The sequence below is a fragment of the Oncorhynchus mykiss genome, chromosome 18, assembly GCF_013265735.2.
Source record: "Oncorhynchus mykiss isolate Arlee chromosome 18, USDA_OmykA_1.1, whole genome shotgun sequence".
NCBI classification, from domain to species: Eukaryota; Metazoa; Chordata; class Actinopteri; order Salmoniformes; family Salmonidae; genus Oncorhynchus; species Oncorhynchus mykiss.
The window spans coordinates 24,597,374-24,669,462 of NC_048582.1; the positions used below are offsets into that span (position 1 = coordinate 24,597,374).

At 43.4% G+C, this 72,089-nt stretch overlaps 1 protein-coding gene and 1 pseudogene across 2 annotated transcripts; one reads left to right on the forward strand and one right to left on the reverse strand.

Annotated features, from left to right (window-relative positions):
- Positions 1-16,869: 16,869 nt before the first annotated feature.
- On the forward strand, positions 16,870-28,994 carry LOC110495892 (annotated as a pseudogene).
- Positions 23,304-31,939, reverse strand: LOC110495891 (patatin-like phospholipase domain containing 4). 2 transcript variants are annotated; one of them, XM_021571403.2, is made up of 8 exons: positions 31,711-31,939; positions 31,177-31,364; positions 30,955-31,049; positions 30,096-30,231; positions 29,770-29,835; positions 29,494-29,646; positions 29,160-29,303; positions 23,304-23,782 (listed from the first exon to the last, which is right to left on the reverse strand). In XM_021571403.2, exons 2-7 carry the CDS (start codon positions 31,360-31,362, stop codon positions 29,172-29,174), a joined length of 768 nt encoding a protein of 255 aa, XP_021427078.2. In that variant the 5' UTR covers positions 31,363-31,364; positions 31,711-31,939; the 3' UTR covers positions 23,304-23,782; positions 29,160-29,171. The 2 variants fall into 2 exon arrangements, with proteins under 2 accessions (XP_021427078.2, XP_036808297.1); XM_036952402.1 differs by lacking the exon at positions 23,304-23,782 and having other exon boundaries at positions 29,040-29,303; positions 31,711-31,936.
- Between the last annotated feature and the right edge of the window lie 40,150 nt (positions 31,940-72,089).

The window sequence follows — 72,089 nt, forward strand, 5'->3', positions numbered from 1 at the left end:
TGATAAAGCACGCATTGACACTTAATCTAAACCAGAGGGGCTGGCAGCAGCAGTTAGAAGTGATGAGGAGTCAAGGTAATACATTACAAATGGACATTCTTCCCGAGCTGCTATGCCAAAAGCAGCGTTTAACACAGGTGTGTAACAGAGGGAAAAATGTATGCAAAAATAGAGAAAAGTACATTGGAACAATACATCAATATCACATAGGGATGGTTCATCTTACAATGCAAGACGCCAAACAACTAAATAATACAAATATGTATGTAGAAGTATGTATACTCTGCACGATTAAACCTAGCCTTGATTCCCAGGTTTCATCAACAATGAGACTTGGAAGGATGGCATCGCGAGACTAGCTTATTAAACCAAATTTCCTCACTCTCTTTAGTCTGCTATGTGTATTAAGCCAGTCATAAATGTCATTGTGACGGTGACAGTGAGAGCTAGGTCACCACTACAGAAGTCTACAGTGCCGGGGTCCAACCACACAACCTTGGCCGCATTGATCCGCATTCCTATTCACTTAGCAACAAGCCAACAACGCTGCACATCAATGTTCTAACTGACCAACTCATTAAATAAACATGGATATTGATTGATAGGATCTGTTGCACATAAGGGGTATCTGAGCTCCAATTGTCATGTTTATGGGGATTAACATGTCTTTGAGAAAGTGTCAGCACAGTATGTGTGAAGCGTACTCACTGTGACTGTAGAATTAGAGAATAGACCATAGAAATGTGAATAATTCTGTGGCTGTGAGCCTGTGACTGCATTTCTGAGAAGATAAGAGTATTTGATGTGGAAAATGAATACTTGAGAATGAAAGTATGACCTGACTTAGGGCTTCCATCAACACAGACCCTGTTACTATACCCTAACCAAGGAGGAGATGAATCAAAGAGCATGACATTCTATACCGTATTTTCCACCTTCCTCATTAGTGAACTATTAAAAGTGCTATAGCAGTAGGACTGAGAAAACATCAGCTTGAGTGTTGAAGTGATATCAAAGTTCAGACTCACTTGCACGCATACAGGCTCTCACCCACACTCACACACACACACACACACACGATTGCGCGCACCAACTCCCCTCAGAATATCCACAGTCTCTTTGAAAAGAGAATATGGCGGTTTCATAATTCTGATTTGTGCTTCATGGCAGATCTACTGCATGTGATCTTCAGGGATCTATTACTTGGATGCTTCCAACAGTCAGGAAGAGGCCTAGCAGAGGATATTCCCATTGGAAGAGCTGCTTCTAACGCTGATGGATTCAAGCTGCCTCCCAAATGGCACTTCTGGTTAAAAGTACTGCACTCTATAGGGAATAGGGTGCCATTTGGGATGGAGCCTCAGCAGAGTAGGTTTCCGAAGAGAGGGCAGCCTGACCCACAGATATTGAAAGACTTTAATATCACATAGTATTGCATGATCTCTGGCCTCTCCTCTGCATTTCCATTACGCCTATCAACGTGTAGGTGCTTATAATATGGTAGGTATTGAAACAAAATTGGCAGAGACACTTCACACGTGTAGTAATCACTGAATTAGTTGCGGATTGTTATGAATTATGAATCCAACTCCCTCTGTAATAATCACTGAATTAGTTGCGGATTGTTATGAATTATGAATCCAACTCCCTCTGTAATAATCACTGAATTAGTTGCTGATTGTTATGAATTATGAATCCAACTCCCTCTGTAATAATCACTGAATTAGTTGCTGATTGTTATGAATTATGAATCCAACTCCCTCTGTAATAATCACTGAATTAGTTGCTGATTGTTATGAATTATGAATCCAACTCCCTCTGTAATAATCACTGAATTAGTTGCTGATTGTTATGAATTATGAATCCAACTCCCTCTGTAATAATCACTGAATTAGTTGCTGATTGTTATGAATTATGAATCCAACTCCCTCTGTAATAATCACTGAATTAGTTGCTGATTGTTATGAATTATGAATCCAACTCCCTCTGTAATAATCACTGAATTAGTTGCTGATTGTTATGAATTATGAATCCAACTCCCTCTGATGGCATCTTCAGAGAATCATTCATTACTTTCATAGAAACAAACCGGGACCTGTTACAGTATTGACAATATAATGACAAACTTGAGTCTCTGCCATGGCCTCAATGGTCGTTGTTTACGTGCCATGACGAGCATTCACATCAATAAGGAAACAAATGGAGTTCTTTGTAAGCGTAGTGGAATAGAGTCAGTGCTGTCCTCAGTAGAGATGAATGATGAAAGAGCTGGGTACCTGGTTTCTCTCCCCTCTCCTTCATATAACGCTAATGATGTGGTCATACACATCGGATTTGGACGAAGCTTGTGATCCACTGCCAGTTACCTTATTAAACACTAGGCTACAGAGCCTTGCAAAAGTATTCATCCCCCTTGGCGTTTTTCCTATTTTTTTGCATTACAACCTGTAATTTAAATGGATTTTTATTTGGATTTCATGTCATGGACATACAAAAATAGTCCATATTGGTGAAGTGAAATAACATGTTTCAAAAAATTCAAAACAATAAAAAACGGAAAAGTGGTGTGTGCATATATATTCACCCCCTTTGCTATGAAGCCCCTAAATAATATCTGGTGCAACCAATTACCTTCAGAAGTCGCATTATTAGTTAAATAAAGTCCACCTGTGTGCAATCTAAGTGTCACATGATCTCAGTATATACACACCTGTTCTGAAAGGCCCCAGAGTCTGCAACACCACGAAGCAAGGGGCACCACCAAGCAAGCGGCACCATGAAGACCAAGGAGCTCTCCAAACAGGCCAGGGACAAAGCTTTTGAGCAGTGACAAAGTGAACAATTATAAAAATAGACAAAAAATAAATACATCTGTGAAATCTAGCTAACATGTAGTTCTCGGCATGTAAAGTATGTACTGTAGGATGCATTTTATTTTTGGCAGTGAAACGAGGCTACTTTGCGCAACTATGCGTAACTATAGTAACTATAGTAACTGTAGTAAATGCATGCTCAAGTTTTCAGTTTTTTGGTCTTATTTCACAATTTAAAAAAAAGTGCATCTTCAAAGTGTTGTGTAAATCAAATGATACAAACCCCACCAAATCAATTTTAATTCCAGGTTGTAAGGCAATGAAATAGGAAAAATGCCAAGGGGGGGTGAATACTTTCGCGAGCCCCTGTACTTTACTCTAGATCAGGTATTCCCAAACTGGTGTACGCATACCAATGCCGTCGGGGGTACGCCAAATAAAAATGTGATTCACATTTAATAAATGTGTTTTACATTATTTTATGAATTGTTTTCAAACAGTTAATTTATATTTTCCAACTGGGCTATACATTTGGGTGAGTTTTTTTCTCTCGCCTGAGTAGCCTCGTTTCACTGCCAAAAATAAAATGCATCCTACTATACATGCAGAGAACTACGTTAGCTAGATTTGACAGATGTTTTTATAATTGTTCACTTTGTCACTGCTCAAAAGCTTTGTTTTACAGTAATAATATCACTGTTGTTAGACGGTCCTAAATACAGTTAATTATGAGTTATTGACAGATATGTCAAGCACCACTGGCTATATGTCAGCACCAGAGGCGTGTGTGTTCATCGATTTCTACATGATGTGCTGTCAGGGATCTGAAGCCTGGCCAGCTCAGTAAATGACGAATGGATGACAAAGTCATAGTTAGTCACAGTTATAATTAATTATTAACCTACTAACAGTAGAGTGCTGCTGTTAGTTTTAGTTCAGCATGCAGTGGTCTAATAAACATTTATGTTGGTTAATCTAGGAAAGTGGGCAGCACCACAGGGTCTTTCAGACAAAGGTGGTGCATTTTGAGAACATACTATAACATGAGAACACTGTTTCAGGATTCCACAGAGTGACGAGCTGTGTCAAACAGATTGTTCTAGGTGGAGAGGAAGATCAGAAATGTGTCTGCCTGCAGTTTTAGTAAAGTCCTGCATTTGTGTGAAATTTAAGTACTTGGACTGCAGACCACAGTGTAAAAAAAATTGAGTTGTTTCAATGAAATATGATTAAGTAACTTGGTTCCACAGCCTTTTTTTGTTTACGCAACTTTTCAGTCAAAGTGTTACCCGAACGTAACATTTTTAGTTGGCGCAAACTTAGCTCCAACATGAGAAAACTATAGGCAAAAACTTAAAATGATGTGTTTGCTCAAATTGTCTCATATGTTAATTCAACTAGAAATTATTATTTGGGCATCTTACCAGAAAAAAGGCTGTGGAATTTGTTACACACAACAGTGGTAATAACAATGTTTCCAACTTAAATATTTTAACCACATGATTACCTGGGGCACATTCATTTAGAGTAATTTATATTCAATTTATATATTTGTAATTTATATATTTTATGTCCTCAGCTGGGATTTGTATTCACATCCTCTTGTTTCACAGCACACCAAGCGTCCTGCTATGCCACCATGTCTGTGTCAATAACTGATTTCACCTTGCTACACTTTGCACTTCAAAGTAAATATCCGTTCTGTTAAAAGTACACCCAAGAAAAAATATTTTATTCATCATGGTGATTAAGGAGAGCTACAGTGCTTTCAAAAAGTATTCACACCTCTCTTTCCAAGTTATGTGTTACAACATTTAGGTTTGGTGTCAGTGATCTGCACACAACACCCCATTTATGGGTAGCAGGTAGCCTAGTGCTTAAGAACATTGGGCCACTAACCAAAAGATTGCTGGTTCAAATCCCTGAGCTGCTAAGTTGGGAAAAACCTGCTATTATGTCCTTGAGCAAGGTTGTTAACCTTCAACAACAACTGCTCCCTGGATGCTGATGAAGTTGATTAAGGCAGCCTCCTTTAATATCTTTAGTCAATAAGTATTCAATCCTGTTGTTATGGTAAGCTTAAATAACTTCAGGAGTAAAGATTTGCTTAACAAGTCAGATAATACGTTGCATGGACTCACTCTGTGTGTCAGGTGCGTGAATGAGGACCCAAAAGCGAATTAACGTAAACAGAGCTTCTTTAATAACAAAACAAAACGTAGGCTCAGATGGACCGGCAGGTTCCGACAGGACAGGACAAGGTTGCAGCAAACATGACGATAGTCTGGTTCAGGCATGAACAACACAAACAAGAATCCGACAAAGACAGGAGCAGAAACAGAGAGAGATATAGGGACCTAATCAGAGGGAAAAAGGGAACAGGTGGGAAAAGGGGTGAATGAGGTAGTCAGAGAAGACAAGGAACAGCTGGGGGAAAGAGGGACAGAAACGGTAACCTAGTACGACCAGCAGAGGGAGACAGGGTGAAAGGAAAGGACAGAAAGACACAACATGACAATACATGACAGTACCCCCCCACTCACCGAGCGCCTCCTGGCGCACTCGAGGAGGAAACCTGGCGGCAACGGAGGAAATCCTCGATCAGCGCACGGTCCAGCACGTCCCGAGAGGGAACCCAACTCCTCTCCTCAGGACCGTACCCCTCCCAATCTACGAGGTACTGGTGACCACGGCCCCGAGGACGCATGTCCAAAATCCTACGGACCCTGTAGATGGGTGCGCCCTCGACAAGGATGGGGGGGGGGGGGGAAGACGAGCGGGGGCGCGAAGAACGGGCTTGATACAGGAGACATGGAAGACCGGGTGGACGCGACGAAGGTATCGCGGAAGAAGAAGTCGAACTGCGACAGGATTAATGACCCGAGAAATACGGAACGGACCAATGAACCGCGGGGTCAACTTGCGAGAAGCCGTCTTAAGGGGAAGGTTCTGAGTGGAGAGCCAAACTCTCTGACCGCGACAATATCTAGGACTCTTAGTTCTACGCTTATTAGCAGCCCTCACAGTCTGCGTCCTATAACGGCAAAGTGCAGACCTGACCCTCTTCCAGGTGCGCTCGCAACGTTGGACAAAAGCCTGAGCGGAGGGGACGCTGGACTCGGCGAACTGAGATGAGAACAGCGGAGGCTGGTACCCGAGGCTACTCTGAAAAGGAGATAGCCCGGTCGCAGACGAAGGAAGCGAGTTGTGGGCGTATTCTGCCCAGGGGAGCTGTTCTGACCAAGACGCAGGGTTGCGAAAAGAAAGACTGCGTAAGATGCGACCAATAGTCTGATTGGCCCGTTCTGCTTGACCGTTAGACTGGGGGTGAAAGCCGGAAGAGAGACTGACGGAAGCCCCAATCAAACGGCAAAACTCCCTCCAAAATTGAGATGTGAATTGCGGACCTCAGTCCGAAACGACGTCTGACGGAAGGCCATGAATTCTGAAAACATTCTCGATGATGATTTGTGCCGTCTCTTTAGCAGAAGGAAGCTTAGCAAGGGGAATGAAATGAGCCGCCTTAGAGAACCTATCGACAACCGTAAGAATAACAGTCTTCCCCGCTGACGAAGGCAGTCCGGTGACAAAATCTAAGGCGATGTGAGACCACGGTCGAGAGGGAATGGGAAGCGGCCTGAGACGGCCGGCAGGAGGGGAGTTACCGGACTTAGTCTGCGCGCAGACCGAACAAGCAGCCACGAAACGACGCGTGTCATGCTCCCGGGTGGGCCACCAAAAACGCTGGCGAATGGAAGCAAGCGTACCCCGAACGCCAGGGTGGCCGGCTAACTTGGCAGAGTGAGCCCACTGAAGAACGGCCAGACGAGTAGGAACGGGAACGAAAAGAAGGTTCCTAGGACAAGCGCGCGGCGACGGAGTGTGAGTGAGCGCTTGCTTTACCTGCCTCTCAATTCCCCAGACAGTCAACCCGACAACACGCCCCTCAGGGAGAATCCCCTCGGGGTCAGTGGAGGCTACTGAAGAACTGAAGAGACGAGATAAAGCATCAGGCTTGGTGTTCTTAGAGCCCGGACGATAAGAAATCATGAACTCGAAACGAGCGAAAAACAGCGCCCAACGCGCCTGACGCGCATTAAGTCGTTTGGCAGAACGGATGTACTCAAGGTTCCTATGGTCAGTCCAAACGACAAAAGGAACGGTCGCCCCCTCCAACCACTGTCGCCATTCGCCTAGGGCTAACCGGATGGCGAGCAGTTCGCGGTTTCCCACATCATAGTTACGTTCCGACGGCGACAGGCGATGAGAAAAATACGCGCATGGGTGGACCTTGTCGTCAGAGAGGGAGCGCTGAGAAAGAATGGCTCCCACGCCCACCTCTGACGCGTCAACCTCGACAACAAACTGTCTAGAGACGTCAGGTGTAACAAGGATAGGAGCGGATGTAAAACGATTCTTGAGGAGATCAAAAGCTCCCTGGGCGGAAACGGACCACTTAAAGCACGTCTTGACAGAAGTAAGGGCTGTGAGAGGAGCTGCCACCTGACCGAAATTACGGATGAAACGACGATAGAAGTTCGCGAAGCCGAGAAAGCGCTGCAGCTCGACGCGTGACTTAGGGGCGGGCCAATCAATGACAGCTTGGACCTTAGCGGGATCCATCTTAATGCCTTCAGCGGAAATAACAGAACCGAGAAATGTGACGGAGGAGGCATGAAAAGTGCACTTCTCAGCCTTCACAAAAAGACAATTCTCTAAAAGGCGCTGGAGGACACGTCGAACGTGCTGAACATGAATCTGGAGTGACGGTGAAAAAATCAGGATATCGTCAAGGTAAACGAAAACAAAGATGTTCAGCATGTCTCTCAGGACATCATTGACTAATGCCTGAAAGACAGCTGGAGCGTTAGCGAGGCCGAAAGGAAGAACCCGGTATTCAAAGTGCCCTAACGGAGTGTTAAACGCCGTCTTCCACTCGTCCCCCTCCCTGATGCGCACGAGATGGTAAGCGTTACGAAGGTCCAACTTAGTGAAAAACCTGGCTCCCTGCAGGATCTCGAAGGCTGAAGACATAAGAGGAAGCGGATAACGATTCTTCACTGTTATGTCATTCAGCCCTCGATAATCTATGCAGGGGCGCAGAGACCCGTCCTTCTTCTTGACAAAAAAAACCCCCGCTCCGGCGGGAGAGGAGGAGGGGACTATGGTACCGGCGTCAAGAGCTACAGACAAATAATCCTCGAGAGCCTTACGTTCGGGAGCCGACAGAGAGTATAGTCTACCCCGGGGGGGAGTGGTTCCCGGAAGGAGATCAATACTACAATCATACGACCGGTGTGGAGGAAGAGAGGTGGCCCTGGACCGACTGAACACCGTGCGCAGATCGTGATATTTCTCCGGCACCCCTGTCAAATCACCAGGCTCCTCCTGTGAAGAAGAGACAGAGGAAACAGGAGGGATAGCAGACATTAAACATTTCACATGACAAGAGACGTTCCAGGAGAGGATAGAATTACTAGACCAATTAATGGAAGGATTATGACAAACTAGCCAGGGATGGCCCAAAACAACAGGTGTAAAAGGTGAACGAAAAATTAAAAAAGAAATGGTTTCGCTATGATTACCAGAAACAGTGAGGGTTAAAGGTAGCGTCTCACGCTGAATCCTGGGGAGAGGACTACCATCCAGGGCGAACAAGGCCGTGGACTCCCTTAACTGTCTGAGAGGAATGTCATGTTCCCGAGCCCAGGTCTCGTCCATAAAACAGCCCTCCGCCCCAGAGTCTATTAAGGCACTGCAGGAAGCTGACGAACCGGTCCAGCGTAGATGGACCGACAAGGTAGTGCAGGATCTTGAAGGAGAGACAGGAGTAGTAGCGCTCACCAGTAGCCCTCCGCTTACTGATGAGCTCTGGCTTTTACTGGACATGAAGTGACAAAATGACCAGCAGAACCGCAATAGAGACAGAGGCGGTTGGTGATTCTCCGTTCCCTCTCCTTAGTCGAGATGCGGATACCTCCCAGCTGCATAGGCTCAGCTCCCGAGCCGGCAGAGGAAGATGGTAGTGATGCGGAGAGGGGGGCAACGGAGAAGGCGAGCTCCTTTCCACGAGCTCGGTGACGAAGATCAACCCGTCGCTCAATGCGAATAGCGAGTTCAATCAAGGAATCCACGCTGGAAGGAACCTCCCGGGAGAGAATCTCATCCTTTACCTTTGCGCGGAGACCCTCCAGAAGACGAGCGAGCAAGGCCGGCTCGTTCCAGCCACTGGAGGCAGCAAGAGTGCGAAACTCAATAGAGTAGTCTGTTATGGATCGATTGCCTTGACATAGGGAAGACAGGGCCCTGGAAGCCTCCTCCCCAAAAACAGATCGATCAAAAACCCGTATCATCTCCTCCTTAAAGTCCTGATACTGGTTAGTACACTCAGCCCTTGCCTCCCAGATTGCCGTGCCCCACTCACGAGCCCGTCCAGTAAGGAGAGATATGACGTAGGCGATACGAGCAGTGCTCCTGGAGTAAGTGTTGGGCTGGAGAGAAAACACAATATCACACTGGGTGAGGAACGAGCGGCATTCAGTGGGCTCCCCAGAGTAACACGGCGGGTTATTGATTCTGGGCTCCGGAGATTCGAAAGCCCTGGAAGTGGCCGGTGGATCGAGGCGGAGATGGTGAACCTGTTCTGTGAGGTTGGAGACTTGGGTGGCCAGGGTCTCAACGGCATGTCGAGCAGCAGACAATTCCTGCTCGTGTCTGCCTAGCATCGCTCCCTGGATCTCGACGGCTGAGTGGAGAGGATCCGAAGTCGCTGGGTCCATTCTTGGTCGGATTCTTCTGTCAGGTGCGTGAATGAGGACCCAAAAGCGAATTAACGTAAACAGAGCTTCTTTAATAACAAAACAAAACGTAGGCTCAGATGGACCGGCAGGTTCCGACAGGACAGGACAAGGTTGCAGCAAACATGACGATAGTCTGGTTCAGGCATGAACAACACAAACAAGAATCCGACAAAGACAGGAGCAGAAACAGAGAGAGATATAGGGACCTAATCAGAGGGAAAAAGGGAACAGGTGGGAAAAGGGGTGAATGAGGTAGTCAGAGAAGACAAGGAACAGCTGGGGGAAAGAGGGACAGAAACGGTAACCTAGTACGACCAGCAGAGGGAGACAGGGTGAAAGGAAAGGACAGAAAGACACAACATGACAATACATGACACTGTGTGCAATAATGGTGTTTAACATGATTTTTAAACGACTACCCCATCTCTATACACCACACATACAATTATCTGTCAGGTTCCTCAGTCAAGCAGTGAATTTCAAGTATAGATTCAACAACAACGAACAGGGAAGTTTTCCAACGCCTCGCAAATAAGGGCACCTATTGGTAGATGGTTAAAACATTTTTAAAGCATACATTGAATATCCCTTAGAGCATGGTGAAGTTACTAATTAATTACACTTTGGATGGGGTATACACCCAGTCACTACAAAGATACAGGCGTCCTTCCTAACTCAGTAGACAGAGAGGAAGGAAACCGCTCAGGGATTTCAGCATGAGGCCATTGGTGATTTTAAACCAGTTACAGAGTTAAATGGCTGTGATAGGAGAACACTGAGGATGGATCAACAACATTGTAGTTACTTCACAATACTAACCTAAATTACAAGTAGGAAACCTGTACAAAACAACAAAAATACTCCAAAACATGCATCCTGATTGCAACAAGGCACTAAAGTAAAACTGCAAAGCATTTGGCAAAGAAATCCTCAATACAAAGCATTATGTTTGGAGAAAATCCATCACTGAGTACCACTCTTCATATTTTCAAGCATGGTGGCGGCTGCATCATGTTATGGGTATGCTTGTCATCGGAAAGAACTAGGGAGTTTTTTTAGGATAAAAATACATGAAATAGAGCTAAAAAACAGGCAATGTCCTAGAGGAAAACCTGGTTCAAACTGCTTTCCAACAGACATTATATTTTTTCTTCCACTTTGACATTACAGAGTGTTTTATGTAGATCGTTGACCAAAAAAAATGACAATTAAATCCATTTTAATCCCACTCTGTAGCACAACAAAATGTGGAAAAAGGGATTTGAATACTTTCTGAAGGCACTATAAGTTTGGGCCGACCTTTGTTTTTCTTCAGGTAACCAAAAAAAGGCTGTGGAACCATTTACTTAATAATACTTAGTTGAAACTATTACAGTGCCTTGCGAAAGTATTCGGCCCCATTGAACTTTGCAACCTTTTGCCACATTTCAGGCTTCAAACATAAATATATAAAACTGTATTTTTTTGTGAAGAATCAACAACACGTGGGACACAATCATGAAGTGGAACGACATTTATTGGATATTTCAAACTTTTTTAACAAATAAAAAACGGAATAATTGGGCGTGCAAAATGATTCAGCCCCCTTAAGTTAATACTTTGTAGCGCCACCTTTTGCTGCGATTACAGCTGTAAGTTGCTTGGGGTATGTCTCTATCAGTTTTGCACATCGAGAGACCGAAATTTTTTCCCATTCCTCCTTGCAAAACAGCTCGAGCTCAGTGAGGTTGGATGGAGAGCATTTGTGAACAGCAGTTTTCAGTTCTTTCCACAGATTCTCGATTGGATTCAGGTCTGGACTTTGACTTGGCCATTCTAACACCTGGATATGTTTATTTTTGAACCATTCCATTGTAGATTTTGCTTTATGTTTTGGATCATTGTCTTGTTGGAAGACAAATCTCCGTCCCAGTCTCAGGTCTTTTGCAGACTCCATCAGGTTTTCTTCCAGAATGGTCCTGTATTTGGCTCCATCCATCTTCCCATCAATTTTAACCATCTTCCCTGTCCCTGCTGAAGAAAAGCAGGCCCAAACCATGATGCTGCCAACACCATGTTTGACAGTGGGGATGGTGTGTTCAGGGTGATGAGCTCTGTTGCTTTTACGCCAAACATTACGTTTTGCATTGTTGCCAAAAAGTTCAATTTTGGTTTCATCTGACCAGAGCACCTTCTTCGACATGTTTGGTGTGTCTCCCAGGTGGCTTGTGGCAAACTTTAAACAACACTTTTTATGGATATCTTTAAGAAATGGCTTTCTTCTTGCCACTCTTCCATAAAGGCCAGATTTGTGCAATATACGACTGATTGTTGTCCTATGGACAGAGTCTCCCACCTCAGCTGTAGATCTCTGCAGTTCATCCAGAGTGATCATGGGCCTCTTGGCTGCATCTCTGATCAGTCTTCTCCTTGTATGAGCTGAAAGTTTAGAGGGACGGCCAGGTCTTGGTAGATTTGCAGTGGTCTGATACTCCCTCCATTTCAATATTATCGCTTGCACAGTGCTCCTTGGGATGTTTAAAGCTTGGGAAATCTTTTTGTATCCAAATCCGGCTTTAAACTTCTTCACAACAGTATCTCGGACCTGCCTGTTGTGTTCCTTGTTCTTTATGATGCTCTCTGCGCTTTTAACGGACCTCTGAGACTATCACAGTGCAGGTGCATTTATACGGAGACTTGATTACACACAGGTGGATTGTATTTATCATCATTAGTCATTTAGGTCAACATTGGATCATTCAGAGATCCTCACTGAACTTCTGGAGAGAGTTTGCTGCACTGAAAGTAAAGGGGCTGAATAATTTTGCACGCCCAATTTTTCAGTTTTTGATTTGTTAAAAAAGTTGAAAAGGTGAAATAGGTGAAATATCCAATAAATGTCGTTCCACTTCATGATTGTGTCCCACTTGTTGTTGATTCTTCACAAAAAAATACAGTTTTATATCTTTATGTTTGAAGCCTGAAATGTGGCAAAAGGTCGCAAAGTTCAAGGGGGCCGAATACTTTCGCAAGGCACTGTAGATTTGTGGGATTTAAAAAATATTTTTTACAGTGTGCAGGCTGTTGAGGTATTGGAGATGGAAATCAAACTACTTGTTTTCAAATGGAAATAAGACTGTGAAATCAGTCCTCGCGTTCAGTGGTTAGTTAAGGCTCTGTGTGCCAAAGGTCAAATAGGGTGTGCTTATATTTGTTCTGCTTCACTGCATGTGCAAGTGGGTAACCTGTACGAGTGTGAGGTGTGAAATGGAAATGTGTATTTTTGCATAACCCAACTTCCCCTGAGACACCCTCGGAGAGTGGGGTCATTGCCAGGGATCAGCCATTATTGACTGCAACCCTCGGGCTAAGTGCCTTGCTTAAGGATAGATCGACCAATTTTTTTTTTTTTTACAACTTGTCATTTCAGAGATTCAAAATCAAAACCTTTTGTTTACTGGTCCAACGTTCTAACTGCTGCCAATCGAGGGGGTATTTTGTTGACTTTGTTGTTGAGGTACTTAATGTTAAACCACCAAACTGTTACAATGTTCAATATTTAACAGTTGTGCATGCATTGCGTGTGTGTGTGTGATTGTATGTAGTACTGCTGTGATCCTCATGCACAAGCCTGGTCTGTGCTTCAGTGCTAATTTTGTTGACAGTCTATCACACACACACACACAGCTCTGACAAACAGCTTAAGGCCTTGTGTTTCTTTCCCGGCTTCGGCATAAACCCTGCTTGTGAGCGATGAGGTTTAGCCACCCCACTGGGAAAACCACAAAACACTCTCAGATATTTGACTTGACAGCACAGCAAATGACTTCAAATGGCACATCGATAGTTGTTTGCTGTCCACATATCTTGCATTTTGTATCTGCTCGTACCCAATCATGCTTTTACATTTTGTATCTGCTCGCACCCAATCATGCTTTTACATTTTGTATCTGCTCGCACCCAATCATGCGTTTACATTTTTTAAAATGCTTTTGTTCTTTATAGGGATGTAAGTACTCATAATTCCAATTAGATTTTTATAGAGGCTGTCTGATTCCAGTTCAAATACGGCATAACTGTGAACTAAATCAAACACTCTAACCATCTGTTGTGGTTGCGGCATGACCGGAGGGCTGCAGACAAATGAAGGCATCAAGTCAAAAGCTTTTCGCTGGCTTGAACATCAAGTGAAACAGACCCTTTTGACTGCGCTGTGAAACCACTTGAACAGTTTGTCCCTGACTTTTATTCTTTTAGTTATGTACATGTAAACAGAAAGACAATTGTTTTCAGTTGCAATCCACTTTGGAAAATGTATGATAAACCCTCAAAAACATTATAGTCTTGTTATTGCTTCAGGGTCAACCAAAGGCAGAGAAACTTAAGAGCATCGGATACCCAATTTATTTTGATAGCTCCAGTATGAATGCCCCAGTATGCCACAGAAGTATGGAAATGACTGTCAGTGGAACAGTATAGTCAGTGGAATTGCAGGCAACATAAATGAAGGGTCATTATAGAAATATAATCAGATATAAATCATTGAATTTAGTTTTTAGAAATTACTCCACCCTATTAGTTATTTTTCCCTCTCCTGACACGAGGGACAATTTGAAAGAGATCCTTGCATATTGCTTCTGCTTTCTCTATTTGTGATCAAAGAAAGAGCATGCATGAAAATATTGTATGTTTTCAATATGGCAACATGTGAGGATGCCAACAATGAGGATTCCTGCAAATGTTTCTTAGTCATAGAGGTGTACTGTATGAGATGACCACAAACACTCTACCTCACCTCACCTCTACCTCTGTCACCACCATGAGTGAGGGATTCCTGAGCTGTCCCTATCCAGGTGTGCTGTCAATGACCAGTATGATAAGATCTCGATGGGGGTAGAGAGAGAGAGGGAGAGAGAGGGAGAGAGAGAGAGAGAGAGAGAGAGAGAGAGAGAGAAAGAGAACACGCGAGAGATGCACGACCCTAACCATACCCTTGGTCTGTTATCCCTCTGGGTGGGCAGGAAGGACCCCAGAGCCAGGAGGAGGGGCCCTCAGGGGATATGGACACTCTTACAGGTCATCTGTTGTCACTGAGAACCAGTCATGAACCATTCACATATCACAGATCAAACGAAATCTGGCCCAGGCTGATAGGGGAGGCCTGGGGGAAGCCCTGGACCTCACAGGGTGATGAGTGAATGTGTCCCAGACCCAAAGAAATTGAGCTGCATATTGGGAGGATATTGGGGGGAGGGGAATGTCTACAAGCCACATTATGAAGAGTTTGTCTTTGAGTATCAATCAATCACATTTATTTATAAAGCCCTTTTCCCGCAGATGTCACAAAGTGCTATACAGAAACCCAGCCTAAAACCCCAAACAGCAAGCAATGCAGATGTAGAAGCACGTCGAGGAGAGTTTGTCTTTGAAAGAGGCTGGTGAAGCCGACAGAGCTCCATTAGAAGACATAAGCTGACTCAATGGCAAACACTAAATAAATCACTGCATACTGTGGTGAAGTTGTTTTTACGCTGCTCTCATTGTAAGATGTCTTGAACTGGAAGATCCGCTGTGCAATGCTGCTCCCTGCTGGAGACATATCCATACCACGTTGAATATCAAAATAAAAGACTAGCGCACAATGTGCATTTTTTAATAACCACCAATTAAAAAATAAATATTAATATCATCGATACTACTGTTGTTCACACAAACTCAATAAGAACCAATACAAATGCTCCAATCACTAATTAGCACAGCATCAAAGTGATTTTGTACTGAATGTGGAATGACTGTTCAGGTTCATCACTCTCCTGATTTACTGTGTTGTCAGACAGCTGGTGTATAATCAGCCTAATTACAGACACTTTTTCTGAGCTGGAACTCGATTCCCCGTGGTGCTGTCTTGTCACCATCAGGCCTGCGATTCTGTGAATTATAGTACAATGGATACACCATAGATAGAACTGGTTTCATCTCTATGGGATGCACATTCTGTGAACAACATACAATGGACACACATTCAGAAGAGACACAACACTGTAGGGTTTTACTGAGTAGTGGGTAGGACAGGCCTATTGAATGATCAGTTAATAGATTCTAACTTCATCTAGTGTAAACATGCCTATCACGCATATAGAGCCCGACTCTGGGCCCCCTGTTCTGCAATATATGGCTTAGACAACAGATGACAGTATTCATCCATAGGAGACCAGACCTGGGAGAGAGGCGAAACCGAGACGGTTCTCTCCTAGGAATAGGTTGCAGAAATACAGAGAAAATTAAGGGATAAATGGAAAATCCCTTTAACAGATTTGTATTACAAACGTCTGTAAGAAATGAAAAGCCGTGTAACAAACAAACACCCCCCACCATCCCCATCATCTGAATCTCAGCTAGCTTTTCATAAGGGTATATATTCCAATGGAAATATTGTATTACCATTTCCTCAATTGCCTATTTCACATGGTTGGAATATTTCCATGAAAAGCAATTGATGTGTTTGTAGGATTTCACCTCTCTCTTCTTTTCAGTCAGTCATGTGCTTCTCCTGTGGAAATGCAGCTCAACATCAAAAGACTAATCAGCTTGCCAGCATCAATACAAAAATCTCACCCGAAAGCGCTACATTTTGTCATGAGTATTTAGACTTCAGGGACACTCATCTGCAACCATGCATACTAGTTAACCACTTTGCTGAGGGATTTACAGTGTGAAAAATTTATATTTGACAGACAAAAACAGCACAAGTGTGAATATTCATCATTACTCATATCACAGTGTGATCAAAGAGTCTGTTCTGAGAGTCAACCACATATAATTAGAATGGGAAGTCATTCTAGAAGTAATAGAATTTAGAAGTCATTCTAATTCTATGGTCAATCCTCTGACCAGTGTGTGAACCAGACTTGACCGACTGTACCATCACAGTTTCCTTTTTCGACAGTATCCAGTTCAGTTCATCCAACCACAGACAATGATGATAACATCATCTGGTTCTACAGCATATCTAGGGCATTCCTATTGATGTATGAAACAGTTATGTCCTATTCTGCTAGAGGGGTAGAGAGGGTCAAGTCAAGAGCATCAAGAACATATGACCGGGAACTTTGCATTCAAGGCAGGGACAGTGGTCTAAGGCACTGCTCCTCTGTGCAAGTGCCATCACTACAATCCCTGGATCAAATCCAGGCTGTATCACATCTGGCTGGGATTGAGTCCCATCGGGTGGTGCACAATTGGCCCAGCGTCAGCTGAGGTAGGATGTCATTGTAAATAAGAATTTGTTCTTAACTGACTTGCCTAGTTAAATAGACAAATTGTAGGCCCACTAATAGAGCTATGATGGAACCTCTTTTTTTGCAGTGTTCTACTGTAGGCCTATGCCAGAGTACATTTACACACAAAACATTTGTAAAGGTGCAATCTGTAATATACCAGCCTGTGAATTTGTCATTTTAACTAGTGAAATAGAATTATAGATTTTTTGAAGAATATTGTCTTACCTTATTAATATGATCCACTAGTGTGGTCTTCCTTATGTTCCTGACACAAGGGGTATCTAAACATGTTAAATAAAGATTGGCAGGGATTAAGGCTGCACATTGGTTTGTAGGATTGCACTATAGAGGGTTGAAATCTACATAATTTTAGTCTTGATTGCACTACATTTAGGCAGCAAACAGGTCACCTAAAATATTTGGATAAACCATAATCCAATGAGACTGCTTCATTCTTAGTCACATGACAGTTGACAAAAAAAACGTACTTCTTGTTTCTAGCGAAAACATTTCGAGTCATGCATATCCACAAAGGTAGGATTTGAACGACTTGGCAACAATATAGTTTACACCAGGGATCATCAACTAGATTCAGACGATTTTTTTTTCTTGAGTGGATGGTCAGGTTGCCGGTGTTGTGTCGAAAATCTCCCCCCGGTCAGAATTCCCTCCCCATTCGCGTTCTTCATTGCTGCGACTTGCTTGCTAGATAATTTGTATACTGTAGATTGATAACAAGAAGCCCAAACAGATATAACATTTGTCTAAAACACAATACTTTCAAACCTTGCTTACAATTGTATACAATCACATGCATATCTCTTATGGGTGGGAATACTGTACTTCGGAGCAGATTTCCAAAATTGAAACGTTTTTTTATTAAGTATTTTATTTCCAAATAAAATCACCCGCGTTCCGCTATTTGGAGAACCCTGGCCTAAACTGTAACGTTAGCGGTCTATTATTTCGCAGGCGCTCTAGAGACACTCCAGTAGGACTCTAAAATGGCTATTTGCCCGGTTCAAAAGTAGTACACTATATAGGGTATAGGGTGCCATTTGGGTCTCAAACCTTAGTAACGTTTACTCTAGCTCTCTTCAAAGCAAAGTTTATTGGTCGCGTACACAGATTAGCGGGTGCAGCGAAATGCTTATGGTACTAGCTCTTAAAAATGCAGTAAAATTTCAAACAATTAAAATGTAAGGAGACAAAAAAAGACAAGGCAAATCTGATTAGCAAGCCAAATAGTCCTGTAGCAGCAAACACGTGAAATCTATACATATGTACACCTGATTTACAGGTCAACCCTTTGCTATGAGACTCGAAATGTAGCTCAGGTGCATCCTGTTTTCATTGATCTTCCTTGAGATGTTTCTACAACTTGATTTGAATCCACCTTTGGAAAATTCAATTGATTGGACATGATTTGGAAAAGTACACACCTGTAAGGTCCCACAGTTGACAGTGCATGTCAGAGAAAAAAACAAGCCATGAGGGCAAAGTAATTGTCCGTAGAGCTCCAAGACAGGATTGTGTCGAGGCACAATTCTGGGGAAAGGTACCAAAACATTTCTGCAGCATTGAAGGTCCCCAAGAACACAGTGGCCTCCATCATTCTTAAATGGAAGAAGTTTGGAACCACCAAGACTCTTCCTAAAGCTGGCCGCCGACCAAACTGAGCAATCGGGGTAGAAGGGCCTTGGTCAAGGAGGTGACCAAGAACCCGATGGTCACTCTAACAGAGCTCCGGAGTTCCTCTGTGGAGATGGGAGAATCTTCCAGAGGGACAACCATTTCTGCAGCACTCCACCAATCAGGTCTTTATGGTAGAGTGGCCAGATGGAAGCCACTCCCCAGTAAAAGGCACATGACAGCCAGCTTGGAGTTTGCCAAAAGGCACCTAAAGACTATCAGACCATGAGAAACAAGGAAACCTGGCACCATCCCTACGGTGAAGCATGGTGGTGACAGCATCATGCTGTGGGGATGTTTTTCAGCAGCAGGGACTGAGAGTTTAGTTAGGATTGAGGGAAAGATTATGGAGCAAAGTACAGAGAGATCCTTGATGAAAACCTGCTCTCAGGACCTCACCTTCCAACAGGACAGCAATCCTAAGCACATAGCCAAGACAATGCAGGAGTGGCTTCGGGACAAGTCTTGAATGTCCTTGAGTGGCCCAGCCAGAGCCCGGACTTGAACCTGTTCAAACATCTCTGGAGAGACCTGAAAATAGCTGAGCAGTGACGCTCCCCGTCCAACTTGACAGAGGTTGAGAGGATCTGCCGAGAAGAATGGGAGAAACTCACTAAATACAGGTGTCCCAAGCTTGTAGCGTCATACCCAAGAAGTCTCGAGGCTGTAATCGCTGACAAAGGTGCTTCAACAAAGTACTAAGTAAAGGGTCTGAATACTTATGTGATATTTTTGTATTTTATTTTTTATACATTTGTAAAAAAAATATTAAAAAAAAAACCTATGTGCATTATTGTGTGCAGATTGATCAGAAATAAAATATATTTAAACAATTTTAGAATAAGGGGTCTGGATAGTAGGAGAAATGTAATATTATGATGTGCTACGTCGGTGATAAAGTATTTAAATAGACAGTGTGAAATGGGAAGTGACCAGTGGTTCTGTGTGTGTGTGTGTGTGTGTGCATCACCTGGTAGACGGCTAGTGATGGCTGTTCAACAGTCTAGTAACAGCCTAGTAATAGAAGCAGTTTTTTAGAGTCTCTGTCTTAGCTTTGATGCCCCTGTACTGTCTGTCTGTCGGACGGGAGCCGACAGAACAGTTCGTGGCTCGGATGGCTAAGGTCCTTAATGATCTTATTGGCCTTTACTTTGACACCGGGTGCCTTAGATGTCCTGGAGGGCAAGCAGCGTGCCCCTGGTAATGCGTTGGACTGCCCGCACTACCTTCTGGAGAGCCATAATGCAGTTGAGGGCAGAGCAGTTACCCTACCAGGTGGTGATGCAGACCAACAGAATGCTCACAATGGTGCATCTGTAGAAGTTTGTGAGGGTCTTAGGGGCCCTGCAGAATTTCTTCAGCCACCACGATGTCGGTGTGCCGAGACCATTTCAGGTCCTCAGTGATGTACATGCCAAGGAACTTGAAGCGCTTGACCCTATCCAATCTTCTCGTGTTGCCTCTGTCTTTGCTTCTCCAGTGTTACCTTGAAAAATGAGGTCCCCATGGATCCCATGCTGTCTAGATCTACTGTTGTTGTTTGACGTGTGCTATGCCTTGAATGATGACAAAAGGCCGCATTTTGTCCTGATTATGGTCGATGACTTGGCGATTGTAGACAGTGGGAACACAACCTTGCGGTAAGTTACAGTGATATAAACTGCAACAGGCTTTTTTATGTTCTTTCCCATGTTTCTAAGCATGGCTTTCCTGCATTACATATATACTTCTCATTTGTAGTTGTGATTCCAAACAAAAATGTACATTCTCGGAAGACAACATTCGATTCTATTCTTTTTTTATTCTGACTTCTAATTCTTGCTGTGCTCTGTGCTCACCTTTTTAAAACACGACTAAAACGTATCTTTCCAGATGATGAGCCCAGCTGGGTGGTAATGTGTTGTGTTGTTGTGTCTGCAGGACCCCCAACATCGACATGCTGGCTCAGGAGGGGGTGAGGCTGACCCAGCACATCGCTGCAGCCCCCCCTCTGTACGCCCAGCAGGGCAGCCTTCCTGACGGGCCGATACCCGATACGATCCGGTGAGGCGAGTCATAAACAACAAATCAAATGTTATAAGTCACATGCGCCGAACGGGCGTAGACTTTACTGTAAAATAGTAACACAATAGCAATACAATATACACAACAACAACAACAAGAGCTCAATGTGTAGCCTATCCTCCTGGGGTTTGACACAAAGCTTTGCCTAGTACTATAATTTGATCACTTAACAGATCACTAGCTAGTATTGATAGGCCTAACTAGGATTATGTGTTGTTAGGGATGCATTAGTTAGGCTATGTGGAGAGAACAGTTCATAGAACAGGATAACTAGCATGTTGACCACAATGCAGCAGGATGAAAAGTACATCATCATTCCACTGTATAATTTTATACTTTGTTACTCTCCCCACTTTGTGATTTCACATCAGTTTTTGATCCTATTTTTGTCTTGGACAGTTAGGGGGTGTATATCATCTCTGCTGCATCTGGCAGTCTTCCCAAAGAAGAAGTCACCTTTGCCAAGGTCGCCAAACGGCAGGGCTACGAGACTGCTCTCATAGGTGAGCCAAAGTTCTCTCCATTGTTACTATTCAAGCGTCTTTAGGTCCATGAAAAACTCTACATATAACCCATTTATTATCGTCATGAGTATGTATCAATACACTTTGGGAATAGGGAACACGCAGAAGCAGTGGCAGTTAATTTGATTGGTTGCAGCGATGTGTCTGTTTTGTAGGTTTGAAGGTTTTTTTTTCAATTCTGACTGTATCAGCTACATGATTGATTTGAACTGTATAATAGCTTTCGTACTCGTTATTGGCTTCTCAATGGTTGTACAGACAAAGTACATTTACATGTGAGTTGACATTCAACGTCTTTGATGTGCAACATGCCTCACAGGCTTTTCAGTAACCCGTGTTGACATATTATTAAATGTAATCCTTTTCATCATCAGCCTTTTTCCTCCACAACTGAAAACACGTTATGTGTTGTCTTTCAAGGTCGTTGTTCTTTGAAGATGCCTTAAAAGTTGCCAGTTCATATGGTCCATCACCTGCCCCTTCTCTCCACTGTAGGAAAATGGCACCGTGGTCTTAACTGTGAGAGGAACGACGACTACTGTCACCACCCCGGTGCTCACGGCTTCGACCACTTCTACGGTATAACCCTGACCAACCTGCGTGACTGTCAGCCCGGCCGCGGCTCCATCTTTACCAATGTCCAAGCACACACACCCTTCAAGGTGATGTGCAGTGTACAATACATGTCGAGGAGGTACACTGTTTTGGTTGAACCTTTTAAAATGGTTGGGAGCGTGTGTAGAGTGTCTTCTCCATCTGCATTGCTTGCTGTTTGGGGTTACAGGCTGGGTTTCTGTAATAGCACTTTGTGACATCTGCTGATATAAAAAGGGCTTTCTAAATACATTAGATTTGTCTGCAGTTTACTCTCCATTAGTCAGCACCTCTACGGCCGTTTTGGGGTGTGCTTCAGCTCATGCTTTTTACTACAGTGTTGCGTTGAGTATTTGAACTTGTATTTATGTATCCTGGTGTAGCATGCGTTCACGGATCTGTTTCTGCTCTTGCCAACTCCATTGCTGTCATTGTCAAGCCAAACAAAGTGATAAGGAGTTGGCATGATGGCATAAACAGACTGGTAGCCAGACTAGTTTTAATGTCGTTTGTTGTATGTAGTTTGTTTGACCTTTTAGCTAACAAAGAAAGTTGTCCCTCAGGGATATAGGATAGCACATATTCTCAACTCTACAAGACCCTGGGAGTGGGTGTGGCTACCGTGACCTTCCTGCATGCGCGGGGCGTGGTCACCGTGTGGAGGAAGCTGGTGCTGAGGGTGGTGGCGTTGGTGGGCGCCGTGGCGGCCATCTATGGTACGTTCGTTGCCAACTTCCCCGACTTCAGCTGCTTTTGTGATGAGGAACCGGGAGGTGGACAAGCAGCCGTATGTCTCAGAGAACCTGACCCAGAGAATGACAGATGAAGCACAGAACTTTTGAGAAAGGTGTTTAAATGTATATTTCCCCTACTACATGATAGATTGAGACAGAATAGAAGCCAAATCAAGTGTTTGTGTGTTCGTGAGTGTGTTTGATTATTGTTTATTTATGTCTTGTGTGTGGGAAGAAACTCTAAAGGGCATGTAAGGAAAGTGTGTGTAAAGGGTTGGTGACCTAGGTGACTGTCTGTAAAATGAAAGCATACTGTACACGGGAGTTTCCATTGTTGTCATACAATTATTTTCTTCCATTTACACCGTGTGTGTTTACTATTTTGACAGGAACTCTGCACTACCCTTCCTGTTGTTCTTCTCCTTCATCCAAGTGCACACGGACATGTTTGCATCGCCAGCCTTTCAGGGGACCAGTCAGCATGGTATCTATGGAAACGCAATCCAGGAAGTAGACTGGAGTGTAGGTAAGACTTGATATTTACTCTATATTGCTGTATGGCTTTCTTTTTTTATGTCCAATAAGTTATAAGGTTGCAAGATTTGAAATGTCCACACTAATTATATTTAAAAGTTGGACGATTTGATTGGATTTGACCTATTATGTCCTGTTTCATAACATCTGTTCGTAGGTCAGCTCATGCAGACTCTGGACCGGTTGAACCTGAGGGAGAACACACTGGTTTACCTGACCTCAGACCAGTTGGCGCACCTTGAGGAGATCACAGTCCGGGGGGAGGTGCACAGAGGCTGGAATGGCATATAGAAAGGTACGGTCTGATACAGCTTCAGAAGAACAGGTCAACAGAGGCCGAACAGCCAGATGTCACATTTTCGGTTAAAACAATATTTTTTGTTAATAGGTTACTTTTTTTTTATAGGAGTAAAAATACTCAACCTAAAAAGTGCAGGTGCAGAGAGGCTTTAGTTTGCATCTGCGGTGGTTTAGTAGGGTATATTTATAGGAATGCAAATGGGAAGTCAGAACCAGTCAACGTATCGAATAGAATAGTAGATTACTAGATAAATTGCTCAGATTATCTAAATGTCCTCATGCATAAGAGACGAGGCGTTTCCATGAAAGGTTCTGGTAAGCCTTATATTTCAGTCGAGTGATAAAGGACTTCCCATATTCTCAGTCCTCAGAAAGTGCTTCGATCTGTCTCTGAGCAGTAGGGAAATCCACCAACTGGGAGGGGAAGGATCCAAGTTCCAGGACTGCTCCATTGGACTGGGATGTTACCTGCAGGGAAAGACATTGATGAACCCACCAGCAACATGGACATCTTCCCTACTGTGGTGAAGCTAGTCGGAGGGACGGCACTGGGGGACAGGTGAGTGCTGTGAAATTGCTGAGGTCTGAGGGGCATTGTTTGTTCAAGTACTTCTATCTATTCCTATGGTTAAGTCCAAAGCACTAGAAGGGTTTTCTAGCAGCCCCGTCTGTCAGTCAAAACTACAGCGTTTGGAATCTAGGTCACCATAGAAATTATATGCACTCTCAGTGCTCTGAATCACCCCCTAACTAGAGACATTATATTCACAATAGGTGTCAAAAGGGACCTGCTAGAAAAAATCTCAGCTAATGAAAAAACGGATCAGGCTGATCTAAACCTTTGATCAAAGGTTTTCAAGGGCCTTTGAGGTCTCTGCCTACGCAAAGGATCATTCCTACAGCACGCTCCATTTCTGTGTCTCAGAGATAATTTATTGTGCGTGTGTGTGTGTTTGTGTGTGTCTTCTCTTCCTAGAGTGATAGACGGTCATGACCTCATACCCCTGCTGCAGGGGAAAGTTGAGAGATCAAAGCACGAGTTTCTCTTCCATTACTGTAACGCCTACCTCAACGTTGTCAGGTGGCAGCCTCCCAACAGTAAGTCCACATTTCCAATGTAATAGTTTTAAGAATGCAATTTAATTACTGTAACAGTGTTGCTAATTATGATTAAGAATTCCAAGGTTTTTTTGTAAGCAAGTTAACCTGTCTAGGACTGGGGTTAGGGTTAGCGGAACCCCCCCGCAACAGCCAGTGAAAGTGCAGGGCGCCAAATTCAAAACAACAAAAATCTCCTAATTAAAATTCCTCAAGCATACAAGTATTTTACACCATTTTAAAGATAAAATTCTCGTTAATCCAGCCACAGTGTCTGATTTCAAAAGGGATTTACAGCGAAAGCACCACAAACGATTATGTTCGGTCACCACCAAGCCACAGAAAAACACAGCCATTTTTCCAGCCAAAGAGAGGAGTCACAAAAAGCAGAAATGGAGATAAAATGAATCACTAACCTTTGATGATCTCCGTCAGATGACACTCATAGGACTTCATGTTACACAATACATGTATGTTTTGTTTGATAAAGTTCATATTTATATAAAAAAATCTGAGTTTACATTGGCGCGTTACGTTCAGTAGTTCTAAAACATGCAGTGATTGTGCAGAGAGCCACATCAAATGACAGAAATACTCATAATAAACATTGATAAAGATACGATTATTATACATGGAACTTTAGATAAACTTCTCCTTAATGCAACCGCTGTGTCAGATTTTAAAAAAACTTTACGGAGAAAGCAAACCATGCAATAATCTGAGTACAGCCTTTAGACAACAATTTAGCCAAAAAGATACCCGCCATATTGGGTAGTCAACATTACTCAGAAATAGCATTTTAAATATTCACTTCCCTTTGATGATCTTCATCAGAATGCACTCCCAGGAATCCCAGTTCCACCATAAATGTTTGATTTGTTCGATAATGTCCATCAGTTATGTCCAACTATCTTCTTTTGTTAGGGTGTTTGGTAAACAAATCCAAAAGCGCGTTCAGGTCGCGCCGAACAAAAAAGTTCCGTTACAGCCCGTAAAAACATGCCAAACTAAGTATGGAATCAATCTTTAGGATGTTTTTAACATACAACTTCATTAATGTTTCAACCGGACAATTCCTTTGTCTGTACAAATGAAGTGGAACGTAGCTACCTTTCACGTGAGCGCGCCAGACCGAGGCTGTGGCACTCTGCCGGACCACACACTCAAAGAGCTCTTATGAGCCCCTCCTTTAGAGTAGAATCCTCAAAACAGGTTCTAAATACTATTGACATCTAGTGGAAGCATTGGGAAGTGAAACATAACTAATATCCCACTGTATCTTCAATGGGGGCTGAGTTGAAAAACTTCAAACCTCAGATTTCCCACTTCCTGGTTGGATTTTTTTCTCAGGTTTTTGCCTGCCAAATGAGTTATGTTGCACTCACAGACATCAACAGTTTTAGAAACTTCAGGGTGTTTTCTATCCAAATTTACTAATTATATCCAAGCTGATTATATCCAAGCTACTCAATACTGCCCCCTACCCCAAAGAAGTTAACTTGAAAAGTAAACTACTATGGTGGTTGTAATTCATTGTACATTTTTAAGGTTATTCAAAATGGAAGGTGTTCTTTTTCACTCCGGACTTCTACCCCGAGAACGGGACAGCCTGCATGCATACCCATGCCTGTTTCTGCACCGCATCCTACGTGACCTACCATGACCCCCCTTTGCTCTTTGACCTCTCCTGCGACCCCCCTCGGAGACCACGCCCCTGACCCCAGACACGGAACCCGCCTTCCACTCGGTCGTGGAGGAGATCCGGGTTGCAGTGGCCGTCCATAAGGAGTCCATCACCCCCGTTCAGGACCAGCTCGCCCCGGGACACCTCCTATGGAAGCCTTGCCTGCAGCCCTGCTGCTCCTCCCTTTCCCAGCTCTGCAGGTGTGAGAGAGATGGTGGGAGAGACGGCCACCGGAGCACTGCAGCAGCAGACTCTCCACAGGACCAGCTCATCATTGCTTAACACTGCGGGGAGGGTAACGTAGGAACCCAGAACCAATCTTTTAGAATGTATGTAAACAAAATCGGAGTGAGACAAACGGCAGGGAAAAGTCCCATTTTAACTGGACTTGTTGGTAGAAGTAACCTGGATCTACTTTACGTGTGTGTGTGTGACCTCACTGGGTGATCCGTAATAACAGACTTTTTAGGATTTGTCCTCTCAGGAACACCAGTAAAACATACAGTAAATTGTGTCACCTATGCTTGTAATAATAATAATATTAAAACATACAGTAAATTGTGTCACCTATGCTTGCTCCCTGAGGGGTTTATGCAGATGCTGCTATTTGAACTACAATGTCATTTTAAAGCACTTTGTGACAAATGTATTTGTAAAAAAATATATAAAAAAAATAGGAGCAATATGAATCAAATGTGATTGTTGAGGCCAGCACCTCAGTGCACTGATTAGCACAAGGTCCAACTCAAGTTGAATTTCTAGTTTTATTCTCCGGGGTGCTACAATAACCCTGTGTTACCCTTGTAGGTTACCGATAATCATTTAATCACTGTTCATCATTTAGACACTACAGGGCCTCTGTAAAAGGCATCTGCACTTCCAAGAAGCAATGGAACTGAGTGGGCAACCGACATGAAAAGACATGGCTGTATTAACGAATAGAGCTGTATTAAGATGTTCAGTAGAGCTGCCGTGTCTAATGCCAACAGTCAGTACAGAGTCAGCCAGAGTCCCTGAGCCACACATGGCTCATCCCCCTGTGGCCACAGCCAGCCGTAAATCTTCATCACCCAGACTAGCTTTAAGCTTAGCTCTTCATTTGATCTCAGATTTCAGTGACGTTTAGTTAATATGTATCTTAGTCTCCCGTTAACTCTATATCCAGCAGTCTATTTGTCACCAACTGCCATTAGCAAATCTCTGAATAATCTCTCCCCTGTTTAGTCATTTATATGAGTGATGCTGAATTCTGATTTTTTTTTGTGCGCATTCCCACACACCCGTTGCATTTTATTACCATGTGTTCATTTGTTTCAACACATTTTTCTGGTGTAAATGATTAATGGTCTGATTTAGGTGGGGTACCAGCTACAACAGCGCTACTGTTGCTACTAATAACTACCAGCACCAACTACAGAACGACAGCCACTATCACTAGAACTGGGATTGATATTCTACTTGACTGATATTCTACTTGACTGATATTCTGACATTGTGTATAAATCTAATTATTTTCCTCCATCCATGGCCTTGTAATCACGGTGGCTGATCATTATTGGATCCATCCACAACAGAGAGAGTTTGGCAGTGATAGAAGCCAGCTCTTTATCTTGTCTTTGACTCGGGCTTGCGTCCCAAATGGCACCCTATTCCCTACATTGTGCACCACTTTTGACCAGTGGCCAGGGCTCTGGTCAAAAGTGGTGCACTATTTAGAGTGCCATTTGGGACGTAGCTCCCGTGTGTCGGCTTGGCCACTGGTCCGTCACATCCAGCCCAGCCTCTATGCTCCCGGACGCCAGAGAAGTGGAGCGCAGCAGAGTTTTCCTCAGAGGAGAAAACCTAAACAATATTAAACCATACGCCAGGGAATCTATGTCCCCAGGTGTTAATTACAACTGTGGACAAAAAATTGGGCTAATTATTAACAACAGCAGGGAGGCTGGATAGCGGTAGGAAAACACCATGGTTACTTTACTTTAGTGTGTGGATGGTAAATCCTGTTTACTTACAGGACTGTATGGCCTAGTTTGTGATGTACAACTGATGTACAATTCATTGAAACACTGATTGTGACATAACAGATATTTTTATGATTGGACAAAAATGTTTACATAGTCATTATGTGGTTTCTGATCAAGCTAAATCTCAGCTTTAGTGTACAGATCAGCTCTTTGCCCTCATGCTGACGAGTGTACAGTGCTAAACGTTATTTATCTCAACTCATCCAAGTCTTTTTGGACAATTATGCTTTTATCAGTCACATTTGGTAAGTATTTATGATAATTCAGCCTTGTCATGTTAATAGATGCAGATATGGTTCTTCAATGTTTTGGGGTTAGACTATTTCAGCAATTGCTACTGGATTTCAAGACCGCGAGTCATTTAAACAGAGCACATTTGGCCTTGGTTTCTATCCAGGCATGAAGAAGAAGTATCCTCAGATCCGGAGGGAGGTGTGTGTAGTGAGTGTGTGTGAGTTCAACCACCGGGGGGGGGGGGAAGAAGATCTCTTGAACACAGTGCACGCCGATACCCGAGGACCGGAGTTAAATGGTTCCTCAGGTGGAGAGAAGAACGTGCAGAGTTCAAACAACCATTTCTATGGTAACATCAAAGGGGTACTCCATTCTTGTCCTGGAGGAGATGAAGGACCTCCGCTAGGTTAGCGTGACGCCACTGCCCGTTATATTATGTACTTCCGTGAAGTGCCCTACTGATTTCCCCACCGCCTGCCACTACTGGCTCAGGGGTAATGGATCGCTGCTGGAAATTGATGGTGAGGCGTGTTCAAAGACTGATTTTCACCTAGTTACCTCACATGAGATATATAGTTACATGCAGTTGGCTGATATTCCAACGTCTCCTCGGATTATAGAGTAGCTATTACTGTTGATTTCATGGGCTACAGTGGATTTGCAAAGAGAAAATTATACATTTTACTTGAATTATTGTATTTTCTTTATTTTACACACTTTAAAATCTAAAATAAATAATGTGATTACACCATATTTACAAGAAAAAACCAGTTTATTTCAGTTGAGTATAAAAAGAATACTCAACTGAAATACAACACTACTGGATCCAGTTTTCGTTCTTCAGAAACCTCACTGCATCGTCATGACCCTCTTTACAATACTGGTTCATCCTTTCCTCTAACGGAGGGAATAAGGACTGGTTTAACCTGATGATGTTCTCCTTGGAAAACTGAGAGATTAAAACAACACAAAACATCAACAAAAACACCAACAAAATCAAAAGCAATTTTAAATACTGCAAAAGAACTGTCCAGGCAAAATGATGTGCAAAACCATACAATGAATGCAATACACACTTGTTGAAGATGTGTACTGTCTGTATCCCTGTGAACATGTAATCAAACGGTGATCACACTCACCATTACGTCCATGTTGGCCAGTTTGAGGTGGAGGTTCATGAGCCCTCTGTGTTTTGGGCAGATGTCTTGGGGACCTGCGAAGGGGGAGACTGTGATGGTACGTCCCTCTGGCAGGATGGGGAGACTATCCGTGAATCCCCCGTCAATCCATTTCTGAAGGATGTGTGTTACAGTTAAGTTGATATATTTTCAGTTATAAACAAACAAAAAAGTAACAGTAAGCTCGTAATGGATAACATCCATGGGTTGAGTTTGAGATGCAGTTCAAGTTATTACCTGTCCTTGCCATTCCACCGGTTTGATTCCAGCATAGACGGGCACAAAACTACTGGCCAAGAGTGCCTTAAATTAAAAGAAGCAAAAGCTAGGTCAGACCTAATCCTAAAATATGTAGCGAAAGAGATTTGTAAAGGTTCCTCGACCCACACATATTGTTAGATATGCATTGCTCTGTCACTTGACTGGCTAAAACACAGAACTGACCCAACAATGCAGTGTATCAGGGGGAAAACAATGGCCATGCTCCTCAAACATTTGCGACAACATTTTGTGTTAAAGCCAAGGTACAGTAATATAATCTGCTCAGGCTTGTGGCCGGCTACCTTTATGAGGTCCTCCCTGGAGGCAAAGCTGGACACGACGGTGTTCTTGCCACTTTTTGAATGTGTTATAGAGATGTGAAGGTGATTGCCTGCTTTAATGTGGGCATCGCCAGGCAGAAACTCCTCGATTCCCTCCCTGGGGAGAACAAAGGGACAGATGCTTTTTTGTCATGTTTTTTATAATTAATTTAACAACACTGTACGGCTCTATAATAAAACATGCACTTATTACACGATCTGTTGGCTGTGTAATGCGTGCACTTAATGAAGATACAAACGCAACCATTGTTCAGTTCTATAGCCTTAGGTTTAATTTACTCCCACAAATGAATAGCTCCATTTATTATAAAGGTGTTACAAATGAAAAAATGATTGACACACCCAGTTATCTAAACGTGGCTTTAACGCAAAGAAATACACAGTGTACAAAGCATTATGAACACTTATTCCCATTCAACCCAACCAACTGGCTCTCTGTGTTTCCGCCTGTCTAACTATGTGTGCATATGCATCTGAATATGACTGTTCTATACACTGAGTATAAAACACATTAAGAACACCTGCTCTTTCCATGACATAAGACTGACCAGGTGAATCCGGGTGAAAGCTATGATCCCTTATTTATGTCACTTATTAAATCCACGTCAATCAGTGTAGATGAAGGGGAGGAGACCGGTTAAAGATGGATTTTTTTTGCCACCTAAAGGACATGAAGCCAACTTGACACAACTGTGAGAAGCACTGTAGTCAAGATGGGTTATGCTTTCGACAAATTGTAGAGGGGGGGGTGCAGCCCAATACTATGGTGTTCCTAATCTTGGTATATTCAGTGTATAGCTCTCTCAGAGTTAGTGACTACCTGAGTGTAAGCATGAAGTTATATCCAGGTGTCACAGCTCCAAACCTCTGGCTTCTGACATCTTTTGCAAATCTGAAGGTAAATTCTTTGACACTCTATTGGAAAAAGACCAAATGCATCAACCAGCAGTAGGCCTAAACACAACAAAAATGTACAAGGAATAGAAGAAAGAAGAATAGGCTGATGATGATGATGATGATGATGAAGACCTTACTATCTTACCTGTAGTTTGTCTGGAGCAGTGACCATCACTGCAGCCACCAGAGCTCCAGCAGATGCCCCGGCACATGCCCTGAGAGAGCTCACCAGCTTGTCTCCATGTCTCAGGATGGCTCCACATGCGCCCAGTTGGTAGATACCCAGGAATCCACACGCAGCAAAAGAAAGGTTCACCACTGGCACTGTCATCTCTATAAAGAGAACATAGATAGCATTATTCATTGAATAAACTATGAGGTTGATTGACAAACATAGCGACTGTAACTTCACCAGTGAAATATCGTGTAATCGCCTGATCAAATCCATATTAGCACAGTGGAATTTTGTAGCTAGATAACTGCATGGGGCAGGCAGCACTAGTAAATCTGATGTGGGAAACTGTAGTAGGCTAGGCTGAACAACATACGTAGTAGGCTTAGTCACTCATTACAGAGGCAGTCGAACTAATACTGTAAACTACAAGTCCCCCTGCACGTTAATAACAAGTGTAGCATTCAAGGTTTATCTACACACACATTAAAAAAAAAGCTTCCTTACCGTTTATGGTGGGATTACGGTTTTAGAAACAATTGCAGTAAACTAAAACTGCTTATTCTGCACCGCTTTGCAAATACGATAACAATGTAAAGGAGTGCTAGATCCGTGCTTTACTTCCGGGTTTTCCGCGCTGTTTCAAAATAAAAGCCTACAACGATTTACAAAACTATCCGTTGAAATTGACTAAACCTGTAAGAAAACATTGGGATACATGGTCTGGTTTGTGTTTGTGCAATAAAAAGTGAAATGTCTACTGAACAAATTATACTTTGACATCTATAGAAGCAGCTGAGCTACAATAATGCATATTTGTCCCGGTATCTTCCAGCGCATGTGTTCCGGCTTCAGGCAAACACGCTGCGGTCTTGGGCCCGTTGCGAGCCACGCATTTACACTTTATGACTTTAAAAAGTTAAACACTCTTAAAACTCGAGCCCCACAGTGGACAAGTCATAATACCCATAAAACCCAGCAAAAACAGATTTGTTTTCCATAGAGGATTTTAGAACCACTTCAAACAAGGTATGTGTTTCATGGCTTTCCCTGGCATGACGTTTTGATAACTCTGTAAATCTCTCTCTGACAAGGTGACTTTTATCAATATATTCGGCTCAATTTACTCTCAGATTCGAAAATACTAGTAGCATCAAAGTAGACATGCAAGACTACAAATCCCTCCAAGCTCCTGCACATCTGGCACATGCATTTCAGTGGAGGCTGCTAAGGGGAGGAAGGCTCATAATAATGGCTGGAATGGAGCAAATGGAATGGCATCAAACACATGGAAACAATTATTGAACATGCACGCTAAAGAAGCCTTTCTATTGACTCCATCTATTGACTCCAAAACACCAAAAGAAAGATGCCGAGGGCCCCTGCTCATCTGCATGAACGTGCCTTAGGCATGCTGCAAGGAGGCATGAGGACTGCAGATGTGGCCAGTGCAATAAATTGCAATGTCCGTACTGTGAGATGCCTAAGACAGCGCTACAGGGAGACAGGATGGACAGCTTATCATCCTCGCAGTGGCACACCACGTGTAACAACACCTGCACAGGATCGGTACATCTGAACATCACACCTGGGGGACAGGCACAGGATGGCAACAACAACTGCCCGAGTTGCACCAGGAACGCACAATCCCTCCATCAGTGCTCAGACTGTCCACAATAGGCTGAGAGAGGCTGGACTGACAGCTTGTAGGCTTGTTGTAAAGGCAGTTCCTCACCAGACATCACCAGACATCACCGACTACGTTGCCTGTGGGCACAAACCCACCCTCGATGGACCAGACAGGAATGGCAAAAAGTGCTTTTCACCGACGAGTTGCGGCTTTGTCTCACCAGGGGTGATGGTCGGATTCAAGTTTATCGTTGAAGGAATGAGCGTTACACTGAGGCCTGTACTCTGGAGTGGGATCGATTTGGAGGTGGAGGGTCCGTCATGGTCTGGGGCGGTGTGTCACAGCATCATCGGACCAAGCTTGTTGTCATTACAGACAATCTCAACGCTGTCCGTTACAGGGAAGACATCCTCCTCCCTCATGTGGTACCCTTCCTGCAGGCCCATCCTGACATGACCCTTCAGCATGACAATGCCACCAGCCATACTCCTCGTTCTGTGCTTGATTTCCTGCAAGACAGGAATGTCAGTGTTCTGCCATGGTCAGCGAAGAGCCCGGATCTCAATCACATTGAGTACTTCTGAGACCTGTTTGATCGGAGGGTGATTCCCCCCAGAAATGTCCAGGAACTTGCAGGTGACAAATCTGGTGCAGTCCATGAGGAAGAGATGCACTGCAGTACTTAATGCAGCTGGTGGCCACACCAGATGCTGACTGTTACTTTTGATTTTGACCCCCCCCCCCCCCCCCCCTTTGTTCAGGGACACATTATTCCATTTCTGTTAGTCACATGTCTTTGGAATTTAGAAATCATCCCTGTATGATGCATTTTGCATCATATGATACTGCGTTTTTAATGTACAGTATGTTCATACGATATCTGGTTGACTATCAAAATCGATGATGGCCTCCTGGAGGTCAGGGCCCCCCCCAAAACGTTTAGGGGGCCCCCTGGAGGTTCCCTTCGTGCCCGGTCAGTAATTCAGCCATGAATACTACAAGGTTTAGAAAGCTGGTTTACCTCCCAAACTAATTTACCTACCAATCTGTAAAATGGTAGCTGAAATGGGCTAATTGAGTGAATGTCAGTGACTGACATAATAAAAAGAAAACTGCTGATGCAGTATAAAAAAAAATTAAATTGTAACCTTGTTATTCTATCTACTATTCTAACTCGCAACAGTAAGTTGAGACTCCAACTGAGTTCCCACAGTAAAAAAATAATAATAATAATATATATTTGTCTAATGGTAAGTCCGCCACTGACTGGAGGTACTCTCTTTGCTGGATGTGGGTTTGGATCATGTGTGTCAGTCGCTGAGAGTGAGGGGGGCGGACAGGCTGAGGGAGACCTAGTCCCCTTTGTATTATTGGACTGGCTGACCCAACTATACTGAAAACAAATATAAATGCAACAGGCAACAATTTCAAAGATTTTACTGAGTTACAGTTCATATTTGGAAATCAGTGAATTGAAATAAATTCAGTAGGCCCTAATCTATGGATTTCACATGACTGGGCAGGACTGCAGCCATGGGTGGGCCTGGGTGGGCATAGACCACCCACTGGGGAGCCAGCCCTAGCCAATCAGAATGCCCCCCCCCCCCTCTTTCCCAGACAATTCCGCATTGAAGAAGCTGGATGTGGAGGTCCTGGGCTGGCGTGGTCTACAGTTGTGAGGCCAGTTGGATGTACTGCCAAATGATCTAAAATGACATTGGAGGCGGCTTATGGTAGAAAAATGTACATAAAATGATCTGGCAACAGCTTGGGTGGACATTCCTGCAGTCAGCATGCCAATTGCACACTCCCTCAAAACTTGAAATATCTGTGGCATTGTGTTGTGTGACAAAGCTGCACATTTTAGAGTGGCCTTTTATTGACAACAGAACAAGGTGCACCTGTGTGCAGAATGATCATTCTGTTTAATCAGCCAGGTGGATGGATTATTTTGGCAAAGGAGAAATGCTCACTAACAGGGATGTAAACAATGTTGTGCACAACATTTGAGAGAAATAATGAAGTGTAACCAACACTTTACATGTTGCATTTATATTTTTGTTCAGTATACTGTATATTATACACACTCTCACTAATTGCAATGATGAGCCTCCAAACCCTTAGAGATGAACACCTGTGTTATTATTGTTCTTCAGCCATGGCTCTTATCTTTGCTGTGACAAGTCATTTTGTGTTATAAAGAATGAAGCCAGTGTCCCCCATTTAGATGAATAGGGCATGTGTGGTTTAATTGTTGTGGCCTGACTAGATTGCAGTTTGATGGCTCAACATCCTAAACGTGCCAGACAGGATCCTGGAGAAGGAGAACACATTGGACCGATTAATCGTCTGCCTTGTCTGCTGCCCTGCCAACGATGCCCACATATGGAGCCTCCTGTAAGGTACATGTAAGGGAATAGGATGGAGGACTCTGTTGGGACCGAGTTGAAACAGTACAGGGGACCACATGAAGACTATTGTCCTCTGAAATTACAAAAATGTATGTTTTAATTATTTCAGATTAATTGCATATTTTCTTGTCTGAAGCAGAAAATTATTTCAATTAGTTATTTTAATAATGTCTACATCCTAATTTACAGCAGTATTTTCAACCAGTTAATGTATTCTAATAGAGAGCCCAGTTTATCCCCCCCTAAGGGTCCATCCACGTACATAACCTTATCATGTTGTGACTTTAATAATAAATTTGTTGTGTATATATACGCTTATATTATTAGCTAGAGCTAGATAGCCTCTGTCTGTATCTCTCTACACTTTAAGCACAGTCCCCAGAGTTCAATTCTTCCTTTGCAACCACTTCAAACAGTCAGCACTTATTTCCCAAGGCCCCAGAATACCAGAACAATAGGAATTCTCCCTAGTCTCACACATACTCCTCCTTACTGGCTTGTCAGCACAAATTCCCTGCTCCTTTAGTCTTGCTTATGGTTATATATAATGTGCATTAGACGGGTTACGCTCTCTAGAGAAAAACATTGGCTCTATCGTGTCGTTCAGGAGTAGGTGTGTGTGTGTGTGTGTGTGTCTGTGTGTGTGTGTGTGTCTGTGTGTGTGTGTGTGTGTCTGTGTGTGTGTCTGTGTGTGTGTGTGTGGGTGGGTGGGTGGGTGATGGACTGTTTAAATGATGAAGTGGAGATAATGTATAAGCGGTGGGTGAAATGTGGAGATGTCGGTAATAACACGAGTGTGGCGGGTAAACATTTTTCTTCATGGTTTAAACACAGAAGAGACAGAATCAGGTCTGACTGACTCAATAGTAGCGCCATGTCTGTGAAAGCCCAACCAATGTTGTTGAGTCTCATTAAATCAATACTCCAAGACACACTACCCTTATTCAATATGACCCACTGTATGATCTTAAGGTAGACGTTAGCAGTCTGGTACCAATAACTGCCCATGGCAATGTACAATATGATAACTCTTGATTACATGGAGATTCAATGAGACCAATATAGCTATGAGTGTAAATTGCATAAAATCTGAATCATTTGGACCGCTTAAGCATTATAGCCTCTGTGTACTCACTTACAACACATCATAACACGTTCTAATGTAAGAGTAAGAAAGTGAAAAAACGACAAGTTCCTCGGTGTACCCAATACTGATAATCTGAAGTAGTCCACCCACACAGACAGTATGGTGAAGAAGGCGTGACAGCGCCTCTTTAACCTCAGGAGACTGAAGAAATTTGACTTGGCCCCTAAGACCCTCACACATTTTACAGATGCACTATTGAGAACATCTTGTCGTGCTGTATCACCGCCTGGTATGGCAACAGCACCGCCACCAACCGCATGGCTCTCCAGAGGGTGGTGCGGTCTGCCCAATTCATCACTGGGGGCACACTGCCTGCCCTCCAGGACACCTACAGCACCCGATGTCACAAGAAGGCCAAAAAGATCATCAAGGACATCAACCGCCTGAGCCACGGCCTGTTCATCCTGCTATCATCCAGAACACAAGGTCGGTACAGGTGCATCAAAGCTGCGACTGAGAGACTGAAAAACATCTTCTATCTCAAGGCCATCACAGTAGTTAAGTCAATGCCACTCCGACGTTGCTCGTCCTAATATTTATATATTTCTTAATTCCATTCTTTTACTTTTAGATCTGTGTGTATTGTTGTGAATGGTTAGATACCACTGCACTGTTGGAGCTAGGAACACAAGCATTTCGCTACACCCGCAATAACATCTACTAAACACGTGTATGTGACCAAGAACATTTCATTTGATTTGAGATGGTGCAATTGTGGAATTCAGTTTTCCTCCCATGTCTCATCACCCCCTACAGTAAAATGATTGCAATATCTCTCTCAAGGACAAAACGAGCTAAATGAAGTAGTCCAATTTCAGATATAAAGCTTATGGAACGAGGACATAATTAAAATTAAGACAAGAAACTACTCGACAAAAGAATTATGTGGAGGAAAGAAAAGCTGTAAGAGCATCCTCTTCCTCTGTGCTGTGAAATGGAATGATGGCTGAATGGTGCTGAGACTGAAACCAGGACTTTGTCCCAAATGGCACCCTATTGTCTAGATGGCGCCCTGCTTTTGACCAAGCCCAATAGGGCTCTGTTCAAAAGTTGTGTACTACATAGTGGATAGGTTGCCATTAGGACGCAATCCAGAGGTAATTTGAGTTCTCATGGCTAGTGCTTACCGATAAAGCCAGGAGCTTTATGTTTGGTGTGAGGGAGGCAGTAGGGAGGGATAGATGGAGGGAAATATGGAGGGAGAGAGGGATAGACAGTGGAGGGAGGGAGGCAGTAGGGAGGGATAGATGGAGGGAAAGAGAGAGGGAGGGGGCATTCTTTCTCTCTCCCCGTCCGGCCACTGCTCATGATTGTAACTGCCACCGCAAAGACAGAGCAAGGTCATGTTGATAAAATAAATCTGCTAAAAGATCAAATACTTCCTGTAGATTGAAGGGGAAATGCAATTCATGAGCTGGGGGGATGGAAAGAGAAATCAAAGAGGGGGATTGAAAGAGGAGTGGAGGGCAGGGTGCAGGGATGGATAGAGGGATGGAAGGACAACAGGCAGACCTATAGAAAAGACCATTAGATGAGACAGATGAAGGGGTAAAGGTGAGGCGCCTTTCAGACAGCCCATTATTAGCTATCTGCACTGTGTACAAAGAGTATGAATATTCTAATGATATCACTATCAATAGAACTCTGTCTGCACATGGAGGAAGGGAGGACGTGAGTGGGTATTCAACTCACATTTCTCGTCATAATAAGACTGCTGCATCACTTATTGATGTATTTCATTTTACATGGAAGTGATTTGATTGTTCAGCATGTAGAACTGAACAATATATCAGATGAACGACAATACTGTACACTGTAGAAGAACAATAAGAATATTACATTTTTTCATTAACTTGCAGAGAAGGGGAAATTGCCTTTGTTCACAACCCACAGCACAAATGTAAACGTCATCAGACCCAATTAGAGCTGCATGTGGGTAAAAATAGCGGACAAATATAGCCTTTAAATCAACCAAGACTGAAGGTAAGAACAAAGCTATGGGTGGAACTGTGAATGGCATCATGACGTCAGAAAGCTAGGCTTATATTAGACATAGCACAGAGAGGGCCTGTCTCAATATTGTTTTGACAGCGAGGTCACCTGTGAAACAAGTCAGTGTTAGCCACTAGGGGCAGCAGTGAGTGATGTTACCTTCAAGAAGGTTTGAATTTTGCTAGGGCGTTGGCAGTGGGGAATGTGTGTAAGCATCTGTTTCTAGTGCAAAAGGTTGCATATATATTTTTGTTTGAAGCCTATCCCAAACCTTAACCCTTACCTTAACCATTCAGACTTAATGCCCAAGCTTAAGATTTCAGAGTTAATGGCTAAACTTAACCCTAACCTTCAAAGCCTGAGTTATTACCACAAACACTTTGAAATTTGACATTTGGAACAACTTCGAAATTTGACACTTGAGAAACATGGATTAATGTCTAATTCTGACGTGAGACTGTGAAAGCTTGTGTTTAGATATTTCCGTCATATACAGTTGAAGTTGGAAGTTTACATACGCCTTAGCCAAATACATTTAAAATCAGTTTTTCACAATTCCTGACATTTAATCCTAGCAAAAATTCCCTGTCTTAGGTCAGTTAGGATCACCACTTTATTTTAAGAATGTGAAATGTCAGAATAATAGTAGAGAGAATGATTTATTTCAGCTTTTATTTCTTTCATCACATTCCCAGTGAGTCAGAAGTTTACATACACTCAATTAGTATTTGTAGCATTGCCTTTAAATTGTTTAACTTGGGTCAAACATTTTGGGTAGCCTTCCACAAGCTTCCCACAATAAATTGGGTGAATTTTGACCCATTCCTCCTGACAGAGCTGGTGTAACTGGGTCAGGTTTGTAGGCCTCCTTGCTCTCACACGCTTTTTCAGTTCTGCCCACACATTTTCCATAGGATTGATGTCAGGGCTTTGTGATGGCCACTCCAATACCTTGACTTTGTTGTCCTTAAGCCATTTTGCCACAACTTTGGAAGTATGCTTGGGGTCATTGTCCATTAAGCCAACAGCATACCACCCTGTATACCACTGCTGGCTTGCTTCTGAAGCTAAGTGGGGTTGGTCCTGGTCAGTTCCTCGATGGGAGACCAGATGCTGCTGGAAGTGGTGTTGGAGGGCCAGTAGGAGGCACTCTTTCCTCTGGTCTAAAAAAATATCCCAATGCCCCAGGGCAGTGATTGGGGACACTGCCCTGTGCAGGGTGCTGTCTTCCAGATGGGATGTTAAACGGGTGTCCTGACTCTCTAAGGTCATTGAAGATCCCATGGCACTTATTGTAAGAGTAGGGGTGTTAACCCTGGTGTACTGGCTAAATTCCCAATCTGGCCCTCAAACCATCACTGTCACCTAATAATCTCCAGTTTACAATTGGCTTATTCATCCCCCCTCCTCTCCCCTGTAGCTATTCCCCAGGTCGTTGCTGCAAATGAGAATGTGTTCTCAGTCAACTTACCTGGTAAAATAACTAAATAAAAATTTAGAAGACCCATTTGCTACCAAGCTTTAACTTCCTGACTGATGTCTTGAGATGTTGCTTCAATATATCCACATCATTTTCCTCCTCATGATGTCATCTATTTTGTGAAGTGCCCCCACAACATTATGCTGCCACCCCGGTGTTTCACATTTGGGATGGTGTTCTTCGGCTTGCAAGCGTCCCCCTTTTTCCTCCAAACATAGCGATGGTCATTATGGCCAAACAGTTCTATTTTTGTTTTATCAGACCAGAGGACATTTCTCCAAAAGGTATGATATTTGTCCCCATTGTCCCTATGTGCAGCCTTTCAGGTTATGTCAATATAGGACTTGTTTTACTGTGGATATAGATACTTTTGTTCCTGTTTCCTCCAGCATCTTCACAAGGTCCTTTGCTTTTGTTCTGGGATTGATTTGCACTTTTCACACCAAAGTACGTTCATCTCTAGGAGACAGAAAACGTCTCCTTCCTGAGCGGTATGATGGCTGCGTGGTCCCATGGTGTTTATACTTGTGTACTATTGTTTGTACAGATGAACGGGGTACCTTCAGGTGTTTGGAAATTGCTCCCAGGATGAACCAGACTTGTGAAGTTCTACAGTTTTCTTTCTGAGGTCTTGGCTGATTTCTTTTGATTTTCCCATGATGTCAAGCAACGAGGCACTACGTTTGAAGGTTGAGTTTGCCTTGAAATACATCCACAGGTACACCTCCAATTGACTCAAATTATGTCAATTAGCCTATTAGAGGCTTCTAAAGCCATGCCATCATTTTAGGCAGTCAACTTATTGTATGTAAACTTCTGACCCACTGGAATTGTGATACAGTGAATTGTAAGTGAAATAATCTGTCTGTAAACAATTGTTGGAAAATGAATTGTGTCATGCACAAAGTAGATGTCCTAACCGACTTGCCAAAACTATAGTTTGTTAAAACAAGAAACTTATGGAGTGATTGAAAAACGAGTTTGAATGACTCCAACCTAAGTTGTATGGAAACTTCAACTGTACATATGATATGTGTAATGTGAGACAACCTAAGTGTTTGTAATCTTCCGACTTCAACAGAACAGCCCTATTGACAACAATAAGAACGATACAGAGGCCTAACAGTTAGAAATCTCAGACCATTTCTGACTCCTCACTGTGTTCCTTCCAAATGATGGCAAACTATTAAAAGGTGAAAAATATTGGATATCCCTCAGAAAGGAGAGGGGGAAATAACAGTAGTTGTGATTCTGAGAACGGATGCTCGGTCTGGGAGAAGGTGTTCCATATCACATTGAAGCCGGGGCCAAGTTGAAACTCAATCACTCTCTGGAACGGGATAAGTTTCAAAGAAAGAAAGGAAGGAGAAGAGGGGATAAAAAGTTTGTGTGCTGAATCAAGTGTACTGTCGTCATTTTTGTGCAGACCTGTGAACAAATATGAAATAGGTGACATTGTAAAAAATATATATACTTGTTCATTTCTTGTGCTCTAATTAGGGCCTTGCTTTGACGTTCCATCAAAAACACAGATACATTCAGTAGATTGAACTTGATAAACATGTTCATAAACATACAGTACTGAACACTGTCATAAGGTTCAGTTTTTCACGCACACACGCTCACACACACACCCACCCACACCCACCCACACACACACACAGACAGACACACACTTTATTCTGTTCCTAATGCTGTAGCTGCACCATGTTGGCGTTGACCTGGGGTCAATTTAGTGTTTTGTGATTGATTTTTTATTTTGCTTTTCTGTCACACACTGGCTGTTAAAGTATACTGCCGTTCACAGTCGAATCATGTGCAATTCACCCACATTTTGACCTTATCTTTGTGGGTCGACCGTTTCTATACAAAATACATTGCTCAATGAAAGGCTTTCAGTCTCTGATGTGATATTGAGGAGTACTTACAACCAGCTGAAATTTTCAGTAGGCAATTCAGTAACTCAGAATTTTACTTCAATCATTAGATGCCCATTCTGGTCTGTCTATAAACCCCTTTCAACTTTACTCATATTATAAACAAAATAAAAAGCAATACTTTAAATACATAATTTAGCCTATGATTGATTTAACAGGTTTTTCAGAATGTATTTTTCAGGCTTAGCCTTTTGAAGATGAACTCATGAACATCAAATAGAAATGCCACTAAATTATGCATAACTTAAACCTCAAGTCTTTTTGCAAGTATCTGTCCTCACTGTGGTATTTGGCCTAATCAAATATTAATATTTTGTTCCAAAAATAAAACAGGATCCATTACAACATTCAGAAGATATAAAGTTTGGCATCTGAAGTCCTGGGACAAAAATATGTTGGAACAGTTTGTTGTCTAAATATCTTAGTAGCTTAGGCTCAACAACATTACACGGATTCACATAATTGAAATACTGTGTTCCGTCTTAAGTGAAGTCAGTAGCTACATTCATTCCTCATTCTGATATGACATAGGACCATGCATTTTCCCTGACCTTGTGACCTCACGAGGAAATACAATCGGAACCCTAGTTTTATCCTAGTACACAAGAGGAGGACACCGGCTTAGACTTCCAGCACTTTGAACCTAACTTACTGACTGCATACAGGGTGGTTCAACAAAGGACACACTAAGAGGCTCGATTTAAAGTGCTTAAGCATATTTACCTTTTAAAAATGAACAACTGATTTATTATTCTGTCAATTACACAGCTGCCTCATTATTATTTTTTGTCTTTTGATGTCTTTCTATTTATATCTTTATGCACCGGCACATTAGAGACAGGCTTATCCTCCTTGGGTCCTCGCTGTAGAATAGCTTGTAATCCAATTGGTATGTGTGTGTCTTAGCTTCTGCTCACTTTTCCTATTTCTGCAATACAGGATACGTCTGTACGGGGACATGCTCCCAAAATAGGTTTAAGATGTCCTCCTTGATCTGAATCTGATCAAGTGACCATATTCATCCCATTTCATCTGTTTAAAAGAAGGCAAGAACACGACACGAAGGTGACCAAGAAGCACCTTTGGTGAAACGTATATACGCATTTCACCTCTAAACGTCTTTGTCCTTCAGTTTAGGTTGTCTTCAGAGAACAGTATTTTAGAATCAAAGTCATAAACAGAAGAGCGGCACTAATCAGATATCTCATTGTGCTGTGGCTACATCCCTCCGGCTACATCCCTCCGGCTACATCCCTCCGGCTATATCCCTCCGGCTACATCCTCTGGTGATGCCTCATCTGAAATAGCATTATCATTTCAAGTTCATATCCAGTTTAGAACTTTTCCGGCTTTGCATTGTCTGAAATAATGCAAACTGATTGAGGCTCAGGAGTTTTGCATTTTGACTATGTTGACAATCTTATGACAAAGTCAGAGCATTCTTAATTAGATTATTTGTTCAATTTTTTTTATGGCTCTGCCAATGGGATTGAACTCTGTTATTAGTATAAAACAGCTTAGGCAGAGAACATATTTTATTGAAAGATTTCTGGCAGTGAGGCATTAATGGCGTTGAAAGGTTGGGGCAGCAGCATTTACACTTGTCTTCAACTCAAGGTCCTTTTTAAGCAGTATGTTAATAAGGCTTTTATCCGAGACTCGTCAACAGAGTAGAGGGAAATCACTTAATGTGTCCCAAATGGCAATTGAGCTGGTAACCCTATGGGTCTTGGTCAGAAGTAGTGCACTGTATAGGGAATAGGGTGCCATTTGGGATGCTCCCTCTCTACCAGCCCATTCTAACGGAAAAGCACAACAGTCAGCAACTTGACTATTGGTAAAATGTGTTATTACGTCATGGCCATGTTTACAGTTTTTTTTATATCCCTTTGGCACTAATTTCAGACCCTTGTGGTCATTTTTCAAAACTCTATACACAAAACTCAAAACGGTCATCACTTGTAACACAGGCTGTCCAATGTTCCAAACATTGCATTGTGCATTCATATCTTTAAAGAAACCTTGCACTTGAAGAATCATTGGTTCAAATAACTCATTTATCATGCAATGCCATAGGAACATTCATTTAGATCACCCACACACAAGATACCGATAGTTTCACTGTGTAGTTGTTCGTTCAATCATTAAATATTGTAGTACAAAATATGTGACACATGTTTCATTATGGTACTACACGTAAATACATCACTGTAAAAGGACTAGTAAAGAGAATACTACAGACACAGTGGAATCATTGAACAAAATCTGAAATGTATTGATGAAATACAATACAATCACTCATAGGGTTCTTTGAATCAAAGCAAAAATAATTTGCTACAAAAAAAGAAAATAACTACAGTAAAACATCACCTGCACTGTTCCTCGCCTGGCTTACTGTAAAAAGCCAAACATAGGATTGATTACTGTACTTCTATATTTCCCTCAACTCTGTCTTGTGGATTTGGCCATAGGTTCTTATCCACATTTCAATGGATGTTTTCATTAGCCAAACCTCTTGGGATGAATCTTCGGGCATGGCGAAACCAGGCCTGACACTGTTCTGCCGTGATGTCATTGCATGCGTCATCCATGGCCTGGAGAAGGGTGGCTTGTTCGTGAGGGCGCCTCCTCCATGTGGAGAAAAATTACTCAATAGGGTATTAGGAAAGGAGAGTATGGAGGTAAGTACAGGGTGGTAAATTGTGGATGGGCCTGAAACCATGCTTGCACCATTTGAGCTTGGTGGAACCTGACATTATCCAACACAATGACATAGGTCACGCCATCAGCTTTACAGACCTAATTTAGCTCATCAAGGAAGGTTACATTCGAACAGCGAATCATGTGGCTGCCTGCAACTCAATATATAGAGTATACAGAGTAGAGAGCTTTAGTTGTTGTTTGACATAACATTAGAATGGCCAAGATGCATAATCTAAGCAACTTTGACAGTGGTATGATTGTTGATGCCACACATGGTGATTCCAGCATCTCAGAAACAGCTGCCTTCCTGGGATTGTTATGCACTACAGTCTCTACAGTTTACAGAGAATGGTGCGATAAACAAAACACATTCAGAGAGAGGTCAGAGGAGAGTCCAGACTCATTCAAGCTAACAGAAAGGCCACAAATGCTCAAATAACAGTTGTTTAAAACAGTGGTGTGCAGAATGTCATCTCTTAACGTACAATACCGTGAATAATTCAGGCTGTTGTGGAGGCAAAAGGGGGTCCTACCCAGTACTAGATAGGTGTACCTAATAAAGTGTCCGGTGAGTGTACAGTAATGTCAAATCTGAAAACATGGTCTGGAAAAGTGGTACACGGGACCATAGAAACAGTGTCTGATGAAGAATGATGATGAGATATTACATCCATAGATAATGTAGTCCAATTGGTTCATGTTCCACGGTAATTGGTGTCAATGGATCTCGTTATCCTGAAACTTTCATGATCTAAACATGAAATATTGTTCATCAGTTTCCATAAAACAATGCATTAAGAGTAATGCAACAGCTACTCATCATTTTGAGCAGTTGTATCAATTGATAGTTAGATCATTGCAATGAAATGAGTAGACAGTCATCTCAGATGTAATGTGTGAATTGCTTTTTTAAATGGTAATACTTTGATGTTAAGTTGTGTCATTTTGAACAGGTGATTTTAGTTCAAATGATCTTAGCTTTATGTGTATTGCATCCAAGCAATTGGAAAAAGGGTTGGAGTTTTGAAAAATGTGCATATTGATCATTGGTTGTGAGTTTTGTTTCTAGAGTTTTGAAAATGACATCAAGGTTTCCCAAAATTAGTGCCAAAGTGATTGTAAAAAACTGTAATTGGTCTGTGTAACAGTCTTCTTTAAGGAATACCATGTGGCTTTTCAAGATTTTCTCTGACCATGAGTCTACTACAGCAGAAATTCTAAAAAGAGGAATTTTGTCAAAATGGAGCTCTTACCTCCTCTCTGCAAAGAAGTGTTTGTATGCGTGTGAGTGTGTGTTTGGATTCTGTGTGTGCAATGTGTGTACGTGTGTGTGTGTGTGTGTACGTGTGTGTGTGTGTGTGTGTGTGTGTGTGTGTGTGTGAGTGTGTGTGTGTGTGTGTGTGCTTCCTGTGATATATCCTCCAGTTGATTCCAAAGAGGCTGCTGTGATGGAAGTGTGGACGGAGTCAGTACCCATCTCTAACATGTGGGGGAGCAGTAGCTCTGTCCGCCATACTGTGTGTGTGTGCTTTGGCATTGGTGCATTTGTTAATATGCAGCTTCCCTACGATATATAACCCAAAGAACCTTGGACTGCTCTGAAATAGGTGTGCTTTGCTCCCTTCAACTGGTGTAATATAATCACTTACGTGAGAGATGCTACAGATATCCATCTCAGCTCTTAGGGTGATTTCGCAGCGAGTGTAAAACATTCGCAAATCTCAGTTAGTGATCTGTCTCTCCATGACATAATATCTTCCTAGTGTTTTATAAAAGGGGGAAATGGTTCGTAAAGTCACCGGGTTCCAGACCCTGACTGACACTGTCTAATATTGTCAGTTATCTCCGTGACCGATCATTTTAGTGTTAAAGTTTCAGCGCAATTAGTTTTTCCCAGCGAATTGCCAGTGACAAAGGTTCAGTCCCGAATGGCACCTTATTCCGTATATAATGCACTACTTTTGACCAGGGCCCATACAGAAGTGCACTATATAGAGGACAGTGTGTCATTTGGGACACAGACAAAGCGTCACGGGATTTTATCTATGCTATTGCACAGCGCAGAGGAGTTGTTCCGTTCTCCATGGGACAGAGAGCGATTGTAACATGCCACTGGTCAGTTGGAGTTAAGTGGTTTAGCGAGAGGCAAACTGAATGCTACAAGGGTGGGTGTGTGTGTTTGGGAGGGAGGGAGGGAGAGAGAGGTTTACTGTATCAGAATTTGGTACTACAATATCATACACACTGTATCCTTCTCCTGTTGTGGTCTATGAACCCAAATCCCAGCCAATGTGAACTCTAATGTGTATCCCTTGTTTAGATGGAGAAGAAGAGTCTAAATCAAATCAAATTGTATTGTTCACATACACGTGTTTAGTGTTATTAGATGTTATTTCGGGTGTAGCGAAATGCTTGTGCTTCTAGTTCCGACAGTGCAGCAATATCTAACAAGTAATATCTAACAATTTCACAACAACTACCTAATAGACACAAATGTAAGTAAAATAATGGAATTAAGAATATATAAATATATGGATGAGCAATGTCAGAGCGGCATAGACTAAGACACAGTAGATAGTATAGAATACAGTATATACATATGAGATGAGTAATGCAAGATATGTAAATATTATTAATCTGACATTATTAAAGTGACTAGTGTTCCATTTATTAAAGTGGCCAATAATTTCAAGCCTGTATATGTAGGCAGCAGCCTCTCTGTGCTAGGGATGCATATTTAACAGTCTGATGGCCTTGAGATAGAAGCTGTTTTTCAGTTTCTCTGTCCCAGCTTTGATGCACCTGTACTGACCTTGCCTTCTGGATGATAGCGGGGTGAACAGACAGTGGCTCGGGTTGTTGTTGTCCTTGATGATCTTTTTGGCCTTCCTGTGACATCGGGTGCTGTAGGTGTCCTGGAGGGCAGGTAGTTTGCCCCAGGTGATGCGTTGTCAGGATGCTCTCAATTGTGCATCTGTAAAAGTTTGTGAGTGTTTTAGGTGACAAGTCAAATTTCTTCAGTCTCCTGAGGTTGAAGAGGCGCTGTTGCGCCTTCTTCACCACACTGTCTGTGTGGGTGGACCATTTCAGTTTGTCAGTGATATGTACACCGAGGAACTTAAAACGTTCCACCTTCTCCATTGCTGTCTGGTCAATGTGGATAGGGGGGTGCTCCATATGCTGTTTCCTGAAGTCCACAATCATCTCCTTTGTTTTGTTGACATTGAGTGAGAGGTTATTTTCCTGACACCACACTTCCAGAGCCCTCACCTGGCTGTCTCGTCATTGTTGGTAATCAAGCCTACTACTTTTGTGTTGTCTGCAAACTTGATGACTGAGTTGGCGTGCATGGCCATGTTGTCATGGGTGAACAGGGACTACAGGAGGGGGCTGAGCACGCAACCTTGTGGGGCCCCAGTTTTGAGGATCAGCGAAGTGGAGATGTTGTTTCCTACCTTCACCACCTGGGGGCGGCCCGTCAGGAAGTCCAGGACCCAATTGCACAGGGCAGTGTTCAGACCCAGGGCCTCGAGCTTAATGATGAGCTTGGAGGGTACTATGGTGTGCTGAGCTGTAGTCAATGAAGTCAATAGTCAATGAACATTCTTACAGAGGTATTCCTCTTGTCGAGATGGGATAGGGCATTGTGCAGTATGATGACGATTGCATCGTCTGTGGACCTATTGGGGCGGTAAGCAAATTGAATTGGGTCTAGGGTGACAGGTAAGGTGGAGTCGATATGATCCTTGACTAGTCTTTCAAAGCACTTCATGATGACAGAAGGGATTGCTACGGGGCGATAGTCATTTAGTTCAGTTACTTTTGCATTCTTGTGTGTAGGAACAATGGTGGCCATCTTGAAGCATGTGCAGACAGCAGACTGGGTTAGGGAGAGATTGAATATGTCTGTAAACACTCCAGCCAGCTGGTCTGCGCATGCTCTGAGGACGCGGCTAGGGATGCCGTCTGGGCCAGCAGCCTTGCGACTCAAGTCGGCCATGGAGAAGGAGAGCCCACAGTCCTTGGAAGCTGGCCGTGTCTGTGGCACTATGTTATCCTCAAAGCGGGCAAAAAAACGTGTTTAACTTGTCCGGAAGAAAGACGTCGGTGTCCGCGACGTGGCTGGTGGACCATTTAATTTTCCTTTTGTTGTCCTTGATTGTCTGTATACCCTGCCACATACAGTACGTCTTGTGTCTGAGCCGTTGAATTGCGACTCCACTTTGTCTCTATACTGACGTTTTGCCTGTTTGTTTGCCTTGCGGAGAGAAAGACTACTCTGTTTATATTCTGCCATATTCCCAGTCACCTTGCCATGGTCAAATATGGTGGTTCGTGCTTTCAGTTTTGCACCAATACTGCCCATCTATCCACAGTTTCTGGTTAGGGTAGGTTTTAATAGTACAACATCTTCCTGGTCGTAATGCTGGTTATGCTGGTTTGTTACCGCCATTCTGATATCCAACAGTTCTTCCCGGCAGCATGTAATAACACATAACATTTTCTGGGCTAACAATGTAAGAAATAATTCATAAAAAAACAAAATATTGCAAAGTTTCCTAAGAACTAGAAGCGAGGCAGCCCTCTCTGTTGTACCATCTTTGGCGAGCAGAGAAAGGATACTGTGTATCTCTTGTTTAGATGAAGAAGAAGTCTATGGCGAGCAGAGAAAGGTAACTGTATATCCCTTGTTTAGATGGAGAAGAAGAAGAGTCTGTGGCGAGCAGAGAAAGGTTAGTTTATATCTAGCTTGTCATTCTACTACATACTGTACTATCTTTATCTTTTGTTGTGGTCTTAATGCTAAAACCTGTGTTTAGTAAGGATGAGCAGAAGAAGAGGAGTCTATGTGCTCTCCTACCTTCACTTCCTCGTTGTGATCACGCCCGTTAAATGCCTCTTGGTTGGACGTTTGTTCTCATAAGTGTCAGCTTCTCAGTAGCAGGATAGAGTTGTTTAAATGAGGCAGGCAGCTATAAATATTCAGCCTCTCTACCTCTGCAGTGGCCTTGTCCTCTCTACCTGCATGGCTGCAAATAGGGGACTGGGGAACTGACTATACTACCACAGAACCTTCAGGCACCTTATAGTATTACGCTGTACAGTGGTACAGTGTACTTCATTAGTTTCTTCAGTTTTGGAGAACACCTTATCTAATGATTTCATACTACCTTTTTGTCTCTGTCTCTGTCTCTGTCTCTGTCTCTGATTCTGTCTCTCTCTCTCTCTCTCTCTCTCTCTCTCTCTCTCTCTCTCTCTCGCACATCCATGCACAAACAAACACACACACACTCACTTGTGAGTGCTGCGTGAGGAATTTGTTTTAGAAATAAACATTTCTAATCCTGATAAATAGAATGGAAAATAAACAATCATTTGAATGAATAATGTTCTTGTGGAAAGGTCTGGTGCAATTGCGTCAGATTAATTTTTGACCAAGAAGTTTTGATCTCAATCTATCCCGCCTCCATTAGAATATAATTACGTCTGTGTATGGTGATTAAAACATCACTTGATTTACAAAACATACATAATTAGAGACTGGATACATTTGAAAAATAGACTCCTCTCTACAATCTAACATAACACCAACAATGGTAACTCAACCCATGGTTGCGAAATGTTTTAAATGTGTTCTATGGTTGAAAATGATCTTTCCTCGAAATAATTTATCTTCCAAATCTACGGTCACATAGGCCTGATCCATGTATGTGTCCCAAATGGCAGCCTTTTCCCAATGAAGTCCAGATCCCCATATGGGCCCTGGTCAAAAGCAGTGCACTATCAAGGGAATAGGACACCATTTGAGAGGCAGCCAATGTCTGCAGAATCGCTGGAAGGCTAGATTGGTGTGTATCGGCTGAAGGTGATATTTAGGAAACATTGTTAGCTCTTTCACGATGCAACTCTTAAAATGCACTTTCTGTCTGTCCCCCTCTCTGTCTAGAGAAACCCACCAGTGTGTGTGTACGTGGTTGTTTGTGGCGAGCGAGATCCACCAATGTGTGTGTGTGTGTGTGTGTGTCATGGCGAAAGAGTCCCACCAGTGTGTGTGAGTGAGTGTGTGTGCCCACCATTAAAACACCGCTGTCAGGGCTGAATGTGTCCCGAAGAAGAAAAGGTCAAATCCTTGGAGTGTTTAGCCCCAGGCAGCCCTCATGCTCTCTCACATTTTTTAATCATTGATCACATCTTGATCATGAAAAGGAAAAGCTGCAGTGATGTGTCTCAGGCAGCATGCCAAATGGCCCCTTATTCGCTATATTGTCACGTTCTGACCTTTATTCCTTTGTTTTGTCTTTATTTAGTATGGTCAGGGCGTGAGTTGGGGTGGGCAGTCTATGTTAGTTTTTCTATATTTTCTATTTCTGTGTTTGGCCTGATATGGTTCTCAATCAGAGGCAGCTGTCTATCGTTGTCCCTGATTGAGAACCATATTTAGGTAGCCTGTTTCCCTTTGTGTTTTGTGGGTGGTTATTTTCAGTCTTTGTGTGTCTGCACCAGATAGAACTGTTTCGGTTGTCACTTTGTTGTTTTGAGTTTTTGAAGTGTTCAGTTGCTTATTAAAAAGATGAACACTAACCACGCCGCGCTTTGGTCCTCTCTTTCTTCCACCGACGACAACCCTTACATATATAGTGCACTACTTTTGACCAGCGACCAAAGGGCTCTTGTCATGACAAAGGGAAGTTTTTTTCTGAATGATTATTTACCATGAATGGATGGGGAGGGTGAAAGACCACTTCCAATCTTGCCACTGTAAGCCTGTACGCTACACTTCTAACTACATGTAAATAAAATATATATTTCCTGTTGCAGTTTGATTCGTTTCAGAGACATCAAATACCTAACAGAATAACAAAAATAGCACCTTGTGATACTATCTTGGAGGAAGAACTGTCTGCGTAGGAACATAATAGAAGAGTCATTAAATATACATATTCTTAATAAGTGAGTTGTAGGCCAATCCTACCGATACTCTTTCTGCCAACAGCCCATTACAACAATATTTTTTTCCATAGTTACTGTAACTACAGGAATTTAATAACAAACATCATGGGATTCTATTGGACTCTGGAGCTTAATCAATGATTTTGTATCAACAGCTTTGCCAATGCCGCATCAGGATACTCTATATCAAATCTCCAGTATTCTCTCTCTCTCTCTCTCTCTCTCTCTCTCCATGCTGATTTTCATTTCCTTTAGATTGGTCTGGCCTATAGGGAGGAAGTGTGAACCACCATGATATAGAACAGCTCTGCAACTCTAATGAAGGAATGGACAGTTAAAGGCTCTGTCTTTGAGATGGCTGGCGGTTCGGTCGATTGTCTTTCCACCTCCTCTTTCCAACCAAAAGCAATTTCTCTGAGTCATTACCCCTTCCTCTCCCTTATGTCTTTGTGGACTGGTAGACTTGATGTCTGGGGCTGCATCCCACACATGGAGCCCTATCTCCTTCATAGTGCACTACCTCTGACATTTGGGACTCTGCCTGGGCCTGGCAGTGTAGTGTAGTGTAGTGTGGAGCTTAATCTGCTGGATGTGAGACATTAACTCACGCAACGTCCCTCAGGACTAGAGCTCCTCTCCCCTGACCGACGAAGTGAACACAGTGGCACTGCCCGCTGCCCACCAACCAAAGCTACACACACGCTCCATCAACCACCCCAGGGCAAGGTTTGTGTGTGTGTTTGTGCAAACCTGAACATGTGTGTGTGTTTGTGGGTTTGTTTAAGTGTGCTTCCATATGTGTGTGTGTGTATGGGTGCATGTGTGTGTTTGTGTGTACCTGCATAATGTATGTGTATGTGTGTATGTGTATGTGTTTGCATGTACCTGCATACGTGTGTGGGTTAAAGTGCTCTCCTGACAGTGTGTATGTTTGGATGGGAGGTAGGTAGGGAGGTAGGCAGGGAAGGATTCCTCTGTTAAACTATGGACATATACTTCCCGTCACAGAGGGCGATTGCAGCCGACAGCTGCCTGCAGCTATGTGTTAACAGAGTGAAGGAATAAGAAGGAGAGAAAAATGGACTTTGGAGTTTTGCACTAAGAGGTGGCATGGCCTTGGGTTGAGAACTGGAGAACTCCAATTCAGACCATGAAAGAAGTAACAATAGATTAACTTCATCCCATTGATTCTTCTGTATCCAACTGGCAGAATTGGAGAACACCTTATCTAGGTGTGTGTGTCCCCACCTCTCTCTCTCTCGCTCAGTTAAGTATTTGATCAGTCATCACAGCCTGTGGTTGGGGCTGTTTTGCTGTTCCACCTCTTCTGCAGGGAAGCCTTCAGGTGGAAAAGAGAAGCGTTCACATGGAATTCTAATGGCAGCATATTTCCATCATAGTGCAGTGCATTACTTTTGACCAAGGCACATAGAGCTCTGGTCAAAAATATTGCACTTTATAGTGAAAAGGGTGCCATTTTAGACGTACAAAGAGTCTGCTACACCTTTCGTCCACAGACAGACAAATGAATGATAGCATGGACTTTAGAGGTACCCAGACTAACCTTGACTGACTGATTTGAGTTCCTTTCTGATGGTTTATTAGCTGTATTTCATTCAGGACATAAACAACCAATTTATTTGAAGTTAATTTCTCTATTTGTTATCACGACTCTCTATTTGCCTGTGGCCCGAATTGACTGTCAGAATGTAAATGAACAGAGGCACTGAGCTGAACTGTCCGTGGTGCTGAAAAGAGGAAGTGGGTTTGGTTTGTAGTGAACACAGCTGCTAAACATGGCAACACATTGGGATGAGTCCCAAATGACAACCTGTTCACTATATAGAGCACTACTTTTGACCAGGGCTCTGCTCATAAGTAGTGCGCTATGTAGGGAATAGGGGGCTATTTGGGACGCAGACTGAGTGATGAATGTTGAACTCCTACTGAAGGCAAAACCGGGTAGGTGTATTGGTGGGTTTGACCTTCGGGTCGATGCGTTGCTTTCAATAAAACTGCGGGAGCATTTAACAGTGTGCTGGTGATGTCCATCTTTCTTTCATAAGTTATAATATCCCTCATGCATACAGTGGTGTTTTTTGACATTTCAAGCCTAAAAAAAACAGCTTTATATGTTTAGAGAATAACAGAATTGCTCTCATACTTTAGTCTTCTTTAAACTCTGCTGGCTTTCAGGGCAGGGGAGGATTGGAAGCATGTAGTCCTTCATTCCAGGCAGCTGTCTTCAGTCCACCCTGCTTATGCCCCCACTGCTTCCCATGATGACAGCATGATGTGGCAATAACATCCGATGGCCTTTCACATTATATTAGTCCCTTCCCCCCACCAACACACCACCTCACTACCCCATATCACTGTTCTGCACAGTAAAAAAAACAAAACTGTATGCTTCATAGATCATGTATAGGCTACTAATCACAATGGTAATGTAAAGTTGGATGTTTTATTCACTGGCTGTGAATATAAGCCCTGTATCAATGAACCTGATTCATACAAACCCATTATTTTCAATGTACTGTGTAAATGTGTATGTTCCAAATGGTGCCCTATTCCCTATATAGTGCACTACCTTTGACCACGGCTCGTATGGCTCCTTAGGGAATATGGTGCCATTTGGGAAGCATCCTACCTAAATAAAGATTCTTACATGGTCCTGTGGGTTCTTTAAGGTTCATTGGAGAACTCATGCCGACAAAGAAACTTTGAGTTAAGTGTATGGTTCTTGATGTGGCATCTACGGTTCTTAAGAATTCTAAAAGGTTGTTGTAATATATGGAAGTTTGTGATGTGATGTGTACCTTTCATAGCACACAGCATAGTGGCCAGTGTTAACTGGTATTGATTTTCCAGTGTAACATTTCTAGTGTTGATTCAGGAGTTAAATTAACACTGTAAAGAGATAAATTAACAATCAGTGGTGTTAAAGAACCCCAGTGTTGGTGTTAATAACCAGTGTTGAACGAAAACCACTCCCATCATTCATGTATTTCCCAGCATACTCTATAGCAGGTTGATGTTTAGATGTTTCAGGTACTCTCATATCTTTGTCTTCCCAACCCTGGCAGTCATTCGAAATGCAGGTTGCGGGTGATTTTTTCTCTCCAAATGTTGGATATCCCCACTCTGGCTGGATTCCAATATGAATTACATAGCACTTTGCAAGCCAGCATAATGTGACTTGCAGGCAGGGCCTGATTAATGCAGGGGCTTAGCGGGGCTGAAGCCCCTGGGCTCAGGCCCGTGGGGAGCCCAAGAGGCAGCAGAAAAAGAAAAAGGAAATATATACAGTATACAAAACAAAACATTAGGATTACCTGCTATTTCCATTACATAGATTGAACAGTTGAATCCAGGTGAAAGCCATGATCCCTTATTTATTACACTCGTTAAATCCACGTAAATCAGTGTAGAAGGGGAGGTGACAGGTTTAAGCCTTCAGACAATTGAGACATGGATTGTGTATGTGTGCCATTCAGAGGGTGAATGGACAAGAACAAATATTTAAGTGCCTTTGAACAGGGTACGGTAGTAGGTGCCAGGTGCACCGGTTAGTGTGTCAAGAGCGGCAATGCTGCTGGGCTTTTCACGCTCAACAGTTTCTCATGTGTATAAAGAATGGTCCGCCAACCAAAGGACATCCAGCCAACTTGGCAGATCTGTGGGAAGCATTGGAGTTAACATGGGCCAGCATCCCTGTGGAACGCTTTCGACACCTTGTAGAGTCCATGCCCCGACAAATTGAGGCTGTTCTGAGGGCAAAAGGGGGCCTAGGAGCCAACCACTGGAAAGCTCAGGAGCTCGAACTCAATGAGCACAGACAGCCTGCTGCTGCCACTCTGCTAATCATCAGATGGGGGGAGGAGAGGAGGTAGGGGGACCACGTGGGTAACTGGGGGGCCCTGCCTTGATTGGATAACTGATTAATACAACAATTTAAATCAACTGCATAATAAATAAATGCCACTGGTCAATTGTGTGAGTCATGTGTAATTTATAATCCAATCAGAAAGCTGTCACCAAATATGGCACATAACATGTATGGGGTATAACATGGTTACAGAAATATTGCTGGCTAGCCTGCCTACTGAAAATGGTGGGGGAAAAAGTGTCCTGAGTGGGGGGGCCCAGAAAATGAAATTACTGAAAAGAAAACAACAGCAGGAGCAAGAATTTAAATGAAAAAATACCCAAACTGACTCGTTATTTTTATGCGCAACACAAATATACAAGGACAACTAAAGGCCTGCAATCGCACATATGAGAGGTCAACCCATTGGTAGAGTGGGTGCCTTGTTCTGCATATATTCTGAATTTGGTTGGGGTAAAAACTGTGAACTGTTGCCTCAGGACAAATGAGTTTTTCACGGTTGTGCAGTCAGCATTTAACTTTTGCTCCAAATACACTTGGCGATGGCAGATTGTTACATCAGGTTTACAGCCAAATGAAAACAGACTAATTGAAACCCACACATCTCTGAGCATTATGCCTCAATTATGCCAATGTTAGTCAGTCTCTTCTATTTTCACGCTCAAGGACATATCTGAGGACGAAAATCAAATTCTGGCCAATCGTAATGAGGCTCCATCACTCTATACCCAAATGGATAAACTTGAGATTGTTCCACAAGTTACAAAGAAAAGCAAAATACTTTTTCAGAATGGAAGCACTTCAGGCAGTCCAACTGGACCTGTCTAACACTGTTTGTTTGGTGGCCTCCTTGAAAGATTTTATGGCTGGGCTCCGGGTTCAGTTTGATAGCTATGAGGCAAAATCAAAGGGCATGTCACCAAGCGTGGAGTTGTCAAAGGCAGAGCCTGACTGTCATATATCATTGGAAGGTCAGCAGAAATCTGCCATCGTTGAGTTCACTGTCATGATTGACACGCTTTTTTCCAAGTTGAAAAGAAGGTATGAGTCACACAAATCGCCCAGTTTAAAGAATTTATAAAAAGTGAGAAAAACACATCTGCCAGGGCATTGCTTCACATGCTGAGATAGGAATCTACAAGCAGTGTTTCCTAATGTTGACATTGCCTTGTAAATATGATTGACTTTACCTGTTACCAACGCATCAGGGAAACGGTCCTTTTCAAAGTTGGCTCTTGTCAAACACAGACTGAGATCAACAATGGGACAGGAAAGACTGAACCATTTTACTCTAATGGCTCTTGAGAATGATATACTCAGGGCACTCGATTTCAAGGACATACTGTATATACAGTACCAGTCAAAAGTTTGGACACACCTACTCATTCAAGGGGTTTTCTTTATTTACATTTTTTTTCTACATTGTAGAATAATAGTGAAGACATCAAAAATATGAAATAACACATGGAATCGTGTAGTAACCAAAAAAGTGTTAAACAAATGTATTTTATATTTGAGATTATTCAAAGTAGCCACCCTTTGCCTTGATGACAGCTTTGCATACTCTTGGCATTCTCTCAACCAGCTTCATGAGGTAGTCACCTGGAATGCATTTCAATTAACAGATGTGCCTTGTTAAAAGTACCTTTCTGTAAATCAGATGTGTTGTGACAAGGTAGGGGTGGTATACAGAAGATAGCCCTATTTGGTAAAAGACCAAGTCCGTAGTGAAACCACTACTAAAGGACATCAATAAGAAGAAGAGACTTACTTAGGCCAAGAAACACGAGCAATGGACGTTAGACTGGTAGAAATATGTCCTTTGGTGTGATGCGCTTTTTGGTTCCAACCACTGTGTCTTTAAGACACATAGTAGGTGAACGGATGATCTCGGCATGTGTGGTTCCCACCATGAAGCATGGAGGAGGAGGTGTGATGATGTGGTGGTGCTTTGCTGGTCACACTATCAGTGATTTAGAAGTCAAGGCACACTTAACCGGCATGGTGTCGTGACGTTATTCTGAATTAACTAACTATGTTTAATTGTTACCTGATTAAATTAATCATGTAACAATTAACTAATTGGGATCTGGGGCACAATGAGAGCGGTTCTTTAAAGTGTTACCATCTCCCAACTTAAACTTTACCTATCACATCTACTGTTGAAGTCGGAAGTTTACATACACTTGGAGTCATTCAAACTCGTTTTTCAACCACTCCAAAAATGTCTTGTTAACAAACTATAGTTTTGGCAAGTCGGTTAGGACATCTACTTTGTGCATGAAACAAGTAATTTATCCAACAATTGTTTACAGACAGATTATTTAACTTATAATTCACTGTATCACAATTCTAGTGGGACAGAAGTTTACATACACTAATTTGACTGTGCCTTTAAACAGCTTGGAAAATTCCAGAAAATTATGTCATGGCTTTAGAAGCTTCTGATAGGCTAATTGACATCATTTGAGTCCATTGGAGGTGTACCTGTGAATGTATTTCAAGGCCTACCTTCAAACTCAGTGTCTCTTTGCTTGACATCATGGGAAAATAAAAAGAAATCAGCTAAGACCTCAGAAAATAAACTGTAGATCTCCAGTCTGGTTCATCCTTGGGAGCAATTTCCAAATGCCTGATGGACCCACGTTCATCTGTACAAACAATGGTACACAAGTATAAACACCATGGGACCACGTAGCCATCATAGCGCTCAGGAAGGAGACACGTTCTGTCTCCTAGAGATGATCGTACTTTGGTGTAAAAAGTGCAAATCAATCCATGAACAACAGCAAAGGACCTTGTGAAGATGCTGGAGGAAACAAGTACAAAAGTATCTATATCCATAGTAAAATGAGTCCTATATCGACATAACCTAAATGTCAGCTCAGCAAGGAAGAAGCCCCTGCTCCAAAGCTGCCATAAAGAAGCCAGACTACAGTTTGCAACTGCACATGGTGACAAAGATGGTACTTTTTGGAGAAATGTCCTCTGGTCTGATGGAACAAAAATATAACTGTTTGGCCATAATGACCATCATTATGTTTTTGGAGGAGAAAGTGGGAGGCTTGCAAGCCGAAGAACACCATCCCAACCATGAAGCACGGGTGTGGCAGCATCATGTTGTGGGGGTGCTTTGCTGCAGGAGGGACTGGTGCACTTTACAAAATAGATGGCATCATGAGGAAAAAAAATAGGTGGATAAATTGAAGCAACATCTCAAGACATCAGTTAGGAAGTTAAAGCTTGGTCGCAAATGGGTCTTCCTAATGGACAATGATCCCAAGCATGCTTCCAAAGTCGTGGCAACATAGCTTAAAACTTCTTATGGCTGAGATCCCGCTAACGGGATTGATATGACAACAGCCAGTGAAAGTTCAGGGAACCAAATTCAAAACAGAAATCCTATAATTAAAATCCCTCAAACATACAAGTATTTCACACCATTTTAAAGATACACTTCTTGGTAATCCCACCACTGTGTCTGATTTCAAATAGGCTTTATGGCAAAAGCACCACAAACGATTATGTTAAGCCAGAGCCAAGTCACAGAAAAACAGCCATTTTTCCAGCCAAAGAGAGGAGACACAAATATCAGAAATAGAGATATAATTAATCACTAACCTTTGACGATCTTCATCAGATGACACTCATAGGACTTCATGTTACACAATACATGTATGTTTTGTTCGATAAAGTTCATAGTTATATAAAAAACATCTCAGTATACATTGGCACGTTAAGTTCAGTAGTTCCAAAAACATTCAGTGTTATACATGGAACTTTAGATACACTTCTCCTTAATGCAACCGCTGTGTCAGATTTCAAAAAACTTTACGGTAAAAGCAAACCATGCAATAATCTGAGTACGGCGCTCAGAGACCAAAACAGCCAAACAGATATCCGCCATATTGTGCAGTCAACAGAAGTCCGAAATAACATTATAAATATTCACTACCTGTGATGATCTTCATCAGAATGCACTCTCAGGAATTCCAGTTCCACCATAACTGTTTATTTTGTTTGATAATGTCCATCATTTATGTCCAAATAGCTCCTTTTGTTAGAGCGTGCAGTTCACAAATCAAAATTCATGACGCGCATTCACTAGGAGCAGACAAAAAGTCAAAAAGTTCCGTTACAGTCCGAGGAAACATGTCAAAAAAATCTTCAAGATGTTTTTAACATAAATCTTCACTAATGTTCCAACCGAAGAATTCCTTTGTCTGTAGAAATGCAATGGAAAAGAGCTCGCTCTCACGTGAACGAGCGTCACAAGCTCATGGCATTCTGGCAGACCTCTGACTCTGACTCAATCCCCTCTCATTCGAATAGACAGCTGCCTCTGATTGGGAACCCTACCCGGCAAACAAAGAAAGACAAAACTAGAATGCCCATCCAAATCAAACCTTGATCTTACCAAATAGAGAAATAAAAAGGTTATAAGGTCAGGGCGTGACAGTAACCCCCCCCCCCCAAAGGTGTGGACTCCGGCCACAAAACCTGACTCTATGAGGGAGGGTCCGGGTGGACATCTAGCCTCGGTGGCGGCTCCGCTTCCGTGAAACCGAACCGTGGATCGTCGCCGGAGGCTCCGGACTGTAGATCGTTGCCGGAGGAACCAGACTGCCGACCTTTGCCGGAGGCTCCGGACCGCGGACCGTCGCCGGAGGTTCCGGACCTTGGACCGTCGCCGGAGGTTCCGGACCTTGGACCGTCGCCGGAGGTTCCGGACCTTGGACCGTCGCCGGAGGTTCCGGACTTTAGACCGTCTCAGGAGGTTCCGGACTGGGAACTGTCGCCGGAAGCTCAGGACTGACAACTGTCATTTGTTTGGTGCTGCCTCTCGTGCTTGCGTCTTGTCCTAGATTCCTGGTCTCGTCGCTGTTCCTCTCTCGCTGCCTCCGCCGGCTGGTCTTGTCCCCTGTCATTACCTCCCAGGTCCAGGATGTCCTCCACTCCTGGGCACGTTGCTTGGTCACTTGGTGGTGGGATCTTCTGTTACGTCCGTTGTTGAATGAGTAAGACCAAAGCGCAGTTTGGAAAGTGTTGATTGTACTTTATTAAATGAACACCAAAATAACACCAAAATATAAACAAACGTAAAGCTCTGTAGCGCTAAACAGCAACTATACAAAGACAAGATCCCACAAACTAGGGTGGAAAACAGGCTGCCTAAGTATGATTCCCAATCAGAGACAATGATAGACAGCTGCCTCTGATTGGGAACCCTACCTGGCCAACAAAGAAATAGAAAACTAGAATGCCCACCCAAATCACACCCTGACCTAACCAAATAGAGAAAGAAAAAGGCTCTCTAAGGTCAGGGCGTGACACAGGGACTTTTTACTAGGATTAAATGTCAGAGATTTTGAAAAACTGAGTTAAATGTATTTGGCTAAGGTGTATGTAAACTTCCGACTTCAACTGTATATATATACATATATATACTGTATATATATACACAGTACCAGTCAAACGTTTGGACACACCTACTCTTTCAAGGGTATTCTTTATTTATACTATTTTCTACATTGTAGAATAATAGTGAAGACATAAAACTATAAAATAACACATATGGAATCATGTAGTAACCAAAAAAGTGTTAAACAAATATATATATTTTATATGTAGCCACCTTTTTCCTCGATGGCAGCTTTGCACACTCTTGACATTCTCTCAACAGTCTTGAAGGAGTTCCCACATATGCTGAGTACTTGTTGGCTGCTTTTCCTTCACTCAGCGGTCCAACTTATCCCAAACCATCTCAATTTGGTTGAGGTCGGGTGAGGTCATCTGATGCAGCACTCCATCGCTCTCCTTCTGGGTCAAATAGCCCTTACACAGCCTGGAGGTGTGTTGTGTCATTGTCCTGTTGAAAAACGAATTATAGTCCCACTAAGTGCAAACCAGGTGGGATGACGTATGGCTGCAGAATTCTGTGGTAGCCATTGTCATGACTGTCCACGAGAATCCAAATAGGTCAGATCAGGTATGCAATGAATAACTTCAATCAGACCCCCTTTCACTAGTAGAGGGGGAAGGACTAGTGGGGATTAACAACTCACATCCTGTCATAAATCAAGGGAAAAGATGCAAGCCTCCCTCTCCAAATTCACCAAAGGAACGTGCTTTGTCTCAGCAGACCTTTTTTCCCAGAGGCCTGATGTGGCATGTAAACTACGCGCTCTTAGTGTAAAATTAGGCCCCCATGAAAAGGCCTTATGAAATATGTATTGTGTTAAAGAATTAAATGACAACACACTCACTTGAAATCTCACTTGCTGAAGGCCACAGGATGGAAAATAAATAAATGCTGCAACCATATCGCTGTCATTGGCAAACACAATCATGGGTAGTACTGGTAACTCTAAAATTCACTTGAAAGGCACCCTGGGAAATATGCAAATAAGGTTTAAAACCCTACAGCAGGTACAGTGCCTTGCGAAAGTATTCGGCCCCCTTAAACTTTGCGACCTTTTGCCACATTTCAGGCTTCAAACATAAAGATATAAAACTGTATTTTTTTGTGAAGAATCAACAACAAGTGGGACACAATCATGAAGTGGAACGACATTTATTGGATATTTCAAACTTTTTTAACAAATCAAAAACTGAAAAATTGGGCGTGCAAAATTATTCAGCCCCTTTACTTTCAGTGCAGCAAACTCTCTCCAGAAGTTCAGTGAGGATCTCTGAATGATCCAATGTTGACCTAAATGACTAATGATGATAAATACAATCCACCTGTGTGTAATCAAGTCTCCGTATAAATGCACCTGCACTGTGATAGTCTCAGAGGTCCGTTAAAAGCGCAGAGAGCATCATGAAGAACAAAGAACACACCAGGCAGGTCCGAGATACTGTTGTGAAGATGTTTAAAGCCGGATTTGGATACAAAAATATTTCCCAAGCTTTAAACATCCCAAGGAGCACTGTGCAAGCGATAATATTGAAATGGAAGGAGTATCAGACCACTGCAAATCTACCAAGACCTGGCCGTCCCTCTAAACTTTCAGCTCATACAAGGAGAAGACTGATCAGAGATGCAGCCAAGAGGCCCATGATCACTCTGGATGAACTGCAGAGATCTACAGCTGAGGTGGGAGACTCTGTCCATAGGACAACAATCAGTCGTATATTGCACAAATCTGGCCTTTATGGAAGAGTGGCAAGAAGAAAGCCATTTCTTAAAGATATCCATAAAAAGTGTTGTTTAAAGTTTGCCACAAGCCACCTGGGAGACACACCAAACATGTGGAAGAAGGTGCTCTGGTCAGATGAAACCAAAATGTAACTTTTTAGCAACAATGCAAAAAGTTATGTTTGGCGTAAAAGCAACACAGCTGAACACACCATCCCCACTGTCAAACATGGTGGTGGCAGCATCATGGTTTGGGCCTGCTTTTCTTCAGCAGGGACAGGGAAGATGGTTAAAATTGATGGGAAGATGGATGGAGCCAAATACAGGACCATTCTGGAAGAACCTGATGGAGTCTGCAAAAGACCTGAGACTGGGACGGAGATTTGTCTTCCAACAAGACAATGATCCAAAACATAAAGCAAAATCTACAATGGAATGGTTCAAAAATACAGAAAATAAACATATCCAGGTGTTAGAATGGCCAAGTCAAAGTCCAGACCTGAATCCAAATCGAGAATCTGTGGAAAGAACTGAAAACTGCTGTTCACAAATGCTCTCCATCCAACCTCACTGAGCTCGAGCTGTTTTGAAAGGAGGAATGGGAAAAAATTTCAGTCTCTCTATGTGCAAAACTGATAGAGACATACCCCAAGCGACTTACAGCTGTAATCGCAGCAAAAGGTGGCGCTACAAAGTTTTAACTTAAGGGGGCTGAATAATTTTGCACGCCCAATTTTTCTGTTTTTGATTTGTTAAAAAAGTTTGAAATATCCAATAAATGTCGTTCCACTTCATGATTGTGTCCCACTTGTTGTTGATTCTTCACAAAAAAATACAGTTTTATATCTTTATGTTTGAAGCCTGAAATGTGGCAAAAGGTCGCAAAGTTCAAGGGGGCCGAATACTTTCGCAAGGCACTGTATATTGCACAAATCTGGCCTTTATGGAAGAGTGGCAAGAAGAAAGCCATTTCTTAAAGATATTCATAAAAAGTGTCGTTTAAAGTTTGCCACAAGCCACCTGGGAGACACACCAAACATGTGGAAGAAGGTGCTCTGGTCAGATGAAACCAAAATTGAACTTTTTGGCAACAATGCAAAACGTTATGTTTGGCGTAAAAGCAACACAGCTGAACACACCGTCCCCACTGTCAAACATGGTGGTGGCAGCATCATGGTTTGGGCCTGCTTTTCTTCAGCAGGGACAGGGAAGATGGTTAAAATTGATGGGAAGATGGATGGAGCCAAATACAGGACCATTCTGGAAGAACCTGATGGAGTCTACAAAAGACCTGAGACTGGGACGGAGATTTGTCTTCCAACAAGACAATGATCCAAAACATAAAGCAAAATCTACAATGGAATGGTTCAAAAATAAACATATCCAGGTGTTAGAATGGCCAAGTCAAAGTCCAGACCTGAATCCAATCGAGAATCTGTGGAAAGAACTGAAAACTGCTGTTCACAAATGCTCTCCATCCAACCTCACTGAGCTCGAGCTGTTTTGCAAGGAGGAATGGGAAAAAATTTCAGTCTCTCGATGTGCAAAACTGATAGAGACATACCCCAAGCAACTTACAGCTGTAATCGCAGCAAAAGGTGGCGCTACAAAGTATTAACTTAAGGGGGCTGAATAATTTTGCACGCCCAATTTTTCAGTTTTTGATTTGTTAAAAAGGTTTGAAATATCCAATAAATGTCGTTCCACTTCATGATTGTGTCCCACTTGTTGTTGATTCTTCACAAAAAAATACAGTTTTATATCTTTATGTTTGAAGCCTGAAATGTGGCAAAAGGTCGCAAAGTTCAAGGGGGCCGAATACTTTCGCAAGGCACTGTATATACAATTCCCTTCCTGTATGGCCCAAATTTTTTTTTTTACAATTTTTGTCTGGTTCTTCAAAGAACCATCACATATATGGTTCTTCAGAGGCCCTAAAATAGTTTCCCATGTGGCATCGCTCTCAAGAACCTATTCGGTTCCTTTTATTTAAAGAGTGTATGTACATCTGCTGACGCTCTACCAGCAGTTGAGTTCAACTTGAGAGTGAATCAGTTGTCATTTTTTTCAATAATTTAGATGGTTGTTGTTAGGACTGCATAACATTCTTTGTAAAGGAAAAGTGAGAGACTGTAGGGAGGACGTATTTACACATGGCTGTGATAGTGTCGTGATATCTTGTAGCAGGAGCTGCAGTCTCAATAAGCTCTCTCTGTATCTCTCACTCTCTCTGTCACACTCTCTCGCTCTCAATCTCACTCACTCTTTATCGCTGTGCTTTAGGGTTTATTCATCTTCATTAGAAGAGAACAACTTGACAACAGTGGAAGCCTAACAGGCTGCAAGGAAAGTGTAGCATGTAATGCAGCCTCCAGGTAAAGTGATACACTATGCAATATATACCAACGTATGTGGACACCCCTTCAAATTGTATAAAATGTATAAAATCGAGCACACAGCCATGCAATCTCCATAGACAAACATTGGCAGTAGAATGGCCTTACTGAAGAGGTCAATGACTTTCAGCGTGGCACTGTCATAGGATGCCACCTTTCCAACAAGTCAGATTGTCACATTTCTGCCCTGCTAGTGCTGCCCCGGTCAACTGTAAGGGATGTTATTGTGAAGAGGAAATGTTTAGGAGCAACAACGGCTCAGACACCAAATGGTAGGCCTCAAAAGCTCACAGAACAGGACCGCTGAGTGCTGAAGTGCATAATACGTAAAAAATCGTCTGTCTCAGGTCGCAACACTCACTACCAAGTTCCAAACGGCCTCTGAAGCAACTTCAGCACAATAACTGTTCATCAGAAGGTTCATGAAATGGGTTTCCATGGTGAAGGAGCCGCACACAAGCCTAAGACCACCATGTGCAATGTCAAGCATAGTCTGGAGTGGTGTAAAGCTCGACGCCATTGGACTCTGGAACAGTGGAAATGCGTTCTCTGGAGTGATGAATCACGCTTCACCATCTGGCAGTCCGACGGACTAATCTGGTTTTGGCGGATGCCATAAGAATGCTACCTGCCCCAATGCATAGCTTCCAAATTTGTGGCAACAGTTTGGGGAAGCTCCTTTCCTGTTTCAGCATGATAATACCCCCGTGTGTACAAAGCGAGGTCCATACAGAAATGGTTTGTCGAGATCGGTGTAGAAGAACTTGACTGGCCTTTACAGAGATCTTTCCTCATCCCCATCGAACACCTTTATGATGAATTGGAACGCCGAGTGCGAGCCAGGCCTGATCGCCCAACATCAGTGCCCAACCTCACTAATGCTCATGGCTGAATGGAAGCAGGTCCCCTCAGCAATGTTCCAACATCCAGAAGAGTGGAGACTATTAAAGCAGCAAAGCGGGGACCAACTCCATATTAATGGCCATGATTTTGGAACGAGATGTTTGACGATCAGGTGTCCACATACATTTGGTCATGTAGTGTGTGTGTGTGTGTGTGTGTGTGTGTGTGTGTGTGTGTGTGTGTGTGTGTGTGTGTGTGTGTGTGTGTGTGTGTGCTCGTGTGTGTGTGTGTGTGTGTGTGTAGAAGAGAGAGACACATAATATACATTTAGTGAATGTCTTGAGTGTATACAGTGAATGGATAGTCCTGTTATGTAATGTGTTGTAGTGAATCTGTGTCAAAGCTGTTAATTGGACTGACTGGGTTTGTACTCCGTACAGCACTCATCATTATCTCCGTTACACAAACAGATGGCATGAGGGTTATGCACAATCTTTTCGTCTATATTTGGATAGGCTCCCCTGGGAAAAACATGAACAGGCATCTATTTAAATGTATTTTTTGATTATACTTTTAAAACCAGCCCTTTAAATCCAGGAATATATTGAACATTTAATCACAACATATATTCCCCAACAAATGTTGCATGAGAAGTTGGGAATGGATGTGTTCCTCTTTGAAAGGTTCTGAAAGACATAGGGTGATTTGATGAAATGATATGCATTACACTTTTCATATTTGCTTGTTTCTAGCCTAGGATACTGATCTCTGCTAGAAATAGAGATTAGCCTAGCTGAAGGCATGTATATTCTTAGCTACTAAACTCCAGTCTAGAAATTAGGTTGCGCTGGGAATGAACGATGCATGGGTTTCACAGAACTTTTTGATTCAGAAAAGGCATGCATATTTCATGTACAGTACAGCAGCAGGATATCAATCTCGGCTACATGGCATGCACAGTTGGAAATATTGATTCCTCAAGTTGCATTTCTCATCTCACCAATGTATCATGGGTCTGTGTTCGTTTAGTCACTATTTTGGAGTCCACATAGAATTGTATTTGTGGATCTGGAGACCAGAAAACCACCATGAATAATTGGGTGGATTTATTTTACTCTGTTATGCTGCCTTGAATATATCGCTTTCTTCCCTCCCTCCCTCCCTCCCTCCCTCCCTCCCTCTCCCTCCCTCCCTCCCTCCCTCCCTCCCTCCCTCCCTCCCTCCCTCCCTCCATCTCTCTCTCCATCTCTCTCTCTCTCTCTCTCTCTCCATCTCTCTCTCTCACACTGACTGAACGGATTACATATTCACACAGGCTGAGATAGTGATATTATTGAGCAGGACCTGCAGTTTCACTAATATCTCTCTGTCTTTCATTTGCTCTTTCCCTCTCTCTCTCTTGCTCTCGCAATCTCTCTATACATATATATATATATATATATACAGTTAGATGGCATACAATAGATGACATCATGAGGATGGAAAATTATGTGGATATATGGAAGAAACATCTCAAGACATCAGTCAGGAAGTTACAGCTTGGTCGCAAATGAGTCTTTCAAATGAATAGTGACCCCATGCATACTTCCGAAGTTGTTGCAAAATGGCTTAAGGACAACAAAGTCAAGGTATTGGAGAGGCCATCACAAAGACCTGACCTCAATCCTATAAAATATTTGTGGGCAGAACTGAAAAAGCGTGTGCGAGCAAAGAGGCCTACAAACCTGACTCAGTTACACCAGCTCTGTCAGGAGGAATGGGCCAAAATTCACCCAACTTATTGTGGGAAGCTTGTGGAAGGCTACCCAAAACATTTGACCCAAGTTAAACAATTTAAAGGCAATGCTACCAAGTACTAATTGAGTGTATGTAAACTTCTGACTCACTGGGAATGTGATGAAATAAATAAAAGCTGAAATAAATCATGACATTTCACATTCTTAAAATAAAGTGGTGATCCTAACTGACCTCAGACAGAGACTTTTTACTAGGATTAAATATCAGGAATTGTGAAAACCTGAGTTTAAATGTCTTTGGCTAAGGTGTATGTAAACTTCCGACTACAACTGTATTGACAATATACTGTATATACATTATATAGTACCTAAGGAAGGCATGCAGATCCCTTGACTTTTCCACATTTTGTTACTTTACTGTCACACCCTGATCTGTTTCACCTGTCTTTGTATTTGTCTTCACCCCCTCCAGGTGTTGCCCATCTTCCCCATTATCCTGTGTTCTCTGTTTGTCTATTGCCAGTTCGCTTTGTTTTGTCAAGCCTACCAGCTTTTTTCCCCTATGCTTCTGTCTGTCCCTAGTTCCTGTTTTCTAGCTTTCCCGGGTTTGACCATTCTGCCTGGCCTGTCCCTGAGCCTGCCTGTCGTTCTGTACCTTGCCATACCACCCTGAATCACTGGCCTCTGCCTGCACTGAGCCTGAGCCTGCCTGCCGTTCTGTACCTTTCGGACTCTGCTCTGGACTACTGACCTTTACCTGCCCGTGACCTGTCGTTTGCCTGCCCCACTATTTTTATAATAAACTTTTGTTACTTCGAAACTGTCCATGTAGCCAGGGTCCGGTGGCGGTCCGCTTGTCATTGATACCTGGAGTTGGTCTTGAGAATTTCCGACCGGGCTCTCTTCCAGGTAAAACGACAGCGGCAGACAAACATTTGGGAAGAGCAGGGGCTGATAGCCCAGGGAACATGCAAAGGGCGAGAGACCTGTGGCAGAGCAAGGGAGGGTGTTGTGGGCATATTCGACCAACACTAGTTGCTGGCTCCAGGTGTTTGGTTGGTGGAGGCAGCGAAGAGTTGTTTCCAAGGTCTTGGTTGGCTTGCTCCGAATGGCCATTGGACTAGGGGTGGAACAAGGAGGACAGGCTGGCCGACTACCCAATGAGTGTGCAGAATGCCTTCCAGAACTGGGACGAGAACTAAGGACCCCAGTCGGAGACCATGTCCACCGGGAGTCCATGGATCTGGAAGACGGGCTGCACCATGACCTGGGTGGTCTCTTTGGCAGAGGGTAACTTGGGGAGAGGAATGAAGTGGGCGGCTTTGAAAAACAGGTCCACTACTGTCAGGATGGCGGTGTTGCCATCAGATGGGGGAAGACCCGTGACAAAGTCCAGGGATATGTGAGACCAGGGACAGTGAGGGACAGGCAGTGGTTGAAGAAGACCAGCTGGAGCTTGCCAATGAGTCTTGTTCTGCACACAGACTCTGCATGCAGCAACCATAGTCGGTCTCCAAAAGCGATGTTGCAAAAAGGCTAGGGTCCAACGGGAGCCCAGGTGGCAGGCAAGCCTGTCCAGGACCGAGGAGCGGACAGTGTCAGGAACAAACATCCGGTTATCTGGGCCCCCTGGGTTTCGGGCTGAGAACGCTCTGCCCTCACGGACCTGCTTCCCTATTCCCCAGCTGAGTGCCGTCATTAGACACGAGGTGGGAAGGATGGTCTCGGGATCTGAGGGTGTAGCCACTGGGCTATAGCGGTCTGACAGTGCGTCCGGCTTGATGTTCTTGGATCTTGGTAGGTAGGAGAGGGAGAAGTTGAACCATGTGAAGAGCAGGGCCCACCTAGCTTACTTGGTGGTGCGGAGATATTCCAGGTTCTTGTGGTCGGTCCAAACAATGAACGGATGCTTTGCCCCCTCCAGCCAGTGCCTCGTAGTGCCATCGTAGTTCCTCTCCATGCCGTTGAGGTGATGGGAGAAGAAGGCGCAGGGATGTAAATTGAGGTCCAGGGCAGAATGCTGGGACAGGACAGCCCCACCTTTGACATCCGAAGCATCGGCCTCCACTACGAACTGACGGGACGGGTCATGATGAACCAAGATGGGAGCTGTGGTGAAATGGTGTTTGAGATCCTGGAATGCCCGGTCAGCAGCTGGGGACCACGTGAGCGGAACCTTGGGAGAGGTGAGTGCAGACATGAGGGAAGCCAGAGTGTGGTAAACCTGGGTTAAAGCGGTGATAAAAGTTGTCGCTGCACCCTTGACATAGGCTGAGTCCAATCCACCACTGCTCTCACCTTCCCGGGATCCATCTGTACACTCCCTGCAGCAATTATGTAACCCAGGAAGCGAATGGTAGAGTGATATAATTCTCAGCTTTCATAAAAAGCTGGTTCTCCAGGAGGTGTTGGAGAACCTGTCGGACGTGGAGCACGTGTTCTTGGGCGGTGCGGGAGAAGACGAGGATGTCGTCGAGGTAGTCAAAGACGAACCGGTTCAACATGTCGGGGAGAACATCATTAACCAGAGCCTGGGACACAGCTGGGGCATTGCTAAGGCCAAGTGGCATGACCAGATACTCGTAGTGACCTTTGGCCATGTTGAAGGCAGTCTTCCACTCGTCCCCCTCCCATAGCTGCACCAGGTGGTAGGCGTTCTGTAGGTCCAGCTCGGAGAACACAGTGGCCCCCTGGAGCGGCTTGGAGGCCAAAAAGATGAGTGGTAGCGGGTAGCGGTTCTTCATCGTGATGTCGTTGAGGCCCCGGTAGTTGATGCACGGGCGTAGGATTTTGTCCTTCTTATCCACAAAGAAGAACCATGCACCAACGGGGGAGGCAGAAGAACGGATGAACCTTACAGCTAAGGAGTCCTCAATATCAGTCTCCATAGCCTTGGTCTCCGGACCTGACAGAGTACAGTTGTCTATGGGGCGGAGTGGTGCCTGGGAGAAGATCAATCCTGCAGTCATAGGGTCGGTAAGGCAGAACCGAAGTGGCCCGGGCCTTACTGAACACCTCCCAGAGGTCCTGGTACTCCGCGGGATTGGCAGAGCGGTCTGGGGCATCCTCCGAGCCCACAGAAAGATGTCCTGGGGCAGGCTGCGCTGACTTCAGACAATGGGCGAGGCAGAACGGGCTCCAGCCCAGCGTCCAAGAAACTCTCATTGGCCCCAAAGTCGATGAGTACCCGGAGAGATTTCGACTGGTTCCCCCATAGCAGGATGTCATGGAAAGGGTGAGAGTAAGGGGAGAAGAAAAGTTCTCCATAATGCCCACCGAGTACTCGTCCCTTCTTGATGAGCCTGGTTTTTAATTGAGAGGTAGCTACGAAATGTCCCGTAGCTCCACAATATAGACAGCTCTGGGTGTGGAGTCGGCGTAAGTCAATCTAGCCCTGCCCAGGTGCCTGGACTCCGAAGGAGGCGAGTCGGCAGCCTTTAGTGATTCCCAAGAGAACTCGGGTGACGTTGGGTTCACTCGGACATGAAGACTTCGCGGGTCTCCGGGCTTCTTCTGTGGCAAGGGCGACAGGGCACAGATTCCCTCTCCCGCCTATGTTCTCAATGCCGCCCATCGATCTGGATGGTCAAGGCTTTGAGGGAGTCAAGGTCTATGGGCAGCTCCCGGGCTGCAAGCTCATCTTTGACCACCTCCGATAATCTGTGAAGGAACATGTCGAACAATGCTTCCGGGTTCCAGGCTCTCTCAGCCGCCAATGTGCGAAAATCCACTGCGTAGTATACCAAAGTACAGGAGTCTTGACGTAGCTGGAGCAGCTTACGAGCAGCCTCTCTCCAAGACAATGGGGAATCAAACACCTTCTGAACTTCCGCCACAAACTCCTCTAGACTGAGGCAGACGGCGGACTGTTGCTCCCACACCGCCGTAGCCCAGGTGAGTGCCCTCCTGGACATCTGCGTTATGATGTATGCTATCCTAGAGTGATCCAAGGGGAACGAAGAAGGCTGCAGCTCGAAAATGAGCGAGCACTGAGAGAGAAAAGCCTGTCAGGTTCTGGAATCTCCAGGATAGCGCTCCGGAGTAAGCTGGGTTCTCCGGACACTGGGGTAGGCTGGGAGATTACAGGTGTGACCCGCTGCTCAGTGGGGAATCCGCGGAATTGCTCCAGCAAAGTCTCGAAGAATGCCTGGTCATGGCATTTTGCCAGGGTATGGAGTCCCTCCATAAGACATTGCAGTAACTCCGTGTATCACCCAATGGTGGCTCCTTGCAAGGAGACAGCATTATGGAGCTGAGTCTGAGTCTGCTGTGTCGGTCATGGCCAGTTCGTACTATCATGTTTTAGGGAAGACTCAGATGCAGAAGTAACAAAAGTTTATTACTAGAACAGGGGGCAGGCAAAACGACAGGTCAAGGGCTGGCAGAGGTCAGTAATCCAGATCAGGGTCAAAAAAGGTACAGAATGGCATTCAGTCTCAGGGTCAGGGCAGGCAGAGATCAATAATCCAGTGTGGTGGAGCAAGGTACAGGAAGGCTGGCAGGTTCAGGGTCAGGGCAGGCAGAATGGTCAAAACTGGGAAAACTAAAAAACAGGAACTATAGAAAAGACAGGCGCAAGGGGATAAACACTGGTAGGCTTGACGAACAAAACAAACTGGCCGCAGATAAA

Coding starts and splice junctions, on each gene's coding strand:
- LOC110495891 (XM_021571403.2), bottom strand. CDS start 31,362: ATGACAGTGCCAGTGGTGAACCTTTCTTTTGCTGCGTGTGGATTCCTG. Junction 29,836..30,095: donor CCAGGGAGGACCTCATAAAG/GTAGCCGGCCAC, acceptor TTTTAATTTAAG/GCACTCTTGGCCAGTAGTTT. Junction 29,304..29,493: donor TGGCCAACATGGACGTAATG/GTGAGTGTGATC, acceptor TTAATCTCTCAG/TTTTCCAAGGAGAACATCAT.